Source organism: Rhinoderma darwinii, chromosome 4, assembly GCF_050947455.1.
Source record: "Rhinoderma darwinii isolate aRhiDar2 chromosome 4, aRhiDar2.hap1, whole genome shotgun sequence".
Taxonomy (NCBI): domain Eukaryota; kingdom Metazoa; phylum Chordata; class Amphibia; order Anura; family Rhinodermatidae; genus Rhinoderma; species Rhinoderma darwinii.
Genome location: NC_134690.1, coordinates 99,496,375 through 99,568,463, shown reverse-complemented (window position 1 = coordinate 99,568,463; position 72,089 = coordinate 99,496,375). Strand labels below are relative to the sequence as shown.

Sequence of the window (72,089 nt, the reverse complement as noted above, 5' to 3'; positions counted from 1 at the left end):
AGCCATAACTTTCGAATTGTTCTGTCGATGTAGCCATATGTGGAAATGTTCAAAGTGAGATAAAGATCGGCTCTTGGAGCACTACAAGTCTCAATAATCAGACGACAACATAGGTCTAAATAGGTTCAATTGAATCCACAACAGGTGGCGCTCAGTAAGTGTGATTACACAAGCACAGGTATGAGGCTGGATTCACACGAGCATGTTCGGTCCGTAGAGGACGGAACGTATTTTGGCCGCAAGTCCGGACCGAACATACTGCAGGGAGCTGGGCTCCTAGCATCATAGTTATGTACGACGCTAGGAGTCCCTGCCTCGCTGCAGGACAACTGTCCCGTACTGTAATCATGTTTTCAGTACGGGACAGTAGTTCCACGGAGAGGCAGGGACTCCTAGCATCGTACATAACTATGATGCTAGGAGCCCGGCTTCCTGCAGTGTGTTCGGTCCGGGACTTGCGGTCGAAATACGTTCCGTCCTTTACGGACCGAACTTGCTCGTGTGAATCCAGCCTAATAGTAAAAAGTTTAAAAAATCCACAGGACTCCCCATTCAGTAGAATTTTCATATAATGTTGCGGCAGGCAAACAAAGGCCGTATGGATGTGGAGCACAAGCTTACAATCATTTCTCGTGTACCCACGCTTTTTCAAGGCCTCAGCGTTATTGCAGACCATGCCCCCTTATATACACACATAGGAAAACTTTAATGTTACATACAAAATAATAAACAATGATAAAAACAAGGTAAAACATATTGTCTGAGTCAGCACAGGAAGGTAACAATGTTGCAAGAGCAGCAACATATAAGGTATGTTCACACGGCAACGCCAATTACGTCTGAAATTACGGAGCTGTTTTCAGGCGAATACAGCTCCTGAATTTCAGACGTTTTTGCAAGTGCACGCGTTTTTCGCGGTGTCCATTACGGATGTAATTGGAGCTGTTTTTCAATGGAGTCAATTAAAAACGGCTCCAATTACGCCCCAAGAAGTGACATGCACTTCTTTGAAGCGGGCGTCTTTTTACAGCGGCTCGTAAAAAAAAAAGTTTGGAGCCTTTTTTTCGGGCGTAATTCCAGGCGTAAAACGCCTGAATTACGTCCGTAAATAGGGCGTGTGAACATACCCAAAGTGCATGGATACAATTTATAAAACAGGTCTAGTGGTTACTCAGACTGCTGGGTCTTAGAGTCCTCCATCTATCTCACATTAACTGAAAGGGAATGAATATGACTTGTTCATCCAGAGAATGCTGATGACAAGCAAAAATTAATTCATATACAAAAAAAATTCTGCTAAAGTTTGACAAGACATATTACGTCAAGAAAGAACTCAAATCATTGCGGTCATTTAGACCTAGAGGACCAAGGGGCTCTGTTTGTAAAATCAATTGAGCTTCTCCCTGAAGCAACATATTGTGTTTATTTCCACCAGAGGGATTTTGTTTGACACACCTTAAACCAAATCTCTTGAACATCGGGCAGATCGTCTTCCCGATATAAAAGAGACCACAGGGGCACATAACAACATATACCACAAATTTAGTTCTATATGTGATGACACTATCAACTGACATGGTCAAGCCCCCCAATTTAAGGTACCTTGACCGGACAATCTGACTACAGAACCTGCAATGCCCGCATCTATAATTCCCTCTCGGGATGATTCAACTAAGCCATGTTGTTTTGGGGGGATGGTTAACAAAGCGTCCCTTAACCAAGAAATCTCTAAGGTTAGTGCTTCTTCAAAAAGAAACAATAGGTTGTCTAGCAGCTACCTCGGAGAGTAATGAATCACTCTCAATCATATACCAGTTCTTTCTGATCGCTGCATTTATAATATTTCCCATGGGGTCATGTCGGAATGAAAAAACAAACCTTTTCTCTTTCTTATTCTTTTTTCTGTTACTATTTTTGATATCTCTAGTAATTCCCAATAACTCTTCCATATTCTTATTTCTCGCTTTTTCCCAAGCAGTATAGAGAATAGAGTCCGGATATCCCCTATTTCTTAATTTCTAAAAAAGTTCTTCAGATTAAAATTCAAATATTGTGTCATCAGTATTAATTCTCCTTAGTCTCAAAAATTGGCCATAGGGCAAAGCCCTTTTGACATGAGATGGGTGATGACTATCAAATCTCAATAGAGAGTTAGTGGCAGTAAGTTTATAGTAACAGTTAGGGCACATACAGACGTGGCGGAATTGCTGTTGAATTCCGCTGCGGACAGTCCGCAGTGGAATTCCGCTTCAGCCGTTTTTTACATTTGTTTCTATACATTTTTAGGAAACTTAGTTCAGACGTTGCAGAAAATAACTGTGCGGAAATCAGGCTGCGGTGCAGAATTTTCCCTCCGCAGCATGCTCATTACATTGCGGAGTAGAAGCGGAATTTCATGGCAATGCAATGCAAAAACTGATATCTGTGGCAAGTCCGCTGTAATATCTGCAACGTCTGAATTACCTGTCAAATATGCAAATGTTGGTGCAGATTCGTTGCGTAATTGCCCGGAATCTGCACCAACATTTGCAGCGGAAAAATTCTGCCACGTCTGAACATGGCCTTAGCCATAAGTTCACTACATTTCGCTGTAACTAGAATGTCTAAAAAATTCTAAAGTCTGACAACCATATTTAGTAGTAAATTTCATGTTAACCTGATTGTCATTGATATATGTCACAAAATCCATAAATTCCTGCGGCGTACCAGACCACACAATAAAAATATCTTCTATATATCGTACAGCACACAAGAAAATGGCGACAGCACTCTGCGAACGCTAATGCCACCTAAGCCACTAAATATAAATAAATATGCATTACTGCTACATCTACTTACAATAGGGAGGTTCTTAGCGCATATTTTTATCAAATTGTGTGAGCACAACTGCCATGACAAGGCGACCTCTATGAGGTGGGTACCTATGCTGCACATACACCCAGAACTGGGACTAAGCCAAGTTGGCCTGATGAAGATTCTGGTTCTGCGTTGAAACGCGTAGTATTTTACAATAAATTATTTATTTTTGTATTTCAAAACACTGGAACTGCTTCTACCTTTATTACCAGCAGCGCCGTATATGGTCCACAAATATTTTCTTCCTGCAAATATATAATACTTAAGCATTTGAGTGCCCTAGATTCGCTTTGTGTGAGATTAGAGCTGGACTCTGGAAAAATCAAAGCCTGGACATCTCTCAAAACTTGCATAGAGAAAATTTCCAAATGTGAGCCAAACGAAGGAAGAAAAAAGGAGGATCCTATAGGGCGCTGCTGCGTGGTTGTGGTGGAAAGTCAATGAAAAAATAGAAGATATATAATAATTATATAATAATTATTTATTGAACAATAGATGGCTACGCGTTTCAACACTGAACTAGTGTCTTCCTCAGGCCATTAAAAACATATACAAAGGGGTTCCTTATATACCTATAGATATTAGACAAACAAGAGTCAGAGGTGGGAGAGGTCAGGAAGTTAATTAGAACGTCATGATTACCAGCTGTATCAAAGGGCTAACTTAGAAAAAATCATTAGCACATAAAATAACACTTGCACAGGGGAAAGAAAAAAAGCGGGAAGCATACCCGTATTAATTTCATAGAATAAATGAATGAATTAATACATAAATAAATGTTGAATCCATCATACACAACATTGAAATAGTGTATAGACAAATATACATGTAAAAATATCATTAAAAACAAAGAATGCATTACATTAAATGATGAATTGACAGAAAAATAAATATATATATATGAGCGCGTATAGTTTGATGCAGTAAATGTTTTTTAGTGTCTCTAATATTATTGTTAGATGATGTAAACAATAATAAATAAAATAAAATATATAAAAATATATATTTTAAAAACCATCCGATGTATAAAACCGGTGTACAGAAACGCAAAGTGTCAATAGTAGCCAAATCAGCTTTACATACGATTTTATAATCAGAAAAAAACACAATAATGGTTAACCATTATTATGTGACAAAACGAAAAGGTAGGGACTATAAGTATAAACAGAATTTAACAAATATATATATATTAGAAAAAATAAACACCTAAGGGAATAAATAGATATTTTTTCTAGAACACATACATAAAAGCCGCAATGGTTTGATAATAAGGACAGTTCACATTACTAACCCCATTGGTAGCATGCAAACCGACCCATTCGTGTCAATCATAAGTCATTAATATTTGAAATATTACTGCAGAAATATCTGTCACTTACGCAGCAGAAATTTAGAATGTCAGACACAAGCGCTAAAATGTGCCGTATTAAAACGGCATTTATACATAGCAGTGTTGTCAAAGTGACAAAGATAAAGAAAGATTGACAAAATGCCAATCTTTTATTAGTAACAGAATCACAAAAAGCTATCAGCGAAGTGCAAAATATTAGAAGGAGTAAACAATATAACTATAAGCAACAAAGGAAATAATCAGATTATTAAAAAATGATCCTAGTATAATACATAATATTTGTGTTTAAAATATAAATATAAAAAGAAAAAAAGAATAAATAGATGACACATAGTCAGCCATATTGTTGCTTATAGTTATATTGTTTACTCCTTCTAATATTTTGCACTTCGCTGATAGCTTTTTGTGATTCTGTTACTAATAAAAGATTGGCATTTTGACAACACTGCTATGTATAAATGCCGTTTTAATACGGCACATTTTAGCGCTTGTGTCTGACATTCTAAATTTCTGCTGCGTAAGTGACAGATATTTCTGCAGTAATATTTCAAATATTAATGACTTATGATTGACACGAATGGGTCGGTTTGCATGCTACCAATGGGGTTAGTAATGTGAACTGTCCTTATTATCAAACCATTGCGGCTTTTATGTATGTGTTCTAGAAAAAATATCTATTTATTCCCTTAGGTGTTTATTTTTTCTAATATATATATATTTGTTAAATTCTGTTTATACTTATAGTCCCTACCTTTTCGTTTTGTCACATAATAATGGTTAACCATTATTGTGTTTTTTTCTGATTATAAAATCGTATGTAAAGCTGATTTGGCTACTATTGACACTTTGCGTTTCTGTACACCGGTTTTATACATCGGATGGTTTTTAAAATATATATTTTTATATATTTTATTTTATTTATTATTGTTTACATCATCTAACAATAATATTAGAGACACTAAAAAACATTTACTGCATCAAACTATACGCGCTCATATATATATATTTATTTTTCTGTCAATTCATCATTTAATGTAATGCATTCTTTGTTTTTAATGATATTTTTACATGTATATTTGTCTATACACTATTTCAATGTTGTGTATGATGGATTCAACATTTATTTATGTATTAATTCATTCATTTATTCTATGAAATTAATACGGGTATGCTTCCCGCTTTTTTTCTTTCCCCTGTGCAAGTGTTATTTTATGTGCTAATGATTTTTTCTAAGTTAGCCCTTTGATACAGCTGTTAATCATGACGTTCTAATTAACTTCCTGACCTCTCCCACCTCTGACTCTTGTTTGTCTAATATCTATAGGTATATAAGGAACCCCTTTGTATATGTTTTTAATGGCCTGAGGAAGACACTAGTTCAGTGTTGAAACGCGTAGCCATCTATTGTTCAATAAATAATTATTATATAATTATTATATATCTTCTATTTTTTCATTGACTTTCCACCACAACCACGCAGCAGCGCCCTATAGGATCCTCCTTTTTTCTTCCTTCGTTTGCTTCAATTAGCGGTGACCATTCGTTTTCACCGGTTTTGGATCCTGGCAGCAGCACAGTGGAGTTATATATTGCCTTTACCTACTACCACGTGGTGAGCATATTAACTACGTTCTACATTTATTTTTAGTCTGATTGACCTGCACTATGTGGCGCCGTGCCTTTTGCTTCTTTATTTACCAAATGTGAGCCAACAGACAAGGGAGCAGACCAAGTGGACGGAACACCACCCACAAATTTCTCATCCGTGTATGGCAATTCTAATGTGTCCCCAGTTCCATCCGTAAACTCAAGGAGTGTAGCTAAACAGTTACTATCCTCAACAGACAGATTAGCATTAATCATAAACTTGCCACAGCCTATATTCAGCTGTTTTTCTCCAATACATCTTTGTGTAGTTAAACTACTTTTATCTGAGAATAATTTGTATAGACTGATTTTTCTAACAGCTTTATATAGGTCAATCTCAAACTGACTAAACTTGAAATCATCTTGAAAACAAAAATTAAGACCCTTAGATAATACCGTATAGCATTCTTCTGGCAAAGTGATATTGGTTAAATTAATAACAGATGTATGGTTAGTGGTATTAGGATATTAGGTGTTGTTCAGAGCAGAATCTCCTACTGTCTCCAGGAGACCTGTTTCTGTTTTGCACCTTGCGAATGCGCCTTCCAAAGGGAGTACACCCGTAACAGCAACATGGCTGGTGGGAGTGTCCATTGAAGAACTATATGGAACTGTATCTTCGCCATGACTAGAATCTGACCCGGAGTCAGTAGTCCAGTGTTCCGTATTTTTATTCTGTTGTTTTGGACGTCTTCCTCTTTTAACCCGTTAGTGACCGGCCCATCGTGCTTCTACGTCGGTCACTAACGGGCCTTATTCCGATGCCATAGACTTTTTACGTCGCGGCATCGGAATAAGTTAACAGAGCAGGGAGCTGTCAAATCTCCCTGCTCTCAGCTGCCGTTTAACCCCTCAGATGCGGTGCTCAATAGCGAGCACCGCATCTGAGTGATTTTGGAGAGAGGGAGGGAGCTCCCTCTCTCCCCCACCGAAACCCGGCGATACGATCGCCGAGTGTCTGTGTCTCCAATGGCAGCCGGGGGTCTAATAAAGGCCCCCAGGTCTGCCTGGAGTGAATGCCTGCTAGATCATGCCGCAGGCATGACCTAGCAGATGCCTGTCCGTGTTAAACGGACAGGCAGTAATACACTGCAATACAAAAGTATTGCAGTGTATTATAAATTGCGATCGCAGAATCGCATATTATAGTCCCCTAGTGGGACTAGTAAAAAAGTGGAAAAAAAGTTTAATAAAGTTAATTAAAAATTTTTTTTTAAAAAAATGAAAAACCCAGCTTTTCCCCTTACAAAATTCTTTACTATTGAAAAAACAAAATAAAGTTAAAAAGTTACACATATTTGGTATCGCCGCGTCCGTAACGACCCCGACTATAAATCTATTACATTATTTAACCCGCACGGTGAATGCCGTAAAAAATGTAATAAAAAACTATGGAAAAATTGCTGTTTTCTGTGAATACTGACTTTAAAAAAATGTGATAAAAAGTGATCAAAAAGTCGCATCTACTCCAAAATGGTACCAATAAAAATTACAAGTCTTCCCGCAAAAAAAAAGCCCTCACACAACTGCATCGGCGAAAAAATAAAAACGTCACGGCTCTTCAAATATGGAGACACAAAAACAAATAATTTTGAAAAAAAAGCGTTTTTACTGTGTAAAAGTAGTAAAACATACAAAAACTATACAAATTTGGTATCGTTGCAATCGTAACAACCCGCTGAATAAAGTTATTGTGTTATTTATATCACACGGTAAACGGTGTAGATTTAAGACGTGAAAAAGAGTGGCGAAATTTCAGGTTTTTTTCTATTTCCCCCCCAAATAAAAGTTAATAAAAGTTAATCAATAAATAATATGTCCCCCAAAATGGTGCTATTAAAAAGTACAACTTGTCCCGCAAAAAACAAGACCTTATATAGCTATGTCGACGCAAAAATAAAAAGGTTATAGCTCTTGGAATGCGACGATGGAAAAACTTAAAAAATGGCCTGGTCATTAAGGTTTAAAATAGGCTGGTCATTAAGGGGTTAATTCTCCTTCTGCCCCATTGGAAAACTCGATCATTATCAAAATCATTTTTGTCATGAAGAAATTTATCTCGTTTCCTCTCCTTAATACCTGCTTAGATTGGGATAATCTTTTTATCCAGTCGTTTCAAAAAATTCTGAAATTCAATGTCCGTAAACTGACTCTTTAACCCCTTCCCGTCGTAAACAACTTTCATATTCCATTTTCTTTTTTCCTCCCCACCTTCCAAAAGTCATACGTTTTTCATTTTTCCGTCGATATAGTCCTATGAGGGCTTGATTTTTGTGGTACGAGTTGTAGTTTTTCGTAGTGCTATTTATTGTGCCATATAATGTACTAGGAAATGGGAAAAAAAAAAATTATGGGGTAGAAAATAAAAAAAAACAGCGATTCCTCCATTGTTTTTTGTGATTAGTTTTTACAGAATTCACTGTGCAATTAAAACAACATTTTAACTTTGTTCTGCGGGTCAATATGATTACAGCGATACCAAATATATATCGATTTTTATATATTTTACTACTTTTACAAGGAAAAAGTTTTTAAGGTTGCGCTGTGCAAAAAACACATCCACATCCTCTCTGCCAGCTGAAATTGCCGCTGAATCCAGAAGATCATGATTGTCATCTGGTATAATAGGACTGGTCTCCATTGTGGCCCACAACAACCGTGCTCAGATCAATATAAAGTATCAAATGAGCAAATGTTCAAAGTGAGAAAAAGATCGGCACTGCTTTGGCTCTTGGAGCACTACAAGTCTCAATAATGAGACGACCACTTACGTCTAAACGGGTTCAATTGAATCCACAACAGGTGGTGCTCAGTGGTGTGATTAGACAAGTACAGGTATAATAGTAAAAAGTAGAAAAAATCCACGGGACTCCCCATTCAGAAGGATTTTCATTTAAAATTGTGGCAGGCAATCAAAGGCCGTATGGATGCGGAGCACAAGCCTATGGCCTTTTCGCGTGTACCCACGCTTTGTCAAGGCCTCGGTGTATAAGGGCTTGTTTTTTGCGGGATAAGTTGTATTTTTCAATTGCACCATTTTTGGATGCATGTAATATATTGATTAACTTTTATTAACTTTATTTTGGGAAAGAATTTAGAATAAACAGCTATTCCAGGATTGTTTTTCGCGTTATAAATTTACGCCGTTCATTATTCGGCATATATAACATGTTACCTTTATTGTATGGGTCGGTACAATTACATGGAGACCACATATGTAGAGGTTTTTTTATGTTTTCCTACATTTGCACAATAAAAACCCTTTTAAAACAAAAAAAAAATGACTTGTTTTTGCATTGCATTCCAAGAGCCGTAACTTTTTTTTTTCCGTTGATGTAGCCATATGTGGGCTTGTTTTTTGTGGGACAAGGTGTAGTTTTCATTGGTACTGTTTTAGGGTAAATGGGACTTATTGATTAACTTTTATTTTATCTTTTGTGGGGGAATGGGAAAAAAATACTTTTGCCATTGTTTCCTGCTTTTTTTTTTGGATGCCGTTCACCCGGCGGCTTAATTAATTAATTGTTCCAGTCATTACGATCGCGGCGATACCTTATATGTCTGTTTTATTTTTTTTACGCTTTTACTAAACAAGACCAATATTTATGGAAAAACAGTGGTTTGATTTTATTTTTACTGTAATGTTTTTTTTTGTTTTTTTTCCCCGAAACTTTATTTAACTGTTTTTATATATATATATTTTTTTGTCCCACTAGGGGACTTCATTTTGTATACCAAAGCTTTATTGTCTGTCAGTGTAAAACTTTGTTAGGCCCCCAGCTGCCATGGAAACCCATCGGCGCCCCGCGATCTCATCATGTGTGTGCCAATGGGGTGACAGAGGGAGCTCCCTCTGTCAAACACATTAGATGCCACAGTCGCTATTGACCGCGGCATCTAAGGGGTTAAACTGCCACAATCTCAGTGCTCTCCGATTCCAGCAGTTGCGGCAGGAGCCTGGCTGTGTATAACAGCCAGGCTCCTGACACTGATCTCGTGTGTACAGTGGCAGTACCCACAAGATCAGAGTGACGGATATATCCATCACTTTGTGAGAACTAGCACCCACTTGTGACGAATATATCCATCACTTGTCGTAAAGGGGTTAATGTTATAGTTTTATATACTAATGCCACCTAAGCCACTACATATAAATAAATATGCAGTAACGCTACATCTTCTTACAAATAGGGAGGTTCTTAGTGCACATTTTGATCAAAAAGTGTTTGCCCACCTGCCACGACAAGGCGACCTCTGTAAGGTGGGAACCTACGCTGCACATACACCCAGAACTGGGACTAGGCCTACATATATACCTGGGGATGGTAGGAACCAGCACTAAACTAATTAAAATCTTGGGAGGAATGCAAGAACAACAAGTGGAGGCAGTCACTAACCCCACATATATGAATTAAATAAACACAACAAAAATTTGAACAGCACATTCCAACAAAATGATACAAAACGCGTATGCAGTGTGTATATATATATATATATATATATATATGTATATATACTGTGTTGCCCTGGGAAATAGACAGCTTTTTATCTCCACTCTGCGGTCATCCATGAGACCTAGATGTGTAACTGTGATTTTCTCACACTGCACTTCTTTATGGTAACAGGAAATCAACAGCATTCGGAATATAGCCTTGGACAGATGTGAATAACAAAACAAAATTGAACTCGGAATGAATACAAACTAAGTATTTTAAAGTTAGTCAACTTTTTTTTGCAAAGAGGCTATGTCACCAGATTTTTCAACCCCTATCTCCTATTGCAGCAGATCGGCGCTGCAATGTAGATAAGAGTAACGTTTTTTGTTTTTTTAAAACAAGCATTTTTGCCCAAGTTATGACCATTTTTATATTTATGCAAATGAGGCTTTCTAAAGTACAACTGGGCGTGTTTAAAGTAAAAGTACAACTGGGCGTGTATTGTGTTCGTTACATCGGGGCGTTTTTACTTCTTTTACTAGCTGGGCGTTGTGTATAGAAGTATCAGCCACTTCTCTTCACAACGCCCAGCTTCTGGCAGTGCAGACACAGCGTGTTCTCGAAAGATCACGCTGTGACGTCACTCACTTCCTGCCCCAGGTCCTACATCGTGTCGGACCAGCGAGGACACATCGGCACCAGAGGCTACAGTGGATTCTGCAGCAGCATCAACGTTTGCAGGTAAGTCGATGTAGCTACTTTCCTGCAAACGCCGATGCTGCTGCAGAATCAACTGTAGCCTCTGGTGCCGATGTGTCCTCGCTCGTCCGACACGATGCAGGACCTGGGGCAGGAAGTGAGTGACGTCACAGCGTGATCTCTCGAGAACACGCTGTGTCTGCACTGCCAGAAGCTGGGCGTTGTGTAGAGAAGTGGATGATACTTCTCGTCAGAACGCCCAGCTAGTAAAAGAAGTAAAAACGCCCAGATGTAACTAACACAATACACGCCCAGTTGTACTTTTACTTTAAACACGCCCAGTTGTACTTTAGAAAGCCTCATTTACATAAATATAAAAATGGTCATAACTTGGCCAAAAATGCTCGTGTTAAAAAAACAAACAAAACGTTACTCTTATCTCCATTGCAGCGCCGATCTGCTGCAATAGGAGATAGGGGTTGCAAAATCTGGTGACAGAGCCTCTTTAACTATGAAATAGTGGACATATTCCAAAAGATGAGTTTTTCTCAGAACTCCCCAAAAAACAAATTGTGATATGACAGTACATCAGCTCTGCTACATCTGTAACTAAGTATAATAATCCTACAAAGAAGGACACGATGGGCTCATTACAAATGTCATTCATTGCTTTCTCTTACGTCTAGAACGTGAATCACTTAGGTCATAATGAATCACTTTGCACATGTAGTAACTTTAATTTGTTTAACAGACAATCATTGTGTTTCCTGGAAGCCCAAGGATGAATAAGAAATGAGCACATGGGTGGGTGTAGTCATTATTCCAAGATTCAGGAGGCAGATGTCTGCGGTCCCAGGGATTTTAGGCACATACTTTACTTTATATTTTATTTAGTGCCCATTACCTACTTTTCCTGTTGGTAAGAGACATGCCACTTGAGTGGTACATACACCCACAGTTTTCACATTCCAGGGACAATGTGCATATGTCTGAACATTGCAGAAAGAATAAACACTGAGTACTCGTCTCTCTTCTCTAATATAACTATATTTACATATAAAGTGTGTTCCCAACATATACCTGCTAGCAAAAAATACTGGTATAAAATACTACTTGTGTAACACAGCCCTAAATGAAGGTAAGTGAATCAATCCTTTTGTTTCAATTAGTAGTTATTGAAATAGTTTATATTAACATTTAAGCCCTTAGGTTGAATTCAGACGACCGTAGTTTTTCCTTCCGTTTTCAGAAATCCCTCGATAGACTCAAATTTATGGGGATGCGTGAAAACGGGACTCGCACGGGTGTGTGAATCTGGCCTTCCTTTCATAAAGTCACTGAGCTCTACCCATACAACTACCAATGTTTGTCTTTGGAGATTGCATGGCTGTGTGCTTGATTTTATGCACCTGTTAGGTGTACCTAAACTCAGTAATTAGGAGGGGTGTCCACATACTTTTAGCCATATAGCGGGAATTTATCAGTTTTACGCCACATTTGTGGTGCTACATTTTTTTGTCTTACACCATATCTGCGCTTAAATTTTAGACTTCTCTCGCCACCAGTCTTAGTAAGTCTGGGCCATAGTCCCAGCTACGGATTTGACTATGGATATTATCCTTTACATTGCAGTTTGTGAAATCTGATGCAAATCGGTATGAAATTTGTGACCAATTTCAAAATCCACAGCATGCCCATAAATCAGCACAGATTATTTGTACAGTATGTGAAACAGACTTTGTAAAACCCCATTCATATACATTGTACTGAACTTTGTTTCACATTTTTGGTGCAGAATCTGCACATTGCTGATAGGGGAAAATATGGTGCCACACGATACACATAGCATTGCTTTATGTATGATCTCTAATTCATACAAGTGACACTTAGGCTACATTCACACGAGCGTGTCCGATTTATGTACTTTTTACGCAGCGTTTTTCGTGCATTTCATGTAAGTGTGCCATAAGTGTGCGTTGCGTATGCCATCAGTGTGCTTTGTATGTGGCATGCGTTTTCACGTTCGTGTGCTGTCCTTGGTTTTCACGCACTCATAGACTTCAGTGGGCAACAAGGTGCACAAAATCACACGAATATAGGACATGCAGCGAGTTTCATGCAACGGACACTCGCTGCATGAAAACTCAAGCATTTCTGAATAGCCCCATTGAAATGGATCGGTCCGTGTGCTGTTAGTTAATTAAACGGACAGCACAAGGACAAGTCTTACGCTTGACTGAATTTTCTAAACACTGTCAATTTTAATAGAATTTGGCACTAATTTAGGTGATTATCTATGGTCTATTAACGTCACCCAACTAATGTTGGATTTTGACCCACCCAATCCTATTATTTTTCCTGAGATAAGCGTCGCAGGAGGCATAAATCGCTCACTCATCTCCCTATTGGAATAACATGCATGTTCAGGCGAACCAAACTTGTTCTTTTATGGGTTATAGTGATAACTGTTGGCACAACAATTGTTCAAACAACAACTAATATAAAATTCAATAAAACAGTATGAAGGGGAGTTACAAAAACCTGGAATTTTAGGTAAGAAAAATTCAATTGACTGAGGAAAGCATTTAATCGTGTTGACTGGGATCCTGTAATGGTAAATAGGAATACAGAAGCGAAATGGCGAGTTTTTAAAGGTATATTACATGACTCTTGTAGTAAGTTTATAGCCACTGGTAACAAAATGCCTAGGAATAAAAGGAGACCAATAAGGAAGAATAGGGAATTACTGAATATAGTAAGACAAAAACAGAAAGCATTCAAAACATTGAAGGCTGAGGGCTCAGCAAAAGCGTTCCAGACCTACAGAGATCTCAATAGAAAATGTAAAAGTGAAATCAAGTTAGCATAATTATCTACAGAAAAACAAATCGCATTAAAATGAATCCCAAAAAATATTATAAATATAGTAATGCCAAAAGAAAAAAAAAGCTGATATAATTGGCCCTCTTAACCGGTTCCCAAACGCCGGCTATATATAAACATCTAGCGGCCAGGGTCCTTAAAACCCGCTCCATAGTGTATTTACGGCACGGATCTTAGCCTGCTTCTATCTTCTCTAAACACTTGTACACAGCGCTCAATGAGTATATTGAATTGAGGTATATAGAATAGTATATGGAATAGAGGTAGCGGCAGTGCCGCTGCCTCTGCTGGTCCCATTGATCATATGACTAGTCACATGATCACTGGTTGCCATTAGTGGCAGGCTGCTGCTGGGTCTAACTAGACGCAGCACAGCCCTATTAGTGACAATAGTCACTATGAGAGGGCTGATTTCCCCTGTAACTGGGGCTGCTGTGCATCCCCGGTTACACTGGAAAAATAAGGTATAAAAGAAGAAAAAATAAAGTTCCCCAAAGGTATTTTCTGACCTTTGCGAGACGGATCATAATAATAAAAAAATAAAAGTAAAATAAAGTGAAAAAGAACTAAATAATAAATACACATAAAATACCCACCCAAAAGAAACGTTCCCCCCCGCCAATCATTGTGGTAACGCTAGCCTTGACCCAATTACGCTAAAATAGACATGTAATATATCAAAATTTACGGTAGTCAATGACGATCACAGATAAATGGTCTATTTTTGGGTAAAATTATATTATTACCAGAAAATAATTCTGAAAAGTAAAAAAGCATATTTTTTTACTATTATTTTCAAATTTTAAACCTAGAAATTCTAAAATCGCAAAAAGGATGTGTATAAAAATGATAAAAAAAAAGAGACCTGCATTGTCTACGAAAAAAACATTGAAAAAACACGTCACTAGACCAACATATAAAAATGTTTTAGCTGTTTAACTAACGCGTGCTAAAAATAGCTAAACTGTGTCTGGTCCTGAAAGCTCAAAATAGCCCGATCCTGAACTGGTTAAAGATGACCCTGGAAATATAGTTGTAGAGGATAAAGGGTGGGCTGAGATATTAAACATGTACTTTTCCTCTGTGGTTACTGATGAGCTGCCAGTACCAGAGGAAGTACAGCTACGTCTGAGCAAATTAAATATTGATAAATCCCCCGGCCCAGACGGCATTCATCCATGGGTATTAAGAGAATTGAGCTCAGTATTGGACAGACCATTGTATCTCATCTTCTTAGACTCTCTTGTAACAGGATCAGTGCCACAGGATTGAAGTACGGCTGATGCTGTACAAATCTTTGTAGGATACTTAAAACTCAGCTTGACTATAAAATATTACAGAAAGACCTAGATAAGCTGGCAGCATGGGCAAAAACATGGCAAATAAAATTTAATGTTGATAAATGTAAAGTAATGCACCTAGGAACCAATAATAGTATTAATGCATATACATTAAATGGAATAAAACTGGGGACAATGAAAAAGAGAAGGACCTAGGTATTCTGGTTACAAATAAGCTAAGCAGCACTCAATGTCAAGCAGCAGCTGCAAAAGCAAATAGGATTTTAGGGTGTATAAAAAGAGAGATTAAAAACCTGTGATTCAAATGTAACATTACCCCTCTACAATGTGGAGCCCAAAACTGAATTCCATATTCAAGATGTGGTCTTACAAGGGATTTATAAAAAGGATATAGGAGAGGGTTCAAAGCAGGGCAAATAGATTATTAAATGGGATGGAAAGGCTAGAAAAATTAGGCTTGTTTAACTTGGAAAAAAGACGCCTTTGTATAAGTATATGTATAAGTATATGTATAAGTATATGTGTGGTCAAAACAAAGAACTAGCAGATGATATGTTCTTTACAAGGACTCTACAAAGGACAGAAGAAAGACGTTTCAGACATCAATATAGGAAAGGGTTCTTTACAGTTAGGGTAGTCAAACTATGGAATGCCATGCCCCAAGAGGTAGTAATGGCAGATACTATGTCAGCATTTATTTACTGACAAATGGCATTGAGGGTTATAATTAATTTTTGAATGAATGATGTGTTGAATTTATTGAAAAAGGATGGACTTGACGGACTTTTGTCTTTTTTCAACCTATGTAACTATGTAAATATTGCAAGCATTATTGAAGATTTGCACTGCCACACAACATTTGTGTTTGCTTCCATATTTTCCACAACAAATAGAAAGGGATCCCTGAAGAGAGATGAAGCAAAATACGTTTTCTTGCTTTCCTCTGATGGGATCTGTTCCTATTTTTGACAAGAAATACATGATCCTCACAGACTATTAATGCTTTACTCAGGTTTTTAAAATGAAGCTATGGTTTTAACTATTCTCAGATATGCCACGTATTGACCAGTGGGGGTCCTAGCTCATAGACCATCATTGATGCTATCTTCTGACACTTCTCAATGATGTCATGTCAGGAGATAAAAAACAGAGTTTAATTTTATCTTGGTACACACTGCTAAATCTGCTCCAGTATGTGCTGTATTCTGTAAGTGTTGTACAACATCGCACACCCTTCACCGTTTTAACGTCTGTTTAAAATGGATCAGTGTGTCCGTTGTGACATCTGTGTGGTTTCTGTTGTCACTCTGCTTACGTTGTTCCGTTTTAAACGGATGTTGTGCTTCCATTTGTCTTCCGTTTTAAAAGGTCTGTTAAAATCCATCTTGTTTGTTGAATGCAGGGAACTTTGGCACGCCATGCTGTTCCTTAGCAACTTTTCCGTGAAAAACGGATGGCACACGGATGCCTTCCTTGTGCCGTCCATTGTTTTGACGGGCCCTTAGGCTGCATGCACACTTCCGTCGGCCGTTGTACGTCCGCTAATGAGGTTTCCGTGAAACACATACCGCACACAGATATCTTCCGTGTGTAGTTCGTTGTTTCACGGACCAAATCAATGAAAAGGCTGAGACTGTTTCGTGAAAAACGGACAGGAGTAGGACCTGTCTTATTTTTGACAGAACGGCTGCACGGTTCCGTTAAAACAATGGAAGTGTGCATGGCCCCATTGAAATTAATGTGTCAGGGTGCTATCTGTTAAAACAACGGATAGCACCCTGACGAAAAAAACTGAAGTGGGCATGAGGCCTTAGGCTGGGTTCACACGACCACATTAACGTCCGTAATGGACGGACGTATTTCGGCCGGAAGTCCCGGACCGAACTCAGTGCAGGGAGCCGGGCTCCTAGCATCATAGTTATGTACGATGCTAGGAGTCCCTGCCTCTCCGTGGAACTACTGTCCCGTACTAAAAACATGATTACAGTACAGGACAGTTGTCCTGCAGAGAGGCAGGGACTCCAAGCATCGTACATAACTATGATGCTAAGAGCCACCTGGCTTCCTGCACTGAGTTCGGTCCAGGACTTCCGGCCGAAATACGTCTGTCCATTACGGACGTTAATGTGGTCGTGTGAATCCAGCCTTAGGCTTCAATGGGCGAGATGGACACTGAACAACGGACAGAAGTAGGACATGTTCTACTTTTGACAGAACGGTCGCACGGAACCGTTAAAACAACTGAAGTGTGCATGGCCCCATAGAAATGAATGTGTCAGTTTGCTTGCAGTTAAAAAAACGGATAGCACCCTGAAGAGAATAACTGAAGTGGGCATAAGGCCTAAGGGATGGGGTGTGCAGACTGACATGGGTAGTGACAGATTGAAACAAGTGCCAGTAAGCTCCCCTGCAAGCCCCCTGAATTTTAGCATTTCACAGTACTTAGCTGTTATTGCTTTAGAAAGGAATTAACTCAATAACATGAGTTGTTATGTAATCACATTTGTAACATTGCAAAAATATTTAATCTTTGTACCTGCAAAAAGGTTACAAAATGTTACATTTTTCTCCTGCCTTAAAAAGGTCTCCAAGTTAGAACAGTAAGGGGCTGTGTCGGAGGAGGCAAGCCAAGGTGGGTGGACTTTAAAAATCTAGAGGTGGGGGGAGGAGGAGAAAGAAAGTGAATGGCTGGAGAAAAATCACAAGAGAAGCATCAGAGGAGAGCGAAGCTTCAACCCAAGCACAGGAGACAAACTACAGCACAACAAGGAGGTGAGGACTCTTCTTTTTACATAAACTGTGTCTTGAGATGCAGAAGAATGAAAGCATTCACTGTGCCATCTGTGGGATGTCCGGAAAGGCTCCTTTCATTTAACCATTAAGTGCTATTCATTTCTTTTGTTTGTGAACTATGTTCATGAAAGATATATCAAGAACTCCATCAATTGATGCCGGGTGCTGAATTTTTCATGTTTTTCACTAATCAGTGTATATGTTATTTGTGGTTTTATGTAGGACTGTAGAGAAACCTGCAGAGTTATCACATTGCATGAATGAAGAATCCCCAGAGTTGAATAACAATTTTAGCCCGGCTACATCTGTATAATGTTTCTCACAGTCAAAGGTTCTTTGTTTGGAAGTCTAAAATAATCATTGTTCATTATTTGCCTGCTATTAGTTTGTGTAAACCCAAGTGCTAACTAACTGGTATTATTGCTGGTTGACCTGCAGCTGAGGTCTTGGATCTTGGATTTGGATCTTACAGATTTCTTTGGGTCCGAAAAGTTGACTACTGTGTGTGTTCGATGGTTTTTTACCATGTGGAAGAATTGCAACAGACGATATTTTTAGTGACCCGTATGCTGAGAAAGGTCTTAATATGTAGTCTGGAGCATAGACTAGCACCTACGAGCCGTATTTTGACGGCTGTCCAGGATATACCTGCTCCTGTAGCGGACTGCAACCATAACTGATAAAAAAAAGCCCAGCCCCTTTTTTAATTTGGGCCCTTCAAACACCTTTAGATGTAGCACCACAGTTTTTATTTACATACATATATGTAATATTTGTGTTAGTAATATGTGAAGTACAGTATATTAAATGCACTAGTCTCTATATCTATATTTTCCCAAATTCAAGAAGATAAATAGTACATAGAGTACGTGTATATATAAGCATAAACAAGCAGGGGGAGATATCAATACTTTCCTAAAATGCATATTTTCTAAGACCGTGAAAAGGACTCAAATTATGCCAAATTTATCAAAATGGTGCACATGGAACGATAAATCTGGCATAACTCACCGTGTGGGCAATTCACAGTTTGAGCAAGTAAGGAATTAAGGAGAAGCAGCGCTCGCATAAGCCACGGCCCCTTCAAAACAGCTGATCGGCAGGGGTGATGGGAGACGGACCTCCACTGATCAGATATCCTGAGGATAGGCCATCAATTTTTTATAACTTTAAAGAGGCTCTGTCACCACATTATAAGTGGCCTACATTGTACATGATGTGATTGGCGCTGTAATGTAGATTACAGCAGTGTTTTTTATTTAGAAAAACGATCATTTTTGACGAAGGTATGACCTATATTAGCTTTATGCTAATGAGTTTCTCAATGGACAACTGGGTGTGTTTTACTATATAACCAAGTGGGCGTTGTACAGAGGAGTGTATGACGCTGACCAATCAGTGACCAATCAGAGTCATACACTTCTCTCCATTCATTTACACTGCACATAGCGATATAGCTATATCGCTATGTGCAGTCACATAAACACACTATAACGCTACTCATGTATCATGACAATGAATATACATTACCTCCAGCCAGGACGTCATGTGTATTCATTCTCCTGACCACTTCTGTAGCGTCTATGTGAGTTACGGCACAGCACAGCGAGATCTTGCTGTGAATGACAGTTTACAGTGTAATCTCGCGAGACTACGCCTGCTATGCTGTAACTCACAGAGACGCCATATAAGTGATCAGGAGAATGAATACACATCACGTCCTGGCTGGAGGTAATGTATATTTATTGTCATGACACATGAGTAGCGTTATAGTGTGTTTATGTGGCTGCACATAGCGATATAGTGTATGACGCTGATTGGTCACTGATTGGTCAGCGTCATACACTTCTCTCCACAACGCCCACTTGGTCATATAGTAAAACACGCCCAGTTGTCCATTGAGAAACTCATTAGCATAAAGCTAATATAGGTCATAACTCCGTCACAAATGATCTTTTTTCTAAATAAAAAAACACTGCTGTAATCTACATTACAGCGACGATCACATCATGTACAATATAGGCCACTTATAATGTGGTGACAGAGCCTCTTTAAAACCCCTTTAACCCGAGGGATTAGCTATTCATGAAATGTTACTTATTATGTAGAAGTGATTGTTATTTTCCCCCTCTTATCAAGACGTCAGTAAATATTGGGTGTACTACCATTCTCCCAGAAACGTATGAGCTTGGTATTGCCAATAAATTGTCCAACCTTTTTTTAATCATCTTGCAACTTCTTACCTTGGACATCTGCTGTTAATTTTCTTGTCTTGCTAGGGCTTTATTTCCTCCATTTAAGTAACTAAAGAAACCATCAGGTTCATTAGGCCGGGATCACATGCGCTGTTTTTGGCTCCGTTTTATTTTTTTATTTTTAGCCATACACAGGATTTGACACACACAAAATGAGATGTACACACACAAAAGGAGTTTTGTCAATCTCTTCTTTAAACCTTTTTAGATCCACTGGCATTAGCTCAAAAAGCTGAGCAAAAAACGGAATCAGAGCTGTGTTTGATCCTGGCCTTAGGGCAGTCTTTTTTTATATGTCCTATTAGAATATTTGAATATTATAGAGGCGAGATAAAAGGCACTGTTAGGGTATGTGCACACGATAACTGGCTTTTACGTCTGAAATTACAGACTGTTTTCAGAAGAAAACAGCTCCGTAGTTTCAGACGTAAATGCTCCTCCTCGCATTTTGCGAGGCGTCATTGACGCCCATAATCTTGAGCTGTTCTTCAATGAATTCAATGAAAAATGGCTCAAATTACGTTTCAAAGAAGTGTCCTGCACCTCTTTGACGAGGCAGTCATTTTACACGTCGTCGTTTGACAGCTGTCAAACGACGACGCGTAAATGACAGGTCGTCGGCACAGTATGTCGGCAAACCCATTCAAATGAATGGGCAGATGTTTGCCGACGTATTGTAGCCGTATTTTCAGGCGTAAATCGAGGCATAATACGCCTCGTTTACGCCTGAAAATAGGTCGTGTGAACCCAGCCTAAAGAATATCACCAACTCAATGGTTTACAACAGCCGGTCCCATTGTGTTAAGCTGATCGTCAGCGGATCCTCATTTAAATAACTTTTTTATTATAGAATTCCAAAATAACATTTTTGGGGTCACAATCAATTTGTTAGTGCTCTGCTCCCAACAGCAGTGTCATGCAATGCATTGGTAACTTACGCTGGCTGTTCACGTTAATTAATTGTCATCAGATCCTGTTGATGTCAACACGACCTGTAGAATTTTAACGTGCCAATCCTTATAAGCGTTGTCAGATGGATCTGACAGCTGCTTATCACGCTCTCCCTATGGTAATAAACATGCGTGCCTGACCACAGGATTTCTTGTAGTTTGCAGTGCAGGCAGGAGAATAAAGTTCTGTTCCTTAGTAATAATTATTAGTAACATTAGGACTATAGCCTTTTCTGACATATTTTTAAATTTTATATTGTTGACGGTGCACTATAAGGCTTCATTTGCATAGCGTTTTTTTAAGTATAACATGCGATTTTGGTGGCGTTTTTTATCTATTGTCCTTTTGCACAAGCAGTTTTATGGCATTTTTCAACTACTGGAGAGATTATGGGAAAAAACACCATACCAAGAGCATGCTGCGTTTTACAAAAAACGCCACTGACCCCCAAAAAGTCACACACCAAAGCACTTTGTACGTAGTGTTTTCCATATATCACTACAGACTTTAACATCTGGCCACAGCACTTTTTCAAAAATAAACAAAAAAACCCACTAAACACGGCATTTAAATCCGGCCTAAATCTTTTCCAAGTTTCGTGCCTTTCTTCTGAGAAGGATAGGAAGGACTCAAGAAAAGTAAGTGGCGCAGGACCTTGGACAATTGCCCTTTTAACCACAACAACACCACGATCCCTGGATATATTACACGTAAACCCATTGCTCCATTTTTATTTGTTATAGCCCCTACTCAGTAACCCAACCATAAAGAGTCACATCTATTGTATTTCAATGAATTCCAGCTGCGACAACCCTTTTAAAGTCATATTGTAAAGGATCTGCCAGACACAGCTTCCGTGTCGACGCCCGTGGGTAATTTGTCTGCATCTGCTCCTAAGTCTGAGAGAGTGACTCCATCTTCTACCACTCAGGCTGGCAGGCTTAGGAGTGGGAGAGCCTATCACAGCCTGGCCAGACGGAGCTAGCTCCCGCCCTCTGTCTATTTATACCTGCATTTCCTGCTCCTCCTTTGCCTGTGATTCTCCTGTTTCCTGGCTCTGCTGCTGCTTGAACTATTTGTCCCTGCTTCATATTGACCCTGGCTTACTGACTACTCTCCTGCTCTGCGTTTGGTACCTCGTACACTCCTGGTTTGACTCGGCTCGTTCACTACTCTTGTTGCTCACGGTGTTGCCGGGGGCAACTGCCCCATTTCCCTTAGGTTCTGTGTACCCTTGTCTGTTTGTCTATCGTGCACTTATTGAGCGTAGGGACCATCGCCCAGTTGTACGCCGTCGCCTAGGACGGGCCGTTGCAAGTAGGCAGGGACTGAGTGGCGGGTAGATTAGGGCTCACCTGTCTGTCTCCCTTCCCCGTCATTACACATATCATATTCAAACATAATAGGCCCCCTTTACAATAGATCTCATATGGTCCAAGAGAAGGAAGTTCATCCAAAGATGATTGGAATAGATCACTTTCTTGGGTAAATAACCGATTACTCCTAATGGGTTATGATATCATTGCAAATACAGATCATATATATTTTGTTAATGCACTTGTTCTGTATAAAGCTGGAGGGTGGGCCATCATTTCTTTTTTTTTTTTTCTGGGCTTTTTTCTGTCTGTGCATTTATATTTGTTAGAAATAAAATGATGAATGGATATTAAAGAAGAGGGAAAGTTAAATTCTGTACAGTTTAGTCATTTATCCATCAGAACAACCTCTGTCCATATGTCCTGCTATGCTGAGCACTGGGGGTTTCAGATTACAACCTGGCCAGCTTAATTTTCAGAAGGGTTTGTCATGATGAGACGATTTCTTTTAACATTGGTTTAAAATGAAGTGACTTTTAGGATTCAGTTACATGTGGCGTATGTGCCATGTGTTCCGCAGCATATTTTTTACTTTACAATGTAATATTACGGAAAAAATAATGCACACATCAGAGCCGCTTGTGAGTACTCCTTTTATTACACAGCCGTACAGTCTCCGTAGGACTGTATGAACATATTGTCTCAGACAGAAAAAAAACCTTTTGTATACCTCAGTATGAAAATTGAGACATATGAAGGTACATAGGAGGGCTCATTCACCCCTAGGGCAGTCCTATTATAGCTCCGTACAAAACACAGCTGTAATACAATAGTGTGCATTTGGAAATTTACGATTACATGGCACCCTTCCGAATGCTTGGGCGACCATGTAATACATGGCTATGCTGAGTCCCCCACATTTGAAACAAGTGGAGGAGCCGCCTCTATGAGGTCCATATGTCCCAAAATGACATAAGAACAGGGGTTGTCCAGCTTTTATGAAAAGTTGTGAGACTTTATATTATACTTTTTATTTCAATTCATCACCATCAGCAAGAACTTTGCTAAAAAGTAATTTTGATGTAATCCCACACAATTTATGGGATGTGCAGGGTTACCAACCTCCTGAATCAAAAGGTCTCAAAAACCACTTTTAAAACAGACCCCTTCATTAGACCCCAAAACCAACCTCCCAACTTTCAACAATCACAAAGAGGGACCACTCATTTTACCATTAAGCTACGCCTCTAAACCTACCCAACCCCTGTCCAAACACACCTAGTCCCCTTTGTTTACCCACACAGTATCATGCCCCCATACAGTATCCTGTCTTCATAGTACCCCCAACACAATATCATGCCCCGATAGTGCTGAGGACGCAGATATAGTTGAAACCTGAACGTGCCGCTGGCCTGCTGGGACATCGCTCAGAAGCTGGAACTGTCCAGCTCAATCTGAAACGTTTGGGAGGCATGTCCATAACTCGTAAAGACCTTAAAAATCTCATTCAGACCAGTGCCCGCACTTTCAGGAAATCAGGAGGAATGTCTAGAACATTCTTCATTGTTACTGCTGGTGGGGTGGTTTCTGAGCAGAGGGCTTCCCTCGGCTCAGCGAACAGGAGCAGTGGGCTGGTGGCAGGTAAGACCAAGTGGGGAATACACTGATTGGCAGAGAAAGGGGGCTGAAGAATAAAATATTCCCTGCCCTAACTCTCCCATCCTTGCATCCCCCACCTTCTACATGATGCAAGAAAACCTATATACGTCTCATGTACATGTATACACAAGAAAAAATTCTCATACAGACATATGTAAGTCCAAAATAATTTTATTGTTCCACAGATGGAATACCCTCCCAAAGATATCTATACAAAAAACATGCAATTTAAAACATACTTAAAATCAGACATTCCGAGATGATCAATTCACCACTATAGCCTATATGTTGTAACAATGTATACTAACAACAGGTAAATAGCACCACAGAGTGGGAGTTTAGAGGTCTACAACCTAGTGCAGAGTTATATGGTGTCAGTCTACACACTATCCAAGTATAGGTATATCCCTGTTGTAATACTAGTTAACATACATCATTGTGAGACATATTTGCATAGTTGCATATCATTTACCTGAAGCTGGCATGGTGGCTATTGACGGTCTCAGAGAAATAGCACCTCGATGCGCGTTTCACACCCTTCTACATGATGCAGCGGGCTCGGATGTCCCTTGTCCTGGGCATGTCATGTACTGGCGCGTGTGCAGTACAAACTTAAAAAAAACAAAAACAAAAAATTGTGGACGGGAGAAAAGTAACACTTGTATTTTGCGAACCGTCTGTATATGGACGGTTTCCATCCCTGCAGTGTAGGTAAGACCAAGTAGGCTTGAACCAGGACAGCTGCTGCTGTATTTAGCTCACACATGATTGCATTGACTGATAATTTCTCAGCTATGAACACTACAAGGTCATGTAGATTTTTAACATCTGGATGCAAAAACAGGAGTAATTTAATGATCAGACAGTAAGAAGACATCTTGAAAACTGTGAAAAATACAAATTGTTTTTAAATGTTGCCTACCAATCCAGGATTAAATGTTGGAGAAATAGTTCCTTAATAATTATGATCTCATGCACATTACTGACCTAGAATTTTACATATAATACACACTTATAACCAGAGAGAAGATAGAGCCTTGGGCAGCCTCAAGCACAAGGTCCCTGGTTCGCCTGTAACTTCTGAAAACCCAATAGCTTTGCTACTGTGGCAGTTCCACATCTTGTATATTTTCATCAAAACTTTTAACCCAATTTTATTTCATACAAAGCAGAAAATATAACTGAATAAACAAGATATCATGACATTTGTTCTGTTGGACATGCTGCTTACTGCTGTCGTCTTTACTAGTTTACTGTCTAATACAATTTCTCCTCCATAATCACTGCCTATTTATATATTCAATGAAGACATTTACTTGAATCTGTGAATGATACTAGCTGTGTTCTTAGCATGTCCAATGAAAAATGCCCAGAAAATGACTCTGAAATCATCATTCCGTTGTACACATGGTCATTGGACAACCATCAAAAACCTAAATTGAACTTATATTAAACTTAAATGGTTTTCCGGTGACATAGGTTTATGGTATAGCTACACTGATCAGCCAAACCAATTAAACCACCTGTCTAATATTGTTTAGGTCCCCTTCGTACTGCCAAAACGCTCTAACCTGTTGAGGCATGTACTTCACAAGATCTCTGAAGGTGTCCTGTGGTATCTGACACCAAGACGTTAGCAGCAGATCATTTAAGTCCTGTAAATAGCAAGGTTGGACCTACATGGATTAGACTTGTTGTTCTAGCATATCCCACAGATGCTCAATAAGAGTGAGATCTGGGGAATTTGGAGGCCGTCAACACCTTGAACTCTTTATGTTCCTCAAGCCATTCCTGAACATTTTTTGCAGTGTGGCAAGGTGTATTATCCTGCTAAATGAGGCCACTGCCATTAGTGAATACTGTTGCCATGAATGGGTGCACTATGTCTGAAACAATGTTTAGGTAGATGGTACATGTCAAAGTAACGTTCACATGAATGCCAGGATCCAAGGTTTGCCCAGAGTATCACACTACCTTTGCAAGCTTGCCTTCTTCCCATAGTGCATCCTGGTGCCATCTCTTCCCCAGATAAGTGACGCACATGCACCCTGCCATCCACATGTAAAAGAAAATGTAATTCATCAAACCAGACCACCTTCTTCCATTGTTCTATGGTTCAGTCCTGTTGCACATGTGCCCCTTGTAGGCGCTTTCAGCAGTGGACAGGGTTCAGCATGAGCACCCTAACCGGTCTGTGGCTTTGCAGCCCCAAAAACAGCTAGCTGTAATGTACTGTGTGTTTTGATACCTGTATATTATTGCCGGCATTAACTGTTTCAGCAATTTATGCTACTGTACCCCTTCTGTTTAATCAAACCTGATGGGATAGCCTTCGCTCCTCATGTGCATCAACCAGCCTTGTGCGCTTATGACCCTTTTGCCGGTTTACATCTTGTCATTCCTTGCACTATTGTGGCTAGGTACTAACCACTGCATACCTGGAACCCCCCCCCCCCACGAAAGCTGCCATTTTGGAGATGCTCTGATCCAGTTGTCCAGCCATCACAATTTGGGCCCATGTCAAATTTATGCAGAACCTTACACTTTCCCATTTTTCCTGCTTCCAACACCTCAATATATCCCAGGTCATGACAGGCGCCACTGTAACCAGATAATCCATGTAATTCACTTCACTTGTCAGTGGTTTTAATGTTATGGCTTAATACTGTATATCTCTTTCCCCATATGTCTAATCAATTGAGCACACAAGCCACTTGGAACATGGACCAGACATTCCAGTTCTTGGAATTAATGGGGCCTCCAGATGGACCCTCACTGGTCAGACTTATACGTATGGCAAATCTAGTTGAAATCCACAGCAAAATGTGCAGCAAAATTCCCATGTTATATATGTGGATTCTGTGTCCAGTTGCACAGCAAAAATTTCCGCTGTGTGCGAATATGGCCAAAGGGGTTCAATTGCTCAACAACAGCACATTTGTTCTGGAAATTGTTCATTCTTCCATTTAACCTCTACCTATAACAAGTAAGAATTCTGGATTTTCTCTTTAAAGCTCCTTTTAGGGGGGTTCTAGGCATGTTGTGGATATTCAAAACTTCAGCATGCCCTGTCTTTTGTGGATTTTTAAAGTGTATTTCACCCATTGCAATGGTGATATCTGTATCAAAATCCACAATGAAAACTTTCAAATGACGGTGGTAGTGTAACATGTCAAGCCTATCCTACACAACTTACAGATATTTTTGTGATTCCTGACTCTTAAAACTCCTTGTATCTTTGTATTCTACAGTTACCTGGATAAATACCAATGTTTTCAATTAATCATCATTGTTCTCCTTCGTCATTTCCCTGGCATTCCAAGTTGAAAGCCATGCCCAGATAAGATTCTTTTTTTTAGGATGGTTTATGTGGAAGGCTTTGCAAAACAGAGCTTTGTACGTGTGAATTATTTTACCATCTATACCATATCGTGAACTGAGCATCTTGAGCGATAATTATTTATGGTAGTAGTTCTCTCTCTCCAAGGGTATCCTAAATTTTAATACCAATATAAAAGGGGAGGGAGGATGTAAAGAAAGGGAGTGGATGGAGGGAGAGGAATGAGGAATAAGCCGAGGATAACCACTGTGGTTATCCTCTGCTTATTCCTCATTCCTCTCCCTCCATCCCCTCCCTTTCTTTCCATCCCCTCTCCCCTTTTATATTGGTATTATTGTCATTCACTGGTTGGCACCATACGATTTGTACTGAGCTCTAGCATTAGATATGATCTGTTTCTCATATTTATTCTAGTATCCTAAACTTTGTAGTGAAGCAACATACTTGAGATGAAGCGTTCAGTCTTTTTTAAGTAAACATGACTTGATTTGACGTACTTCTCTGTCTTAAACCCTTTTGACGTAATAGAAAAACATAATGAATGTTTCTGAACTTCACAAAGCTCTTACTTGGCTGATCACCTTGTATTTCAGTTTGGCCTTTTTAAAATTCCAGTACTGCATGTAAACTTAGAAGAGACTGTGTGTACTGTCCGGGAATTCTAAAAGTTCCATTGTGATGTTATTTGCAAATATTTGTTATTTAAGGAATACTCGAAGGATAGAGGAATTGTCTCTTTGTTCATGCTCAGGGTCATGCTAACATCAATCTGCAAACACCAACAAACACTTTAAATGCTAATTTCCTGTTTTAGATTTTGAGCACGTCCCTTCCACATTCTATAAAGCTAGCAAGACTATCATTTCAGTTTACTTACTTCTTGCTTGTTTACTGCAGATACATGGAGTTTTATTTTTTGTTCCCTCATTAATTAAAAGCCCAAACAAACATTTGCAGCTCTCGGTCAAATCTGCCAATTACTGTAGGATTTACTCAGCAGTATTAGAATTTACCTGAAGAAAAGACATACATTATGTAATATTTAGGATTGACTAGGAACCTGAAATAGAAGTACATTTTCTTAGTCTTTAAGGCCCAGTTCACACAAAGTTTTTTGACACGTGCTCTGAAGCGGAAACCGCATCGGAAAACACGACAAAAAACAGCTGAAAATGCCTCCCATTTATTTCAATGGGAGGCGGACGCGTAATTCGGAAGTGACATGCCCTATCTCCGAACGTTTACGCCTCTGACCTCCCATTGACATCAATGGGAGGCAGAGAAAGCGTATTTCGCTGTGTTTTTGCCCGTGGCGCTCAATGGGCACGAGTGAAATACGCAGCGAAAAACGCGGCAAACGGCGTGCAGGCAGGTCAAAATCTGCCTCAAAATTCCAAACTGAATTTTGAGGCAGAATTTTCTGCCTGCAAAAAATTCTGTGTGGTAAGTCCACACGTAGCAACTTTTTCCACCACATATTTTGTGGCAAAACCAAGGCAAAGTCTGCAGTTATTACAGATATACAGATTTGATTCTGGCTTTCACCCTATGCATTTCCACAAAAGAATAAATGTGCTGCAGGTTGGCAAGTTCAATTTGGCATTTCCGCTACATCTGAACGTGGCCTGACATTCCTGAATAGAGATTTTTAAAACTTGCCTTGTCGCTGACGGATGACCATAAAGGCAGAAATCTAATATTTTAGCCTCCATTGACCTATATGTTAATTATCGCTCTGTAATGGAAAATTTATTCTTCGGTGGAGAGGCAGATTTTTAATAATTCGCTCATCTCTAATTTTAGTAGGCATAGATCTGGAGTATACATAAAGAGTTTTCCATGCTATAGTTCATAGTATGGCCCAAATATGAAAGAAATTAGTGTTTGCCAACTAAGCAAAGTCTTCCCATTGGTCTCTTTTTATCTAACATTGTCATGAAATACAGAATACAGTAGGTTCTATGAGTCTTCAGAACTTATGTCATCAGATATGAGGTTTTAAGGAACAAAATGATATAATCTTTCTGATCCATGTGCCATAGGAGTAATACATTCCGCACTGTTCTTTGCCTTCTCAATTCTGAAAGATTTATTAACTAAATACAACATTAACCCACAGTCATAAAATGTTAAATGTGCCAATTCAAATGTCATTATTCTTAAATAGCGCTAAGGTTCACTCTAACGACATGTTGATGGCAATGTACCAGATACAACAAGGTAACATAAAACATTACATACCCTTTACTCTACCTTTCAGCTTAGGTAGACAGTAAGTTTTCTAAATGGAACAGCCAGAAAATGACAATGTCAAGAACTTGCTGCAAGGAATAATTAAGCTATGAAATCAAATGATGATGACCTCTTACTGTTTTTTTTTTTGTCTACAGCTCCTGTGTAGATATTTCTGTCAAAATTTTTGGGTTTGGCTGACTTTTATTGTGTGTATGGCCATCTTTAGACAGACAAATCCTGTGTAGTCGGATAGTGCAGTTATACTCTCTTCCATCTGTCCCCCACATCTTACTAACACACACGTAAGGCCTCATGCACACGGTCGGGCCTGTAATCATTGCCCGCGATTGCATGAACAGCCGACCACCAACGGCCGCGGGCCGCAGCCCTCATTTTCGGGCCGTTCTCCCATACAAAGTATGGGAGCACGGCACGTAAAATACGAAAAGTAGGACATGCTCCATAAGAGTTGTAGACACAAAAATAGTAGGAATTTTTGATCCAGACTTATTTTCACGGTTCCATATTACTCTTATTATTTAAAAAAATAAAATAAAATGGTAGCGTTGGTGTACATACCCTTTAAAGGGGTTATGAGATGAGGTCTACTGAATGTTAATGATAAATTGTTGGACTCATCATCATCACCACCACATGGCACCTAGTCTTAGCATGGCATCAGATGACATCTCCTACTATTATTAAATACGGTTGGAATGATGTTAAAGCATGGCAGCAGCTGACCAGGACAAGCGGACAGGCTTTCTCATTAAGCTGCCATCAGTGTTACCGTCTTAGTGTATCCCTAGCATAATGACCATCCTTTTTCTTATTACTATATTTACCAACATCTTATTACAGAAGAATCATTACCACCGTGTCCATTATTTTTGTTAGAACTGTCATTCTCATTCATGGTGATCCCCGGGTTCCCAAAGTAGACAAACCACCCAACTTTACTCTTGCAATCCACTAATTATACCAATGATTCCTTCTAATAAGTTCCACATTCTATGTGCGGCTCAGGCAGATAACATAGCTAGCACAGGAAATCGTGTCAATGACGTGAGCTTATGTCTCTTGGAATCTGCTTCTTTGTAGACAAGCATTTAGATCTTTTGCATTGCGTTCTTGTGAACACTGCTTCTTATCTGGCATCAGTCAGTACTGGGGTGTTTCCCACTATTCTAGGAAAGTAAAACAATATTGACATTCACAATTAAATCCAGCTTTAAGTACATGTTGCATAATCATCTGATCTCAGACTGAATAAAGTGCAAGGAAAAATGATTTCAATTACTACGCATCTCTCTGTTCCGATTGTGGCGGGTTCCATGCCCTTGCTCCTTTCTTGGGGTTCATATGGACTGTCTTGTATTCATATGAAATGGCACTTTACTGTTATTGAAGGGAGGTGCTGATGGGTAGAGTGCCCGGATGCTGGCATGGGTTTAACCAGTCAGCAGGTTCCTTCAGTGGCCACAAATGCAGATTACAGTGAATTAAAAAGCAACCGTGGTACGCTGAGGTATGCGCTGCCCCCAAGCACCTGACATGTCCTGTAACTTTTATTATTTACACAATTTATCGGATGTGCATGTTAGTGGAGTGCCATAAATAAAACATTATATGTCTGAAAAGTATACCAGGAATAAAAAAAAATTCTGGACATCCTGTCTGTGATCCCATTAAACAATAGTATCCACCGCCTTCTGCAATCGCTTTCTTAGTCAGTGCAGGTAGCAGGTAATGGCATCTTTACACGGCCAGATTTTCATATTCCTCTTTGCAGAGATCTGTTCTTTTATAACATTGTCCATACGTATGGCTGTGCAAATAAGCCGTAAGATTCTCTTTTTGTTTTGCATCCCATCAATCTGAAATCTCTGATGATTCATTTTTTAATATATCTTTATAAGGGCTGGTGCAATTTTTTTCTTCATATCTCCCTGTCTAGCTATAGTTTTACATTTTAAAACTGTTTTGGCTGCCTCTGCTTACTGGATACCTACTCATACAACTCCCATTAAACTCCATATTAACTTCATATGCAGTAGACTTGTAAGCTCCCCCTAGTGGTGGCTGTAGATGTCAAGAATTTTCTCTATATCTATGTGAAGGCCAATTAGGGAATTGTAGCTCTGTAATAGCATAACATTTTAGGCCTAAACATAAAAAGGTGTTAAAAAGTGGACATTCGCTTTAAGGTGCAAGCATCTGAAGCCTAATAAGGGTCTTTACATCAGAGGAACTCCTATTTACAACATGAAACAGGATGTGACTATCATGCTAAGTGATGTCTTCCAAGCTGCTGGAAACAATTGCAGCTAACGCAGTACAGGGAAAATGTTAAAGAAGAATAATTCTGGGCACACTGCTTAAAGCAGTCTTAGGCCGGGTTCCCACGGGTCGGATACACTGCGTAAAAACTGTGCAGAAACGGAATTTACTCTGCGGAAACCAGCACTAGAAAAAAAAATGTTGATACTTATACCCTCCTTCTTCTCTGCGCATGTTCCGGCCTCCTCCAATGATGTTGCATGCCATGTGACGCTGCAGCCTGTGATTGGCTGCAACGGTCACATGGGATGAAACTTTATCTTCTGAGGCCGGACTGCAGGAAGAAGGAGGGTGTTCTGGGTAAGTATGATTTCTTTTTTGTTTTGCGTAGTTCGATTTTTGTGATGTAATCCCTGCGAATATGCCGCAGAAGTCGCAACACTTGGCTTTCTGTTGCGGGTTTTGTATCCCCATTGATTTCAATGGGGAGAACCCGCAGTGGAAAATCAACTAAAACGCAGCATAAATTGACATGCAGGTCAGTTTATTAATGTTTACGCTGCGTTTTTGTTCCTCAGCGTGGGCATGAGATTTTCTAAATCTCATCCACTTTGCTGCTACTGTAGATGCTGCGGAATTTCCGCACAGAATTCCGCAGCGTTTACGCTACGTGTGAACCCGGCCTTATAGTGGAATATAGAGCGGTTTGGGGTACACAGGATACAGGTGCTGTAGGTCCTAATTTGGCCACTTCTTGCATGTCAAATGAAGTGAGGAGAGGAAGGGAGAAGGGTGTGCAGAAGAGGAGGGGGGATAATGTTATGTACAGTGCTTAGCAAGACTAGGTATACCAATAGAAAGTTCTGGGAATAGTGGATTCATAGACATGACGCACAGAGCTCGATAACTCACTATTGGGCTAGGACTCCACAGTGACATGGGGTTCCTCATAATTTACAGTTGCAGCTTTTCAGTGATACGTGAGCGACTTCAATGTATCCTTATGGTGAGAGAAAGTTGCATGCAACCTTATAAAAATCCCCAGAAAAGTCTGAATTTGGCAATCATGATGATGATCTTTCTTCCTTTTTTTTTTTTTTTTTTTCATTGTTTCTTGTAACTCGAAATACTAAATTCTATTCTTATATAATTCTTATGCAATTTATGTAACGTTTTTTGTAAACATTTATGAAATAGTCCATCGTACAGAATTCGAAGATAATTCCTGAAGGGAAAAATGTATTCTGTTTTTTTTATTTCGGTGATGTATAGATTTTGCCATCTTTTCAATGGTTAATAGACTCCGGTAGCCAGGAGTACATTTTATAGGTGTGGAGTGTGCAATGCTCTGAGTTTTTATTTTAAAGCATCCACTATTATTCTTCTTTCTCCTGTGAGTACATTTTGTGAGAGAATAACAAAATACTGTATTGCTATTCTATTCACGTTCTTTATCTCAGACTGACTGATCACTAATATTGATTAGAAAATAAAGTGTATTGTAAAGTCAAAGCACAGGTACCTATTATTATAGTCATAAAAGGTATTAAAGTGTCAGACACACACAAAATCCTCATTACTTTTTACTATGTCATATTAGAGACCAAACTCATTACTCAAGAGACTAATTTAGATGAGTAAATAAGTTGTCACTTGTCAATAATGAATGCATTGCAATACACATACTCCTCAAGCGTTCTGCACAAAGCCTGTACAGAGAAGTCTCTGCGGACTCCGTGCGCTGTCTTATGTGCCTCTGTATTACAGAGCTACTCACTTTTAGAAACAATGCTATAATACAGCATACGTTAAAACATGCAGAATTGGACAGAAAAAAACCCCCAATCTGTATTAAATCAGAGGCATACGATGGTACATTCGAGCCCCATGGACTGCTGTGGGTTCCATATTACAGTTCCGCACAACTCGAAGGTTGTATGTAGCAATAATACACCACGTGCATGAGGCCTTTTACTTAATTCTGCTATTTAAATCTCATTAAAATCCAAGGAGTTTCTGACCATGCAACATTGTAAGACTGATCATGAATTTGTTTCAAAGTTGTGGCATTCGAATACACCACTACTGTAAAAGTAAGTGAAGTCAATTTACTTATAGTCTTCCAGATTGCTGTCAACCAGCCCTATAGGAAGCAAGAAAAATCCAAGTATTGGCTGGATGCTGCTGCTCTCTTGGAATTGTAACTTAAAATACTACATGCGTGGAAAATTATTGTAAAAATATTTAGTCTTTCGGCATCTTACTGATCCTTTCATTGGTCAATCACAAAGGAAAAGTTTACAAATATACAGTATGATTTAATCAGAAGACTATAAAATACATATATCAATGAGAGCGGGTCACCTGTATGTCAAAAGTCCCACCTTTATGTATGTTTTTAGCTGTTTTTTACAGTTTTCTAAAATGCCAATTTGAAAATTCAATTGTGACGTGTCATGTTTTATAACCCAAAGGTTCAGTCCTGCTTGTGTCTTCTTGGACTTCAGCTCACATTTCCTAGAAGACCCTGCTGCTTCAGTGTCTATACAGAGTACATTCTACTGATTTGTAAATTTGAAAGAGTAATCTTTGTATACTGTATAGTCTGATGCAGAAAACCAAAATCTGTCCCTGGAGTAGTGAATTATCTTATCTAGGGTTAGGGCTACACGAAGGGCCGTCCTTTGGGGTGTGCGACCTGTGCCAGTAGGTGGAAGGGGGTGCTGAGCTGGCTCCCTTGCCCTGCTTGTGTTTCTGAAGTGTTCAGGCCCGGCGACTCTGCAGCTGCCTTTCAGCCCGGGCATGGGTGATGCTGAGAGCAGAGAAGGACCCTGCTCTCGGCATCACCCATGCCTGGTGGTGCCGCTAGCAGCCGCTATGGCTGCTACGGTGGTAGCGATAGGACATTCCTTAGGATGCAGATACTATTGAATACTATGAACACTATGAGATGCAGGGACATCACTGGATCACGCCGGCCTACGCCAGGATCCCGTCGGCGTTGGGGAACAACTCTGTTCATCGCAGGGGCCTAGATGAGTATAATTATTATTTTTTATTTGTTTGGGGGCACTGTCTACAATGGGGTGGCTGGGCACTGTATGGCACTGCCTACAAGGGGGAGGTGGGGGGCTGTATGGCACGGTTTACAAAGAGGCAGTGGGGGCTGTATGGCACTGTCTACAAGGGGAAGGTGGGAGCTGTATGGCACTATCTACGAGGGGGATGTGGGGGCAATATATTTTGTGGGGGCAATTAGGGGACATACTGTGTGAGTGCACTAAAGGGGGCATTAGACTGTGGGGCACTATAAAGAGCATTATACTTTGTGGGGGCACTAAAAAGGGCATTATACTGTGTAGGGGAATTATACTTTTTTTATGGGGCATTTTTTTGTCATGGGGGTGGGGGGGCTGAATGAAAATCTTGCATGGGGCACCATCTATCCTAAGGCCATCCCTGGCTACACAGCAATGTCAAATTGCTGAGTGTTGCGCAACATAAAGTTATGCGATTTGTTGACGCCCTAAAGTCCTCCAACTTTTTTTGGCCACAATTTGTGTGTATGTCACTGCCACCCCTTTTATTTTCATAGCCTTTATAAAGACCTGTCGCACACAAGTCTCAGTCAAATGCGATTTACATTTCTGTCTATGGCCATGTCTTGTGCAACTTGCGACCCAAAATCCAGCAAATCTGAATTTTTTTGCGACGGTCGCAATGCAACCACAAATCAATCATTAGCTGCAATGTCGCAAACAACATGGCACTTTTCTTGTTGCGTGATTCATGTAGCTCTAGCTTTAGGTATATCTGTCAACAGAGTTTTTACTAATCCACAAGCAACCAGTAGAATAGTGAATCCAGTTGTTGAGTAATCTATTTCAATCAATCAAAGATAAGTAAAGAATAGTATTTACAAAGTTTCTCAACTTTTTATGTATATTTTGTCGAAATATAAATAGTAAAATTGTGAAAATTGCATTCAAGTCAAGAAATATGTTTTTATCGAGGCCACAAATAATATGAGAGAGTCTTTGACATGAAGGTTTTCTGGATATTGATGTGTAATTTCATCCAGGCAAAATGTGTGTTTGCAGTGCTTCGGAAGCAAAATAAATTGTACTTCAGCTCTTTTTCATTCTTGTTAGAAATCATCTGGGAATTCTGGAGTAGATGGGGAGCCGTTATTTTATTCTTCAGACCCATAAACATCCTGTTCCACTGACAATAAAACAAATTTATTGAACAAAAATCCTAGCCCAAACGTGTATCTGCTGTGCAGTTGGTTCACAGCTGTAAGTTTTTCTATGGCCACACAAATAAGTTAACTTTCTGGATATGCTGCTTATGGAATATCTTAAGAAGATTCATATTCTGTATTCAATAGCTCATATGCCCATCTGTAGTGGCACCTAAACAGATATGTATACTTTGCAACAAGTTTTTGCAAGGCGTCTTTCACACTGATTTTACTATCAGTTTACCTCTCTTCCGTCAGAGGAAGAGAGGATCGATACATTAGACGGAAAGCAACGGTTCTGTTAGAATTACCATTGATTTCAATGGTAATTCTATTGTATCAGTTGCTTTCCGTTTGTCTCCATTCGCTAGGTTTTCCGAATTTTCTAATGTAAACAAAAGGTCTGCAGACTGCATTTTTGTTACCGTTCAAAAAACGGAAACCTAGCGAACAAAGACAAACGGAAAGCAACTGATACAAAGAATTACCGTTGCTTTCCATTTAATGTATCGATCCTCATTTCTTCTGATGGAAGAGAGGTAGACTGATAGTAACGTTAGTGTGAACTTAGCCTAAGATAAAAAAAAAATTAAGCAACTTTGCAAATGTCTTGATTATAAATATCCTACTTTTTTGTGTCTACAGAACATATGCAGATCCAAGTGTTTCCATGGTTATAGACTATTTCCTTGTATACAAAAAGACTACACATGGTGAATTTGTAGTCTCACTATGGAGATGCACAGGTCCAAATTACAGACACGTAGGCACACCATGTGCCACCATAAGGCACTTTAGAAGCATTCGTTTAGGGAAAAATATCTCCGTAAAACAGGATGTGACAGAGATGCAAAAGAGTTTCCATTTTTCTAGAAAAAAAACCCTGAAATCCCTCCTCCTTCCACCCACATTTGCAGTACAATTGGGAATAGATGTCACAGATATATGTAAGGGCAGAACTTTAGCCAATAAAAATTCCTGTTTGACAGTTTCTTGGCATTGTTTTGTAACATTTGCTATCTTATTGAAGGTTATTGCAGTTAATTTTTGTCCCCTCAGAAATTGGTGAGTCCAAGGTAATAAAAAATATTTTCTCAGTCAGGGTTGTGCCCAAAATGTTGTTCAATGCAAAAAGAATGCTAAAAAAGCAATAATTAAATATTGTCCACTTCTGCATGTCATGGCTCAAACTAAAGATCACCATATATATGGTGTGTGTGTTTGTGCGTTTTTGTTCTGGACTTTGGTTGAACAGATCTATTACCTAAAATATAAACTGTAAATGTAGACAAGCCATTTTTACTGGAAGCCAGTGCAATGATGATCTGATCGTCATGTGTTCGACTTCTCTAACCACTGATGATCCGCTGTTATCGATGGGAGACTGCGAGTCTAACCAGATATTTCCTCTGCCACAACCGCTGCCGGGGAAATGTAGCATTACATGCCATACATACAAATAAGTGGACATTCATCTAGTGCCTGAATAGGCTGGGTCTGCCACAGTGGCTCATAGAGGGCACAACCTCCTTTAAACATGTTGTCTGGTTTAGAAAACCCATTTTTAAATACCCTATCAGGGAATTAAGTCCTCTGTTCAGGGACCCTACTCAATTTGAGACTATAAATAAATAAAAAAAATAACGTGTGGCGAAAACAGCAGGTCGATGCATTACACATTGATTTCACTGGCCACTGTGTAATCCTTTTATTCCCCCCAGTGGTGATGCTGTAAGTTAAACACTTGGTGCTGGGATCCCTAATTTTTACAGAAAATAGCGGTGGATCCTAGCAGCGGGAAACCCTATGATCAACTAATTGTAGAGTCACCCTTTTAACTGAAAGTGATTTAGGTCTTTTCTGATTTGCACGTTGAAGTCTGAATTTTAGGATCTTGTCTTGATTCAGTATTCACTGTTGATTCTTCCTCCCCCTTTTTCAAGTGTGAGTTACTGAATTTCTGTATTTTGAGACTAGCCTAAACAAAGTTATGAAGAAATTATTGGGTGGGTTGTAAGGTGTCTGGGATTCTTAATTTAGCCCATTGCTCATGTCCGGCAGAGGTTGCATAACAGTTTATGATAAAATGGAATTTCTCAGACTGCTGTGCATGACTTTTCAGGTGCCTGTTAGTTTGGTGTGGCAATTTTTGTTCCATTTATAAATCATGTGTTAATGTCATTTCCAGTAGAGCATCAAATTAAGCTTTTTTCTTCTAGGTGGCCCTGTTTACTTCTCTAAGAATTTTCCATTGTAAATCTTCTGCTCTTTTTGTTCTTGTTTCTGGAACACAGACAATGAAATATTGTAATTATAAACATCACTGTATTATGTGCTATATTGAATATTATACGAAGGTCTTAATATCATAAAGGGACTTTTGTTTCCCTTAAACCTCCCTGATAGCAACACCAGGAGGGTTTTCTCATCTCCCAAGGGACAGGAAACTACAGGAAAGCACTTTTTGTGCCTTCTGGTGCCCTGATCTGTTACCTGGCAGGGGAAGTGACATAGGGCTTCTGGACCGGCAGTGATGCAGTCGCAGAGATCAGCTCTGGAAAATTCCGGCTTAGATACTTAGGAATTTCCCTTTCGCATGGGAATTTTTCCTTGCCCCTGCGGTGGCGTTTTTTCTGGCTGGATTTTTGTGTGTGTGGCAAGGTCCAGACCCTTAAAGGTACAGGCACATGTTGGACTTGGACACCTAATGTGGTTTAAATGCACGATGTCCTGTGATAGTGGTTTTATTGAGTTTTTATTCTGTGTTCCTGTTGAGTGATTTTCCTTCCGGATAATGAGTTTGTCTAAAATGTTCCATGCAGAGTCTGCTGGCCCATTTAAAGCCTCCAGCCCAGTGAGAATGTGGTTATTATAACCATCTTCCTCCTGTGTTCCCTATTGTTTTTATTTGTGCTTGGTTGACTTATGTACTGTATAGGCATTTACTTTAAAAATTAGGTAAAGAGGGAGCTAAAACAAGGACCGGGCTTATTAAAAAGGGGTGTCGAATATGTAAGAAGTTTTCTTTCCTCAACCTACAAGAAGGCACTTTATCGTAACTGTATGGAAAAAGTGTTGAGTGAGTAATCCCCATTCCTCCTGCAGAACATCAAAAGAACGATCAGTGGATTTAGCTCTCTCAGAGAGTTCTCCCAGTTTCACTTATTCCTTTTACTTCCAGATCAATTCCTCAGGAAGAGGGAGAAGTTGATTTCAGATGACTCTTCAGATAATAGGGGAAGACTAATATTCCTGGTTGAGGACCCTGAACCTCTACTTAATTCAGTACGGGCCACTATGACGATAGATGTCAAGTCTGTACAAAGGCTTTACTTAAGAAGAGTCATTTTTAGGAAAGAGTGGACAGACCCAGAAAAAATGTTCACCTCCAGGAGCGTCAAACAAAAAATATCCATTAGCTGAGGCGGACTCTTAGAATACATGGGTCTATTAAAGGAACCAATGGAAAGGAAGTGGAAACGGATGTTGGCGTCTAGTACGGCAGCCTTCAATCCAAGTTTTGCAGCTATGTATATTGCAAGATGTTAAAAAAATTGGTTAGATCAGCGGAATGATCACTTTTTAAACCCAAAGCTCAAAGAAAGCAAATATTCGCACCTATGCCAATCCTGTAAAAGCCTTGGACTTTATGTCTGTGGTTTTTACTGATGCTGTCAGACTTGGTGCCAGATCAGCAGCTCTCTAAAATTCTGCTAGGAGAGCTATCTGGCTTCGTTTCCTGGTAGAGACACTCTTTCTAAGTCTAAGCAATGCTTTTATAGCCTCTGAAGGAGATCGTCTCTTTGGTATCGGCCGAGATTATATACTAGGAGGCTTTCTTTCTGACACCTGTGTCTTTCAACAAAGACTGTCCTTTCAGAACCAGAAAGTGAACACTCAAATTCTTTAAGAAAAAACAAAACAAAAACCTTGGGATTTCAAAATCAAAGACTGAAGGACAAAGTATTTCTATGCTAACTCTGGAGAAGGCTCATCTATAAATATCCAATGGCGCTAGGGGATGTGTGGGGGGCAGGCTAAGATCCTTCTTCCAAACATGGTATGCAATTTTATTGATAATGGACATTGTATTGACATTGGCTTACGAATTAGAATTCAACTCTCTACCTTCCAGAGACTTTTTTGTGACCACTCCTATTCTAACTCCTTTTCTCAGCAGGAAAACATAGAAAAACAAATTGTGGATCCAGTTCATAAAGCTCAGCTCAAACAGGGGTACTAGTCTCAACCAGGGGAACTAGTCATTGGCTTACGAATTAGAATTTAGCTCTCTACCTTCCAGAGACTTTTTTGTGATCACTCCTATTCTAACTCCTTTTCTCAGCAGGAAAACATAGAAAAGCAAATTGTGGATCCAGTTCATAAAGCTCAGCTCAACCAGGGGTACTAGTCTCCCCTGGGCTGGTTGACCATGAAAAATCAGACCATATACCCAGGCAGAGTTGAACGTTCAGCTTTAATCCTCCTTTCTTCCACAAGAGAAAAGCGCCGTGTTGATTCATATAATCTCCTCCATTTTGCTCTCAAAATTCCGCTACAGTTAGAGAAATGTCCAGTTTTGGGATTGCTAACATCTTGCATTCCTGCTGTCAGGTTGTCTTAAGCACATTCAAGAACCCTTAAATCCTTTCTTCTCTCAAGTTGGGACAAAAGACAAGAATCCTTGAACCACAAGAGGACAATCCCTTTCAAGGTGAAACAGTCTATCAGTTGGTGGACACAAGAAGAAAATCTGCTAAAAGGAGTTCCCTGGTCCCCAAAGCATCCAGCTGTCATAACTGCAAATGCCAGAAAGCTTGAATGGAGAGCTCACTCAGGTCAGAACATTGTTTAAGGCCCATGACCGCTCTCCCTGAATCTGGCTTCTTCAAACCAGAGAAAATTAATGGCTATATGGGAGGCCCTAAAGGTCCTAACACCAGACATAACAGGAAGGTAAAGATTTTTTTCTTCGCTGTCCTACCAAGTGAATCTAACAGGAGTTGTGTATGCCCGCCCTCCCTTCCCTCTAATTTCTAAGGTTCTGAAGAAGGTGCTAGAGGGAGGAGCAAGAATCCTTTTGCTAGCCCCATATTGGCCCAAAAGTTTTTGGTTCTCATTATTACTGCGGACGTCCCAGAAAGCTCACTGGCATCTACCTACAGAAAAAAATCTACTGTTGCAGAATTCAGTGCTGCACCCATAGGTGAGACGTTGTTATCTTACAGCTTGGATGATGAACGGAAGTTACTAAAGGAAAAGGGTCTTTTGGACAAAGTTATTAACACCTTGTTGAAAAGCAGAAAAAAAGGTAACTTCTAAAGTGTACCATGAAGTGGGGAAGACCTGCCTTTCAGGTTTTTTTTTTGAGCCAAACTCTTCATCAGTGACTTTGTTCCAGCCAGAAATATCTGCCATTCTTGATTTCTTAAAGTCAGGTTTGCATTTAGGACTAAAAACCATCACTTTCCTGTTGCACTTTCACGTTGCACCTTAGTGCCTTTTTTGATCAAAATGTGTCAAGAGATTCTTTAGATCAACCTCTCACATGGAAGCTTCCAAGAGTTCCGCCATGGGATCTACAGTAAATCTTGTTCTTACAGCACTTACAAGACATCTGTTTAAACCAAATTGAAGAATCCAATAAAATTCCTGACTTTTAAAAACTGCATTCCTACTGGAAATAACATCTGCTCGTAGAGTATGTGAAATACAAGCCTTCTCATCCAGTCCTCCCTATCTGAATATTCTTGAGAACAGAATTGTTCTAAAACATCTGCCCTTCTTCCTTACCCAGTGTAGTATCTGTGTCTGCCCAAAAATGAAAAAGCAGAGGAGTTCCATTCATTGGATAAGAGGAGAAGCGTCATTACCTATCTCGAAAAGACCAAGAGATTCAGGGAACAAGACCAATTATTCATCCAGTTTCAGGGCAAGATTTCCATTTCCAGATGGATTCCATTTCCTTTTCCTCCAATCTCACGGAGCACTCTCTCTCATGCCCTAAAGCTCATTCAAACAAATCTGTTTCCACCTGATGGGCTGAGAGTGCTACTGCCTCTATTGAGCAGATCTGAAAGGCTGCGACGTGGTTAACCCCTTAACGACATTCCACGTACATGGTAGCCATTAAGGGTGGGCTCCATACTCCGTGAGTGACGGCTATGTTATACAGTCGAGACATCACTGCAACGGGTGGAAACAAAGATCACTTTGATTCCGCCCGTTTATCCCCTTAAATGCTGCAGTCAATCGTGACTGCGGCATTTAAATTGTTAGAATCAGGGGGGTGCCCCCTCAAACACGCCAGCGCAACTGGCAGGGATTCAAAGAAGACTGTCAGTATCACAATATACTGCAATACATTAGTATGATCACTGGTTCAAGTCCCCTAGGGAGACTAATAAAAAAAAGTACAAAAAAGTGAAAAACAGGTAAATAAAGTTTTTTTATAATGTTCCAAAACAAAGTTACAAAAAAAACCCTTTTCCCATTTTGTCCCTAAAGCAATGTTAAAAAAAGAACAGTTAACATAATTGGTATCGTCGCGTCTGTTACGATCTGAACTATCACAATATAGCGTTGTTTAACCCGCTCGGTGAACGCCGTAAAAAAAAATATATATAGAACATGCCAATTGCTGTTTTTTGGTAACCTTAGCTCTCCAAAAAAAAAGAATAAAAAGTGATAAATAAGTTGCATGTACCCTAAAATTGTATAGGTGAAAACTACAGCTCGCCCCGCAAAATTAAAGCCCTCACATCGTTAAATTGGTGGAAAAATAAAAAAGTTATGGCTCTCAGAATATGGTGACACAAAACATTTTTTTTTAGCAAATAGTTTTATTTTTTTAAAGTGGTAAAACATAAAACAAAACATATAAATTTAGTATTGCCATAATCGTATCAACCTGTAGAATAAAGTGAATATGTAGTTTTTACCGCCTGATGGACGACCGTAAAAACAAATCCCCCAAAAAATTGCATAACCTCAGTTTTTTGCCCATTTCACCCCACAAATCATTTTTTCCAGCTTTCCAGTACATTATGCAGTACAATAAATGATGCCATGAAAAACGACAACTTATCCCGCAAAAAACAAGCCCTCATATGTCTATGTTGACAAAGAAATAAAAAAGTTATGGCTTTTGGAAGGCGGAGAGGAAAAAACGAAAATGAAAAAACTCAAATTGGCCTGGTCTTTAAGGGGTTAAAGGCAATGCACACCTTTTGAAAAAAAAATGTTTAAGTAAAAATATGTGATTGGTGCAACTTTCAAAATACTTTTTAGCAAAAATTATTTTTGAGATCCATCTGCTTTGTATCCTGTATACAGAGCAGCTGTATCGTGCACTAAGACCTGAATCCATTAGGATCGCGGCACTGACGGGTTCAGTGAAAGCAGGTCCTTTGTATCTCTGACACGCAGTATCCACCTGTAATCGATCACATCTAAGTTATGAACTTAGATGTAATCAATATCAGCTCAATCCGCTGTATCGTGCACTAAGAGCTGAATCCGTCAGGTCAGCGGAATTGACATATGCAGGATTCAGCGTAAGATACAGCTGCTCTGTATACAGGATACAAAGCAGCTGTATTTCAAACACTGAAAATAATTTTTAATAAAAAGTAGTTTGAAAGTTTCCCCAAACACACATAAACATTTTTATTTAAAAAATAAAAAACTATTTCAAAGGTGTACATAGCCTTTAAGTCTACACCTTTTACATGGTTGGACCAGATGCAATGTCCAACCATGATCTGAGTTTTGGCTCAAAAGTTTTACAGGCTATTGTTATCTTCCTCAAGGAAAAAATAATAATTGTTAGTCCTCCTGGTGGATATGTAGGGGGAAATATGATGATCATTAAAAGGTTAAGATTAAGATTTTCTGTACTCTGCCTTGTAGATATTGTTTCAAAAATTCAAAAAAGTTATTTTTAAAAGCTTCTCGTTAAGAGCTGTATTGTGAAAGTAATAATAAAATATTTTTTCTTGATACAGTCAGGTCTGCAACTAGAAATGATTGGGTCCTTGGAGCATAGCTATTAGAGTAGCTCAGTAATGAGCACGGCCGACCTACTACAATTGACTCATGAACCAACAAAACGCAACTAGCACAGAATTTTCATGTAGACTGCATGTTACATGGTCAATTACGCTAAAAAACAGAGAAAAAAAAGGCACGTCGTGAGATTATGTCAGATGGGAGTGGGAAGAGAATGAACCGTCCGAGTGCACTTACCTGAGAAAGAGATAGATAGATTTAGATTTGTCAAGATTAGGTGTGCTAGGTGCTGCTCAACTCCTCACAATTGGAGATTTCCACAGGAGTAGTATCAGATAAACCATATAACCAAAAAACAAGAACAAAAGGAGGGTGCGTTACCCCACCCACTGGTATAGTTCTAAGGCACCTATTACAGGATTCACCATCAGAAGAGGCACTGTGCCACTCTGGCATCAATTGTTGCTTGCTTACCGTTAAACCTTTATTTTGGGAATCCTTTCCAGGGTCGTGTGTGTATAAGGGTCTATTATAGTAATTTTGTATAGTCTGAAGAAGGGAAGATTAATTCCTGAAGCGCGTTACCATTAAAGAGCTTCTGTCATATCTATTGGTCCACTGCATCCTTTTAGGACAAATAATATACATCTTCAGCCTGTTCTTTAAGGTGAGCTTTGTGTACCCACTTTATTTGTATATTACTGTTGGGTATTGCATGCTGAGCGCCACTCTATTGTTTTCTGTCCTTTTTTTTCAATCTTGATAACTATGTCCACAGGGAGACCTACAACATCAATATATATTTGAGTTTGGAATAATGCCTACACACCTTTTCATACCAATGTAGCAGACCCGTGTCTCTTGATAGTGGAATGGTGTAGTCCATGGATGTATCCTGTGTAACGCATTCATGGGTTAACTGACTAGGACAAAATGTGACACTGTTCACATTATCGATGCTTGACTCATAACCCTGTTGTTAAATAAATGTTAGGAGTCATGTGATCTGAGGCAGTCATTTAGCATCGGTGTTATAGAACACGCTCTGCGTCATATTAGAACGTTTTATGATTATCATAGTTATACCTAAATTAGTTAAAATAATAAAACCTTTTATGTACATAATACTGTACAAATTCAAAGTCTAATATGATTTGTTTCACTTACTCACCATTATCAAGGTATTTACTCACTGCAAACAAATGAGAACATTCTCGGTTACATACATAGCTAGTCAGTTGATACAATTATTTCCAGTCTAAGCAATGCCGTGAGCTATGAACTGGTGTTTTGACCTGCCCTTGTATCACTAAGTACGGCCTTTTCAGTGATACTGTATGTTATAAATTTTATCTCATTTTAAGTAATTTACTTTGGATTTTAGTGTAGGGACCGACAAGACAATGGTGACCTTTGACGTGTGTTGTGAACTTGCATATTTTGGCCAAAATATAAACTAATACCTCATGTTTTATAATTTTTTTGCAGGTTGTAGTCTGGCCTTGTTATGTTGGGGGGAAATAGGGTGTTAGTACTTTGTGTCGTGTACGTAGGCCCTGTTCACATTCCGGTTCGGCATTCCATTGTTCTGACCCGTCAGAAGTGCAGAACAACAAAAATGCCGGAAGCGCAGGCTCCATTGAACAATGAAGGTAATCAGCGCCTGACAATTGACTTTGATGGGTTCCGTCGGGGGGCATAGTTTTACCGGACACAATAGCGCAGCATGCTGTGCTATTTTTTTGGGGTATATTCGGCGGAATCTGCGGCGATGGGAGCCCATAACAGATCCTCCAGACGTAGATGTGAACAGGTGCTGGGCAGCTCACCTGATCTAATAGTATGGGTGTAACTAATAGGCCGTAAGCCAGCATTGTGCACTACATGTAACCGCGTGACTGGCACCTTATAGAAGCCTTATCTGTGTGCAATTATAATACTAATCAACCACCCCCTCATAAATGGTGTGTGAGTGGATGTTCATTGGTATTTTGAACCTGTCGAACGCCCTCCGTATGACATCGTGGCTAGTCTGAATCCTTCTGGGAACTGGTGTTTGAACCTGCCCTTGTATCAGTAAATATGGCCTTTTCTGTGATATAATACTCTGCACTATACAGCCCAGACTTCAGACTGATGCATTTTTACAAACTAGCAGAGACATTTGTGCAGCTAATAGAGCATTACCTAGACTGGATACATTGGGGGAATTTATCAAGCACTCCACGCCAGAATTTTGGCGTAGAAAACTCATAATTTGCGCAAACATTTAGCATTTTTACATTGCTTTTGCCACTTTCCAAAAATCCGGGGTAAAGCTTAATAAAGAGAGGCGAGGCGTGCTGTGGCTCAACATATTTACGTCAAAAACTGACGTAAATTATATTGTAAATCTAGGCCAGCTTATACCTGCTGTAGATTTCTCTTTCAGGTGCACGGACGGCCAGTGATGCACCTAATTTCATAAATTTGGCGCATCTTATTCCAGTGATTTTTATATTAAAGTGTAGCTAAACGTTTGAAAAACTTCTGACATGTCATAGTGACATGTCAGAAGTTTAGATCGGTGGGGGTCCGATCATTGAGACCCCCACTAATCGCTAGAACGAAGCAGCTGAAGCGCTCAGCCGCTTCGTGTCTGTTCGGGTTTTTCCGGAAATAAATGTATCGTGTATGGACTCAATAGAAAGTCTGTGAGCCTGTACTCCGGTACATCGGCTTTCCGGAAAAAGCCGAAGAGACACAAAGCGGCTGAGTGCTCACACGAGCGCTACAGCTGCTTTGTTGTAGCGATTGGTGGAGGTCTCAGTGCTCGGACTCCCACCAATCCAAACTTCTGACATGTCACTATGACATGTCAGAAGTTTGTCAAACATTTAGCTACACTATAAGATTGGCATATGAAAAGCCAGTCTTAATAAATCTCCATTGTAGGCACCACTTCTCATCTGAGAAAATTCAAGTACAAAATTGCTAATAAGAAATTCCATCTAAAACCAAGTAACTACAGGTTGGGTAGAGAATGATGACTGTTCAGTTACTTCTCATTTGCTCCTGTAAACTGTCACTTTATCAGCATCCATTGTGACCCTTATAGTGCGTGTGCTGCTCAGGAGCAACTGAGAGAATGTCAAATACCATGAAACAAAACTCAGAGAGGCTGAACCTACTCCTTATGGCTTAGTTTGAAGCTAGGCTACAGCTCTGACTTATCACCCAGTGTTATGTACTTCTTTAGGCTTTGGCTCTATACGATTATAATCAAAGCATTTGACATGGTTCCCGGAGTTTGCCTCCCCAGACATTTTTAGATGATTAGAAGTTGTCCTAGTACAATTTTCATTCTAGACTTCTCTCCCCCGTATTTCCTGAACTGGCATAGTACCAGATTCAGTACTGGCTTGTTCTACTTGGAGATTGAGAAACAGAATTTCAAAATGTAAATTCTAAGTTTCTTTTTCTTTGAAATAATGTCATCCAAGATCTATTGCAAAATTTCTAATTGTGAAAGCTAAGCTGTACTGATCTGGATAGATTTCTATGTCTGTGCTCCTTCACAACATGCTCCTCATCCTAGAGGAGTCCATATATTTGATTTAATTTACAGTGCCAGAACCTGATATTATGTGATCATTGAGGCGTTTAATTCTAATGTTATTTCTTATGTGTATTTTCAGGTGGCCTTGATAGTGTTTAAGGATCATGAAGAAGCTCTTCTTGGCTTTATTTACGGTGGTGTGCTTGACCTCTGTGCAATCTCAAATCAGCCCATTATCTCTTGAGGAGCTTGGTTCAGACATTGGAATCCAGGTGTTTAACCAAGTGGTAAAGAATAAGCCTCATGAAAATGTGGTTATTTCCCCTCATGGCGTTGCTTCAGTGCTTGGCATGCTTCAGCTGGGTGCAGATGGCAAGACTAAAAAGCAGATGACAACGGCAATGCGATATAAAGTGAATGGTCAGTTTTCTTTTTGTCAGTTTCTTATAATTTGTGGGTGTATATAATCTACAATGTTAGAACTGTAATGCATACTTATGAATTCTCAATTGGAGACCGTGATCTAATTTTGTAAAATACCTATATTTCATAGCCCGCTACTAAATCATTGTTCACTAGTTAGGTGGAGTACCCATTTAAGGTATACCTACAAGTTTTTAAGTACTTTGCGTAACATATCAGGGAAAAGCAATTTTTTAACAAATCTTTATTAAAGAGCACCTATTATTTAACCAATTACATAAATAGAGTCACAGCTTCATATAAAAGCGTAGCTATAAAAGTAAAACTATTTTCAACATAATCTTTTCTCGAACGCATTGCTGTTATACTGCAGCACACGAGACATGTGACAGAGCGTACTTCTTCTGTGTCCTAGGCAATAGTCTTTAGTATCGGAGTCAGTGCCATAGATTCGCCCAGCGCTGGCTCTTGCACTGAAGAAGGGAGCCTTCATGCTGCGGTTTAACAACACTATACCCTAATACAATAATTTAGAAAACTATTCTATTGCAAATTCCTGTGCTATAATAGTTTTTCCTTTATAACCCAAGGTATGCTTTAAATAATCTTGTGATACGTTTTTATGTGGGTGGGAGCTCTGTTGCGGTAATATTTATTCATTATATAGCCCATTGCTAGAGGGTGCAAAAAAATGGAATTAGTAAAGAATCCATCTTCTATCTCACTGGACGCTGTGTACCTTCTGTGTTAAGATTATACTCTCTAGTCAAGGCTTTGGGCCGTTCTCTGAGTGCAGGATTACAGAGCACATCTCTAAACACTATAACTAATATTGAGAAAATCCCTTTTACTTAAAGAGGCTCTGTCACCAGATTATAAGCGCCCTATCTCCTACATAATCTGATCGGCGCTGTAATGTAGATAACAGCAGTGGTTTTTATTTTGAAAAACGATCATTTTTGAGCAAGTTATGAGCAATTTTAGATTTCTGCTAATTAGTTTCTTAATAGACAACTAGGCGTGTTTTTACCAACTGAGCGTTGTACAGAGGAGTGTATGACGCTGACCAATCAGCAACCAATCAGCGTCATACACGTCTCATTGTTCCAGACCATTGTTACAGTGTGATTGTGCAGTGAAAGAAGCCGGGCTGGAACAATGAGAAGCGTATGATGCTGATTGGTCCCTGATTGGTCAGCGTCATAAACTCCTCTGTACAACGCCCAGTTGGTAAAAAGTAAAAACACGCCCAGTTGTCTATTAAGAAACTAATTAGCATAAATCTAAAATTGCTCATAACTTGCTCAAAAATGATAGTTTTTCAAAATAAAAACCACTGCTGTTATCTACATTACAGCGCCGATCAGATTATGTAGGAGATAGGGCACTTATAATATGGTGACAGAGCCTCTTTAACTTGACATTCATGGTATAGCATAGCTACTTGCCAACAATGTCCGATCAGTGGGGGTCCAGCCACTTTTACTACCACTGTAGGGCCGTAGGGTCTGCCAAATTTGCTCGATGGCTGACCATTGCCCCCACCTCAAAAGAAGCCCCTTTTTAATGTGTATGAACTTAAATGACAGTAATCTAAACTGCCTAGCATAAAGTAGGTCAACTGTGGGGGAATACAAAGCTGTGCATAGCCAATTTTATGACGGTCTATAGTCTGTGTCCCAGTGTAGACTGCCCTAAAGGGTCTCAGGATAATTGCAAGGAATTAGAAAGTAAGCAAATACTTGAAGTTAAAGATTTTTTATGTAACATTTATATTATTTGTGCCTTTCTTAAACTCCTGGAAGTTTTATTTGACTAGATAAAGTAAAAAAAATAAAATATATATATATATTTTTCAGTGGTCGGCAAAATACTAAAAAGGATCAACAAGGCAATAGTAGCAAAGAAGAATAAAGATATTGTCAATACAGCCAATGCAGTGTTTGCCAACAGTGGATTCAAGATGGAGGAACCCTTTGTCAGCAAAAATAAAGAAGTCTTTCACAGCCAAGTGAGAAGTGCTGACTTCCAGGATAAGAACACTGCTGCCTCTATGATCAACCAGTGGGTAAAGAATGAGACAAAGGGTAAGCAGCTCACAGATGTGCTACACTTAGCATGTGAGCCTTGTACACAGAGAATATTTAAGAAGCCCATGTGGAAAGGAGTCTATCAATGGATAATGTGGATTCACTGAAATGTACTGAAATGTAACTATCTTATGATACACAAGTCTTTATAAGATGTCTATAGCCCAGTAATTGTTATCCTAGATCATTTTCATAGAAGTAACACAACTTACTGCAGCACTCACCCCCTTCAATTATATAATACATAATTTTTGAGAAATAAGGTAACGAATACTATAGACACAATTATTTCTAATTCTGATGGACTAACAGGACAAATTCTCGTTCTTTGAGTTTATAGTGATCTTGTCCATACGTCAGTAAAATATTAGGAACTTGTTGCATATACTGTAATAATCAGGTCAATAGCTTCCTATGTGTAGACCTTGATTTGCACTGACCATTAAAGGGCCTGTCCTACTATTAAGTGTTATAGCAATATAATTCAGCATCTAAAATTAGTTTTGTAATTTACCTTATGCTACAATAATGCTCCACGCAAGATATTCCCTTTACTTCATTATATTGGCCACCCTTGTTGTTCAATCTGTATAGTAATGTGCATGACCTCCTACTGAGCTGAATTAGGGAGGACTCACATGCTCAGTTCCACTCACCATATGCCACCAGTCAATAAAAAATGTCTTCTCTTCTTGTCAGTAAGGAAGTAGAGAAGAAGATTTATTCAGAAACACAGTTTGTCATTGTAAAGTTTCTCCTAGATAGGAGGCAGAGGCAGCGAAACAGAACAATCTGCCTGTACAAGGCAGTGAGGGGGCGTAGCTGCAGCAGAAAGGTCACGCCCCTGAGCTGCCAGCCTGAAAGAAATCTAGCAGAGCAATTGGAGCAATGAATGGGGAGATCTCTGGATCCATGTAAGATACAGGGCTGGTTCTAGCTATGTTAGAAAGAGATTGTCATGCACTATATTATGTCTAATTTTCTTTTTTTTTTTCATTAATTCTGGGACAACCCGTTTTAAGGTTCATCTCCTTTCCATGTCTTCTAGGTATGATTGACAACTTAATATCACCGGAGTTATTAGACAGCTCAATGACCAGATTGGTTGTAATAAATGCCCTGTATTTCAAGGGTCTTTGGAAATCTCGTTTCCAACCAGAGAACACTAAAAAGCGGACTTTCCATGGCCCTGATGGAAAGTCTTATCAAGTCCCAATGCTGGCCCAACTTTCTTTGTTTCGGAGTGGTAAGTATCATTGAAATTTTTTTTACTATTAGCCTCTACATAATTTTTTAATGGTATCTATAGAATAGAATAAACATAGGTTAGACCACTATACTCTGTTATATACCTATAACTCATAATTTATAATTGCAGATAACGGACTCTGCTCAGTTTGTGTGCACACATTCACATAGTGATCTAGAGTTCGATGTAAACAGTGGATCTATATATGATGCTATTTGGACGGACTTTGGTAAAGAAACACGGCTGAGTTTTTTTTTTCCAGAGGTGGTCACATTGAATCTGTGGCCCACATGAAGGGACAATAATTTGCCATATATGTACCGCCGGTCTGTTAGCCTGTTTTATCCATTCAGCAGAGGCTAGATGGTCACATGCCAAGCCAAATTTCCTTAAAGCCTAACTAAACCTAGAAATTAATGTAAACGGGAGATAAACTTGCCATCACTGTTAGTCAGTCTGCAGGATTTTTTTGTATGATTCTGAAACATAGTGTCTTGTAGAAATCCTGCTGAGAACAGACTAATTTCCTGCTGATCTCCATTTTCTGATTTCCATTTTTGGGTTGTGGCTTATCATTCTTTGCCTTCTGTTGCTGATAGAGCAGTGAGTGGCTGGAGGGTTCTTGCTGCAGCCAGTAGTCAGTAGTCTCACAGCCAGACACAGACTTGTAAGGAGGAGGGAGAGATGGCTGATCGCCTGGGACACATAGAAGAATTATTTATACGGTTATCAGCTTTTTTTTTTAGATTTTAACATGTGACAAAATAGAATAAAATGAAAGGAGGATATTAAGGTAGGAATTCCAATCGAAATTATTGTTTTAATCCGGTTGTATACTTTAGACAACATCTTTCTTATATGCCATACAAGGGCATATTGGGTACAAATAGGGGGGTTTCCAACTCTTAACCAGTATTTACCTTCAAGGGACTAAATAGTAAGTTGCCCTGCTATTGCGAGGGGCCCTAGCAACAGGACCGTCAAAATCAGCCCAACATCATGAGAAGAGACTGCTAGACACTTTAGACCGTTTTTTTTTTGTTTTTTTTTAATGGGTGCAATAACTTGAATAAAGAAGAAAATTTAACAGAGCTAACAATGTCACCATTGGCTTTATAATGTTACTATAATCATTTATAGTGGGGTTGTCTGAACGTAGGGTTGTCTGAATTATTATAAGTGTAACTATTTCAACTGGTATTAAATGCCTTTTATTTCCTATTCAACCTATTCAACCTGCATTTGTTTTTAATTCAACCTTTTGGGCGAGATCAGTAAAGCTTGAAGGAACCTTGAATTTATTTTAGCTTCATTTTGTCTTTTAAGACATATGTTTTGTCTTTTAAAATACAGGATCGGCAAGTACCCCAAGTGGCCTGTGGTACAATGTAATTGAGCTGCCCTACCACGGAGGGAGTGTGAGCATGTTGGTAGCACTACCTACAGATGAAAGCACACCACTGTCTGCAATCATACCACACATAAGTACAAAAACCCTTCAAAGCTGGATGACCATGAACCCTAAAAGAGTACAACTTATTTTACCCAAGTAAGCTATTTCTTCTGAATTTTCACATTCTAATTAGTACCGTGTTCATGTATGTAACCCTAAAATAGCCTTCCTTTAAACGACATGTGTCTTGCTAGATTTGTCATTCTGGGTGGTGTAACAATACACAACCCATCTTCAAAGCTATCATGGCTAATAGTAAATAAATTCGGGCTGTTGCACAGGTGCTGTTCTATAGGTCTTTGGTGGTCCAGAATCATGGTGTGAAAAACTATTGAGGCAGAGTCGTCACCAAGAGCACCATGTTGTATTGTGGCTTCTGTAAAAGTCAAATGACTCAGCAGACCCTTGTCACAGAAGCAACAACGAAACAGGACTTTTGGTTTGTGGAATTTGGCATAGAAATTTCAGTCAAGTTTGGGTGACAATGCTCTTAAATTGTGCACATTTTTGGGTTTTTATACTACTAGTATAGGTATTGTTTTTTTATTTGATAGTCTTCACAGTCATTACCATGTACTGAAATATTATCACTGTACTGACTAATTATATGATATAATTCTCTTTTTAATCCATGGTTTGTTTTAGGTTCACAGTGGAGGCTGATGCTGATTTAAAGGAACCTCTTAAAAACCTTGGAATCACTGATATGTTTGACTCCTATAAGGCTAATTTCACCAGGATTACCAGTAAGTTGGAGAACCTGAACCACAGCTATTAAAAGGGTTGTCCACTACCAGACAACTGATGACCTATCCACCAGATAGGTCATCAGTATATCATCGGTGCAGGTCCGACACCCGGACATCGCAGCTGCTACGGCTGCCTGCGGGCCCCGGATGTCATTACACAGTAGGTAGTCCATGCTGGAAGCAGTTGGCTCCGTACATAGCATAGCGGCCGTCCTGCAGTAATGCAGCTCGGCCTCTATTCCGTGGCCGGAGCCATCTGCTTCTGGCATGGACGTCCGGTGCCTGGAGGCAGCTGGAGCAGCTGATCGGTGCGGGGGTCTGAGTGTCGGACTGATGATATAATGATGACCTATCCAACTTTAAGTATCCCTACATTCTAGCTTCATGCCACACTGCAAAGCTCACTGCATACTGTAATACATTACACTCAATAATAAGTCATATGCAGTAAGCCCCCATAATGGTGACAGCAGGCGGTGAGAACTATCTTATATTAAAATTTACTTTTGTCTATGCAGGGGTTTTGGATCTCTGTATTGGAAATTTTTGAAGATGTATTATGAGATATATCAGCACAGAATATAGGAGCAAAAAAAAAAAAGACATGTTATTAAAGCGAATAACTTGTTTTTGCTCATTTAAATGTAAAGACAGAGTTACTTTCATATAGATGACTTCTCCGGCAGGCAGATGCGCCGTTAGATCCCTGTTCCCCATTATCAGCACCAGTCACATGATTACATCAGCTCTGCCTCTTCATTGGTAGTCAGCGGTTCCGACCACCCATCTCTATGCGAAACACACTCCCGGTGGTCGGCGAGTCAGACCATACCAAATACATCTTCCTGCTTGCGAGTGGCGAGATGTAGAGGAGAGGGAGGGGTTCGGACTGCGCGTGATGTAATTAACCCTCCCATTGGAATGTCCTCTGTGAGAAGTACAGAGTGCGATGATCACGTGACTGGCGCTGATAAAGGTGGCACAGGGCAGAATGGTTCATCTGAGGCTTCGTTCAGATCTGCGTCGGGGTTCCGTGCGTGGGTTCCGTCAGACCTTTCCATCAGTGTAACATACAAACGGAAACCAGTCGACTACGCTATTGATTCTGCCAAAAAAACGGAAACCTTGCAGAACGGAGACAAACAGAAACCATTAGCAGCAGAAGCGTTACCATTGAAATAAATGGTAATGCAAATGTTGGAAAGGTCTGATGGAACCCATGAACGGAATCCCGACGCAGATGTGAATGAAGCCTGACTGCCAGATCAGCCATCTATATGTAAGTAACTCTCTCTACACATTTAAATGAGCAAACACCTGGAAAACCCCTTTAAAAGGTGCACATTCAGTTTATGTATTGTGGGAAAACCCCTTTAAGCACTAACCAGTAATAATTCATTTATTATCCTAAAATGTATTCATTTACCCCAAGCTTTTATTTCTCCTTCTTAATAACTTCACTTTAGGTTTGTTCTTGGTTGAAGGGAATGTGTCATGTATTATGTATTAAATTTTGGTTTCAATAATCAGATGTAAGGCCCCATGCACACAACCGTAAAAAATCTCCATAATTGCGGACGGCAATACGGACCGCAATTACGGACCGGCCCGGTTCTATTGGCCGCGAACACCTTTCCATATCGCTATGGATAGTTGTCCGTGCCGTAGAACCATGCTGGGAATTATGCAGTATGTCCTACTTTTAGTTTTTTACGGGCCGTGCTCCCATATTTTGTGATTAGGGGCACGGCCGTGTGCATGAGGCCCAACTCTGTAAAAGAAAAACATGTGTTCTTTTTTTTAAATTGTCGTAGCGATTTATTTATTTTAAAAAACCTTCAAATATTGGAGAGACATACTTCCTTCCTGTATTGTCTGTATGCAAAAATGATTAACCTAGCAGAAGAAGAGCCTATGATCCACCAACACCAATATAAAACGTATACATTTTATTGAATACAAAACATAAAACACACATATAAAACAGAGATTATTGCCACAGTATGAAAGATGGATGCCAGGCAGCAGGTAGGCTAAACAGACTTGAGTACTGAATAAATAATGTTAGCACATATGACTCTTTGCAGGGATATCATACAACATGAGAGGAAATAGGGAGGTAAAAGGATGATGCAGTCCGAATATATGTTATAATGCCCACATCAATGATGGTGGCAGTAGGGAACCCCCGCGATTATAACACAGTGTAAATGTCCATAAAGCAAACAACAAAGTAAGCGTATAAAAATATATAAATAACATATTATGCCTGGGAACGTCTTACCCATCAATATAGGAAAAAACAGCCTGGCGTCACACACCGATGCGCATTTCGGCCCAAAGCCTTCGTCTGGGGGTCAAAGTACAGCAGGGATGGAGTGCAGCCCGCCCGCTCCTGAGACCGGAGAGGGAGAGGAGATGAATACAGAGCCTTATATGTGTGTATAGTGTTACTATCATGCCTTATCTAGACCTCCAGCATATAAAGAACAAATAAAATCACCAAAAATAAAAAGCTAATTAAACCTGATTTAAATGTCATTTTCTGATGATCTCCTTTTAAGTATATAGTAGTCCCTGCTATTGGCTAAATCTTATGTATAAATACTAGCAGAATTTACTGAAGCAGTTGTTAAGTTATTCTTTTTTTTTTTTCTGTCCTCAAGAAGTTAGTGTCTGCTCACCTTATGAACACTATTACAAAGTGTTTTTTTTTTTTTTTTTGTATTTCCTTTTGGGTTTCTATAATTTTGCCAGACAAATTAGTTCTGCTGCGCTATTCTGTGCGGCAAATATTACGGAATATGCAGCGGAGACGCACATGTGAACAAAGCCTAACCAGTGTAATACTAAAAATATACTTGTATCAGTGGCAGATCTTCTGCTGCCATCTAGTGGACATATAAACAAATTGCTTTAACCACTGATTTTCTTCAAACTGTTTCAAATGTTTAAATCGTCATAGATGTCTTTTTGTATTTTTTTAATGCTGTTGACAAATCACAGAAAAGGGACATATATTTCCTTTAAAAAAAAATCACAGAAATAGGCCATACTTACTGTCACAAAGGCAGGTTGAAGCACCAGTTCCCAGCAGGATGCAGACAAGCCACAAAGATACATAGATGAAGGTTGCACATTTTCAAAATACTGATGATATCCACTCTTACACCTACTATTCATGAGGGGGGGGGGGGGACTGCTTAGTATTATCATTGCACACAGATAAGGCTTCTATGAGTGTGCCAGTCAGACAGTTACGTGTAGTGCACCATGCTGGCTTGCAGCCTATTGATCACACCCATACTATTAGATTAGGCGGGCTGCCCAGCTGCTGTTGAGAAGCATAGATTATTTTTTTTTCTCTCCCATTTTACTGGTCACTTAAATTATTATATAAAGACCATAGTTACTGTGCTGCAATTGTATTTGCATTAACTCACTGTATCTTTACATTAACAGGATCAGAGCAAGTTTATGTTTCCCATATGCTGCAGAAAGCTAAAATTGAAGTTAAAGAGGATGGTACCAAGGCCTCAGCAGCCACAGGTAAGAAAACCTAAAGGATATAAAAAAAATAATTCTAATTCTATTACTCTTTAATAATAAATAAGGTTTTAGCCGTTTATAATTGTGAGTCCTGTAGCCTATCATCAGTCAAGTATAAGGCCCCATGCACACAAACGTGCTTTTGCAGCCACAATTCCCTCGAAAATCCATGGTAGAATTATGGCCCCATTCATTCCTATGGGCCCATGCAACAGCCCGATGGGGATGAGGGAAAGTGCGGAGACCAATGTTGGGAGTTGTAGTACTCACAGTGGCTGTAGTCCTCTCACACTCCTGCGGAGCTGGCACAGTGAAGGAGGGGGATCTGCATATGTATGGGTGGTAGTTGTTGATTCCCCCTGGGGCACACCCTGTGGTGCTGTCTCCTGGTGGATGGGATATGGGGTGCCCTTGTTGTTAGTGGGTGCAGTGCAGATTAACACGCAGGAGACGGTGATGTAACTTGGTATAATAATAACTCACAGTTTCTTTACTGGAAGATTGCAGGCTGCAGCTTGGTTCCACATAGAAGTTATTATCCAGCTAGGGCAGGCGGGATGAGTCAGGCTGAGACAGTTTCCTATCTGCAAGCAGCAAAATGAACTTTCTTCTCTCTTGCTTTCCTTCTCTTTACGCAGGTTTGTTTCCCTGTATTAATTTCTAGTTCAGGCCAGAAGCTTTCTGAACTAAATATGCTGTGAGGCCCAGTATTATCTCAGCTCTCCTCACAGGCTGTCTTCCCTTGTTCCTCTCCTGGAACCGACTCCTCTACAACTTTCTGCTGCAAAGCCTCATGCGAACTGCCTCCGACCCTCCTCTCCAGCCACACCCTTTACAGGCTGGAAAAATAGATTGTAATGCCAATTCTGCATCACTAGGTGGCAGCATAACACAACATATAACATTATGTTCAATGCATTAAAATGTAAACAATACTCCTCTATGGTATTGTCAGGACACTACATACACCCCTGCTTTAACAAAAGCCGTCCTCGGCGTCTGCAACGATGGAGGAACTGCAACCCTAGGAATGGAAAAGTCAGGCACATATCAAGCATATATTAAAACAGTTCAATATATTACTTTCACGAAGAGTCTCATCAGTCCTTTAAGGCACTAGAATAAGGAATATGGGCGATGACTCTTGTTCAATGTAAAGTTCCTGTATCAACTGTTGGGGAACAGGGATGTGGATTCCTCATATAAACTTGTGGGGTACAAGAGTACTTAACCCAACCGGGACAGTGTCCAAAAGTTCGGCACGGAATAACTTGGGTAAATATAGCAAAGTCATTCAATGTTCAAGTAAAAAGTATGAGGTAGAGAAAATGTTCAATTCTATGATGAAACAGTTAGTCGAGATACCTGGCGGGTAATTTACCCCTGGTGCTCCTCTCTGGTCTTCTAATAGGTTCTTCCTCGAAGAAAGCTGGTTCTGGGTTCATCTGTTGCTCTGGGCTGGCTGAAGACCCTGGCTGTGATGTTATTGGAGTCTCAACTTGATCCGGAACACTTTTGTCAGGGACAATGAAGGAAATTAAAGGCCCAAAGAACCAATCCAAAGGAGAAAAATCAGGCATCTGTGTCTCTGGTGACGGTAAAAGTTTCTCAACAACAGGAGGTTTCTCAACGATTTCAGCCTCTGCAGGAACAAACTCTTTTTGACACAATTTAAGTCTGTTACGATGGACTACTTGAGGTGCTCGGCCTTCTTTCACTAGTTCGTACACGGCTGTGTCAGGATATGGGATGGCTTTGATGGTGTACGGTTCTGTTTCCCACTTGGTGTCCAGTTTGCTCGTTCTGTGATTATTCTTGAGCCAAACATGATCACCAATCTTAAAAGGCTCGGCTCTAGCATGCAAGTCAAAGTCCATTTGTTGCTTCTTGCGGGCTTCCTCCATTCGACTTTCAACAATTTTGTTGGCATCAGCCAGACGTCTCTGGTGGTCACTCACCCAATCGGTTCGTGGCAACGGGTTGATGGCATCAGGCACTGACACATCCAGGTCTAAGTCAGCTGGTAATTTGCCCTGACGACCAAACATGAGGTAGTAGGGAGTGTACCCAGTGGAACAGTGTACAGTGTTGTTGTACATGTAAACTAACTCTGGTAGCAGGGTTGGCCAATTAGTCATCCTGTTCGTGACGCCAATTTATGTGCAACAGCCCGATGGGGATGAGGGAAAGTGCGGAGACCAATGTTGGGAGTTGTAGTACTCACGGTGGCTGTAGTCCTCTCACACTCCTGCGGAGCTGGCACAGTGAAGGAGGGGGATCTGCATATGTATGGGTGGTAGTTGTTGATTCCCCCTGGGGCACACCCTGTGGTGCTGTCTCCTGGTGGATGGGATATGGGGTGCCCTTGTTGTTAGTGGGTGCAGTGCAGATTAACACGCAGGAGACGGTGATGTAACTTGGTATAATAATAACTCACAGTTTCTTTACTGGAAGATTGCAGGCTGCAGCTTGGTTCCACATAGAAGTTATTATCCAGCTAGGGCAGGCGGGATGAGTCAGGCTGAGACAGTTTCCTATCTGCAAGCAGCAAAATGAACTTTCTTCTCTCTTGCTTTCCTTCTCTTTACGCAGGTTTGCTTCCCTGTATTAATTTCTAGTTCAGGCCAGAAGCTTTCTGAACTAAATATGCTGTGAGGCCCAGTATTATCTCAGCTCTCCTCACAGGCTGTCTTCCCTTGTTCCTCTCCTGGAACCGACTCCTCTACAACTTTCTGCTGCAAAGCCTCATGGGAACTGCCTCCGACCCTCCTCTCCAGCCACACCCTTTACAGGCTGGAAAAATAGATTGTAATGCCAATTCTGCATCACTAGGTGGCAGCATAACACAACATATAACATTATGTTCAATGCATTAAAATGTAAACAATACTCCTCTATGGTATTGTCAGGACACTACACCCATGCACACGACCGTGGTTTTCACGGTCCGTGCATGGTCCAGGCTCACAGGAAATAATGGACGCAGCCATGTGCATGGCCCGCGATTTGCGGGCGGCTCGCGAGTGACACTCGCCAGCCGACCCAAAAATCACGGCCGTGCACATGGCTACGGTCGTGCGCATGAGGCCTTAATCCGAATTATTAGATTAGTCATGTCAATCAATGTTTATTAGTATTGGGGCTCGTGCACAGCGTGTATGGCAGCATAATACATGGCTCTGTACGCAGGGCCAGCTGCAGGTTTTTGTGTGCCCTTAAGCAATAGAGTATTGTGGGCCCTATTTAACCCACCCTTTTTTATCCAATGGTCCGCGCATTTCTGTTATAGACATGCAGTACCTAAAAGTGTAGCTAAATGTTTGACAAACTTCTCACATGTCATAGTGACCTGTCAGAAGTTTGGATTGGTGGGGGTCCGAGCACTGAGACCCCACCAATCGCTAGAATGAAGCAGCTGAAGCGCTCGTGTGAGCGCTCAGCCGCTTCGTGTCTGTTCGGCTTTTTCAGGAAATAAATGTATCAGTGTACGAACTCAATAGAAAGTCTATGAGCCCATACTCAGATACATCAATTAAGTAGCTAAAATGTCTGGAGTTGATTCCAGGTGTGGCATTTTCATTTGGAAGCTGTTGCTGTGAACCCACAAAATGAGGTCTCCATTCAAGTGAAACAGGCTGGAAAAAATGAAGAAATCCATCAGAGAGATAGCACAAATGTTAGGAGTGGCCAAATCAACAGTTTGGTACATTCTTGAAAAAAAGAGCGCACTGGTGATTCGTGAACTCCAAAAGGCCTGGACGTCCACGGAAGATAACGGTGGTGGATGATCACAGAATCCTTTCCATGGTGAAGAAAAACCCCTTCACAACATCTACCCAAGTGAAGAACACTCTATTGGATGTAGGTCTATCAGTATCTAAGTCTACCATAAAGAGAAGACTTTATGATAGCAAATACAGAGGGTTCACCACAAGGTGCAAACCATTAATTAGCCTCAAAAATAGAAAGGCCAGATTAGACTTTGCCAAACAACATGTAAAGAAGCCAGCCCAGTTCTGGAACAGCATGAAACTAAGATCAACCTGTACCAGAATGATGGGAGGAGGAAAGTATGGAGAATGCTTGGAACGGCTCATGATCCAAAGCACACCACATCCTCTGTAAAACATGGTGGAGGCAGTGTGATGGCATGGGAATGCATGGCTGCCAAAGGCACTGGCTCACTAGTGTTTGTTGATGACAGAAGCAGCCGGATGAATTCTGAAGTGTTCAGGGATATATTTCTGCTCAGATTCAAGTGCAGCAAGGTTAATTGGATGTAGTTTCACAGTACAGATGGACAATGACCCAAAACATACTGTGAAAGCTACCAAGGAGTTTAGGTAAAGAAGGGGAATATTCTACAATGGCCAAGTCAATCACCAGATCTCAACCCGATCGAGCATGCATTTCACTTGCTTAAGACAAAACTTATGGCAGAAAGACCCACAAACAAGCAACAACTGAAGGCAGCTGTAGTAAAGGCCTGGCAAAGCATCACAAAGGAGGAAACCCAGCGTTTGGTGATGTCCATGGGTTCCAGACTTCAGGCAGTCATTGCCTGCAAAGGATTCTCTACAAAGTATTAAAAAAAAACATTTTATTTATGGTAATGTTAATTTGTCCAATTACTTTTGAGCCCATGAAATGAGGAGGCTGTGTAGAAAAATGGTTGCAATTCCTAAACGTTTTACAGGATATTTTTGTTCAACCCCTTGAATTAAACCTGAAAGTCTACACTTCAATTGCATCTCAGTTTTTTTTATTTCAAATCCAATGTGGTGGCATGCAGAGCCCAAATCATGAAGATTGTGTCACTGTCCAAATAATTCTAGACCTAACTGTAAATACAACAACAGAACCATGTTCAGTACATATATACAGCATCAGAACTAAACTCAGTACATATATACAGCACCAGAACCAAGCTCAGTACATAAATACAATACCAGAACCAAGCTTAGTACATAAATATAGCTCCAGAACCAAGCTTAATACATAAATACAGTACTAGAACCAAGCTCTCTACAAATATACAATACTAGAACCAAGCTCAGCACATGTATACAGCACCAGAACAATCCCTGCCGTATAGGTTTGCACAGTGTAAAACTATAGCTCCCAGCATGACCTGAACAATGGTAAGGATATGCTGGGAGTTGCTGTTCCACAAAAAAAAAAATATTTACTAATTAAATATTAAATATAAACATTTACATTAAGTGACTCACATGTGATGTCTTATCAGATTCTAGTTGTTATTTTTCTCTTTTCTTCTCCATCCAGTCCAGAGCTCTATGATAACTTGCCACGGCCCATTTCTGAAGTTTGCCGTTCAGATGTCTTCAGCTACTCACTTATCAAAAATGTCTGCACCTATAAATGAAGATAAATTCCTCATGGTGCCACACACTATGCCCCTAAATATAATAGCGCCATACACTGCACCTCTAATTATAATAGCATCATACGCTGTGTCCCTGATTATAATAGCACCATACACTGTGTCCCACACACATTGTGCCCCCCACAGAGCCCCCTGTAGATAGTGTCCCATAGAGCCTCTTGTAGATAGTGCCCCCCATAGATCCCCCTGTAGATAGTGACCTACATAGAACCCCCTGTAGATAGTGCCTTACTTAGATCCCCCTGTAGATAGTGGCTCCCATAGATCCCCCTGTAGATAGTAGCCCCTGTAGATAGTGTCCCACATACAGACCCATGTAGATAGTACCGTACATATAGCCCCCTGTAGATAGTGCCCCACATATAGCCCCCCTGTAGATAGTGCCCCACATATAGCATCCCCTGTAGATAGTGCCCCACATATAGCCCGCTGTAGATAGTGCCCCACATATAGCCCACCCTGTAGATAGTGCCCCACATATAGCCCCCTGTAGAGAGTGGCCCACATATAGCGCCCCCTATAGATAGTGCCCCACATATTGCCCCACTGTAGATAGTGCCCCACATATAGCTCCCCCTATAGTGCCCCCTGTAGATAGAGCCCCCCATAGATATGCCACTCACACTTTAAAGAGAAAAAAATTAACTTTACATACTCAACTGATCCCATTCCCGCGCCGTCCTGTGGCAATGCAGGCCTGCTCTCTTCTGAGCAGGTCTGCTAGAGCTGAACATCGCAAGCGGCGTGATGACATCATCACACCGCTTGCATCATTGAAAGGCGCTCACGTGCCCGGCCATTCAGCACTTATGCATGTAATTGTATCTGCGTTCTATAGACAGGTACAATTATAGTGTAGGTGTGGGTGGTGGTGGCCCCTTAGAGAGGCAGCTGACCGCCGCCTGAGGCGAGAAGCTCATCTTGCCTGATGGACAGCGTGCCCCTGTACTGGACATCTGTCAATCAGGCAGTGGGACCATTACATCCCACCTCTCCCTATCCAGGACAACAATGGTGGAAAGCCATAAATTTTAGTAATAGGGCAGCTAGTGGAAGGAAGGAGGGCACAGGACAGGACTGATAGGTTGTATATTCTTCCTTTCTTGCACTCTTCTCTGTCTGCAGACTACCTCCCCCTTCTCCCCATCTCTTCCGACTACTAGCTCTGAGCAGCCTGCCTGTTTCATGTTACAGCACTTGTCAAAAAGCTCCAGCTGTAATTTACTATAGCAAAGGCAGAAGAGGGAGGGGGATGATGCAGGATCTGTATATGTCTGACCTGGCATGCTTTTTTCTGTAAGCTGACTAGGTGCCATTCTATGACGTGCTGCTTCTAGGCTTAAAATCTAGGGGGGATGGAAAAAATGCAAACAATGGTAACACCGACACACCTTCACATAAGGTCACGCTATTTGTTTTAGAGGGATATTACACAGAGCTGCATGTTGTATTACAAATTATACAGATTGACTTATCGATTGCCCATTGTTGGTGGGCGGCACCTCTATTGAGAGAATATGAAGCAGCTGCTCCCTGTTATAAAAGCGGTTACAGCGCGATCAGTGTGGATAAGGGCAGGGCCAGTTAGAAGTAAATGCTTTAGGAGGGCCAGGTCCACCAGAGGATACCCCTCACCTGGTAGGCCATCCGACACGATATTAAGGTGAAAGAGGCCTACAACATTCAGTGCGTGCTACACTAGAGGAGAGGCAGCTGTATAGCTATGTTATGGGGCAGGCAGCAGTGTTCCCTGGCTTTGCTTGGTGCTGACGCCAGCCCGGTCTGTATGCCACCTATGGTGTCTAGGGTATTCTCCCCTAGAAGCAATGCTATTCCACTTTTAGCTGTCACTATGTTTACCAGCTCTATACTTTCTATGTACTTTTTGTAGACCGTACCCCTTAGGCCTCATGCACACTTCAGTGTTTTTCTTCAGGGAGCTAGCTCTTTTTCTGACGGCTAGAACCCTGACCCATTCATGTTAATGGGGCCATGCACACTTCAGTTTTTTTGAAGGTCCCGTTGCTCCGTTCGGATCCAAAGTAGAGCATGTCCTACTTTGGTCCGAGATCCCGTGACCGTGAGGCCCATGCAAGTCAATGGGGCCGTCAAAAAACCTGAAGGCACACGGAAGGCATCCGTGTGCCGTCCGTGTGTGACGAAGCCATTGCCTAGCAACGGCCGGGCGGGCGGGCAGAAGTACATTACTGATATATTACATTCATCGGCAGCCACTTGTCTCTATCAATCACTGATAGAGAAAAGAGGCTGCTGATTAAAAATAAAATAAAAAGCAGTTCATACGTACCCGGTCGTTGTCTTGGTGACGAGTCCCTCTTCTTCCTCCAGTCCGACCTTCCTGTATGACGCGGCAGCCTGTGATTGGCTGCAGAGGCCGCTGCAGCCTGTGATTGGCTGCAGAGGCGGTCACGTGGGATGAAGCGTCATCCCTGGAGGCCGGCCTTCTGACGTCATCCTGATGTGCGTGACCGCCACTACAGCCTGTGATTGGCTGCAGCGGTGACATGGGATGAAACGTCATCCCTTGAGGCCGGACAGGAGGAAAGTAAGTATTAACTTATTTTTTTATTTTTTATTTCATTAAATTGTATTTTCCGAGCGCCGAGCATGGTACTGTCCAGGGTGCTGAAAGAGTTACCGCCGATCAGTGCAACCCATTAACTCTTTCAGCACCCTGTACAGTGACTAGCGCTGAACAACCTTGCTCTTTCAGCACCCTGGACAGTACCATGCTCGGTGCTCGGAAACGGAAACACAGAGTGCACACGGGAGTGCACACGGCCGCTAAAACGGGCACACGGATCCGTCAAAAATGGCCATGAAAACGGTGTTTGAAGTGTGCACGAGGCCTTAGTTCTAGCAGTCGGAAAAGTGACCCTTTATCTTAATGAAACCTTATATGTCCAAGTACAATGCATACATACTCAAAAAAACTTGAAAAACATGTCTCTGTACAGAGTTCTTTATTTTTAAATGACTCTAAGACTGAAGAAGAAGAAATCCTCACAAATGCACTCTCCATCGAAAAGTAGAGCTGATCGCGGTTATATGCCACTATTTGCAAATGGAAATTATTTTAGCCCCTCGTTCAGTAAATTTGTGGGGGAGTAGTGGGTGCTGATGCCTTAAAATAATTTCTGTTGATAGATGCACTTTAACAGGACTAGTTCTTGGTGTGTGTCTCCCCTTGGCTGACGGAATCAGTGGCGCCCTATCTAACACTTCCTCAGGTAGACACGTGTAGAGCATATTTTACCTAGACCACCATGGGCCCCCAAGTCCAGTGAGCCCTGGCATCTGCCTAGGTATGCCTTGTTGTGATGCCTATTCTTTAATTAAATAAATCATGATGGTTTGTGCACAAATTGCAGAAGTAATTAATAGTGTTTTATGTTTTCAGCTGCAATTTTGATAGCAAGGTCATCTCCTCCCTGGTTTATAGTGGACAGACCATTCTTGTTTTTCATCAGACATAACCCAACTGGTAAGTGTTGCTTTATTCTTGTGTATATTAAGTTTTTCATAGTGTAAGGCAGGAGGTACTCGCGAGATCACGCTGTGCTGCGTGAGTAAGTCCCACAGAAACTTTACCGAAGTGTAGCGAGTGTGAATAGACATCGTATCCTGGCTGGAGGCAATGTCTATTCACTCTCAAGACACTCTTGTAAAATTACTGTCGGTGTATGTGACAGCACAGCGTGATCTCGCGAGATCATGCTGTGCTGTGAGTACAGATGGACATGAATGGAGAGAAGTTTATGACGCTGATTGGTCTCTCTTGGTTTCTCTTTACAACGCCCATATATAGGGATAGGGCACTTATAATCTGGTGACAGAGCCTCTATTTTCGACTTAAAATTAAATAGAGTTATAGGTACACTAGTTACAGGTTAATCAGGGTTACCAATCATCTGTAAATTCTTCGATAGCCCATATAATGGGAGTTATTACATTTTATACGAATATAGCATTTAACTGATCAAAATCATATTCTGATATTGCCAAAATTGTATTGTAATGCCTTTAAATTTTACAATCTGAGGGGCCATTAGATCAATAAAATGAATTCTTCCTTGCACCCATTTTCAGTGGAGAGTTGGTCGCACATCTATTATCTCATATCTATGTATCTATCACATATCTATAATATATGTATCGATGTGTCTAAAAGTGAATAAATATCCTGATGGTTGTTATAGATGAATGTTCCGTTTCTTTTTCTAGGTGCGGTTCTCTTCACAGGACAAATCAACAAGCCTTGAGGATGAGCAATGACCCTTACTCATGTCATAAAATCCGAACCCAGTGTTTTGTACATTACTCTAGTCTTATTTTGTGAATGATCATTTTAAATGGGAAGGCGTCACTGTGCTTTTAACATTATTTTTATTGACCTTTGTATGTATTTTGATACAGTAACTCACATTGCTGATCTGTGTGTTTTTGCTTTTTGTTAACTACTGAAAGTTTTTTCTTTATGGTATTCAGAATGTTTAGTTTTTACATCTCTTTTGGTATCTCAAAGGCCAGTTGCGTTGGGTAACGTACACTGCTGTCTATTGTATTCTACGGTACAGTATTTGTGGCTGGGGTGCTGTTGGATGTGGCCTCCCCCAGCCTTCATTGGTGGTACTTCGGCACACATTCTATATGTAAAGATTAATTTTTTTATTTGGTTTAAGAGGCAGTTCTTTGGATTTCATTGCATTTTGTGAAAACTGGAGGTTGGACTGTGTAATTTTTTTTTAAAATATATCCTGTAACAGACGATGCATGTGTTCTTTGAAATAAAACACTCTAGACTGCACATTGTGTTTGAGGTGTTTTAAAGGTTTGTCGAAAGTATGCTTTTTAATTTACATTATTATAAATTTTACATAAAAACTATGTGCAATTTATTATACTTTATAAAGGGTGGATTCAATTCATCATTCCGGCACAGAGGGCCTATGGCTTTGAACATCTGCTTTGTATCCACAGAGGTATTGGGAATTTGCTATGCCTAAGGAAAATCAGAAAGAGAGGCATAAATCACCAATATGTAGCATTTTATTGTTATTAAAGATAATGTACTATTATTTTATGTTCTTCATTCATGTAATAGGTCTCAATGCCTATTTAAAAATTCCGGTTTTGAGCAATTCAGTAAAATGTACCTTGTATTATGTAAATTTCAGAGACAATGTGTACTAAGCGGCGAAAATATCCCAAAATACCGGCCAGGTTTAGGGTGTATTTACACATGCCATTTTTGTTTCTTTTGTTTGCTTAAATTTTGAACAAAAACACCACAAAACTGACTGGTGTAAATACATCTTAGCAGATGTAAAAAGTGGTTGTGGCTTTGAGGTGGTCTGGGGGTTAAAATGATGCCCACTGTATGGGTAAGTTCACACGTAGTGTAAATACTGCGGATTTTCCGCAATGGATTTAGTTGCGGAAAATCCACAACATAATACAGTAGCAGCAGAGTGGATGAGATTTGAACAAATCTCATCCACACGCTGCATGAATGATGTGTGGAAAAACCGCTCAGAAATTGACCTGCTGTGCTTTTTTGTTACGAATTTTCCCCATTGAATGCAATGTGGAGGTAAAACCTGCAACACATAGCAGATGATGCGATTTTTTTGTCGGAAAAGCTGCGATTCCGGAGCAAAAATCCCAACTCAGAAAAAAAAATCTTATACTTACCCAGAAGTCTGTGTTACTTCCTCCAGGCCTGCCTCCTGGGATGACGTTTCACCCCATCTGACTGCTGCAGCCAATCAAAGGCTTCAGCGGTCACATGGGATGAAACGTCATCCCTGAAGGCCGGACTGCAGGATGGGCTATAGCCTATATATGCAGGATGACAGAGGGACGCGTCGCCATGGCTATGTAAGTATGAAAATTTTTGTTTTTGTATGTGGAGTTTTCTGCATTCCGTTCGAAAAACTGCCCCATAATTTGGTGCAGTTTTCATCCGGAATTCCTTGTGGCGCCTAGGGCGTATATGCTGTGTGCTTTTACGCAGCTTATCCACACTTTGTGAAAATAGCCTAACTGGCCTCATCCTCCTCCTCCAACCTCTGCTATTGACTCTCGGGGCTGTGCAGGCCTGCAATTTGCTGCTCAATGTAAGTGACTTGCGCTTTCGGCTGCCTTGCCCGCTGCAAAGTCCCGCTGGTGCCAATCCCACATTTGACCTAGTCCTGACACTACTTTGCTAGACCATCCAGCACTAAACGTCAGCAGTCTCTGATCCAAATAGATAGTAATCTGACCCCGCACACACTGTCTTTATTATGCAGAATTAACACCACAGGCCTTCACGTGTAAATACCAACCGGTTCTTGAGGGGAACAAAAAGTAGCAGTTCACTTTTTGTGATCGTGTCCACTTCTTCTACTTATAGAAACAACAAATTCCATTAGGCTGAAATGGTAATAGTGGTGCTCATAATGGGGTTCCCACTCTTACAGGCTCTAATAATATTCATTTAATGAGAAAGTAGGACAGCACACGAGGTAGAAAATGCTAATTAGTGCAAAATTTCTTGCAACTCCAGTGAACCAAAGCGCTGTTTCACACCTAAAAGGTCCTATGTTAAGCAATGTATTAGGACCTTAAAGAGAACCTGTCACCTGCCCAAAAAACTGCAGCTGACATTTTAGATAGATTGCAGGCGCCTCATAGATTCTGACGCTTTTTATTTTCTTCTTCTAGCCCCCAACGTTGCTGAGCTATCGGTGACGTTAGTTTTTGTGCCCGATATGAAGAAAAGGCGTTTGAGTGTCAAGTGGGCGGGTAACTCCTGTCACTTGATAAGGGGTAACCACCCACTTGACAGTCAAATGCCTCATTTGCATATCAGACACCAGAACTAACGGCCCCGATATTTCAGGAACGGTGGGGGCTAGAAGAAAAAAATAAAAAGCATCGGAATCTGCGAGGCACCTGCAATCTAACTGGGATGTCAACTGCAGTTTTTTGGGCAGGTGACAAGTCCTCTTTGGCGATTATGGTCCTAAAAACAATAAACCCATAATAAATATTTCAAGTAGAATTTATGCCTTTATTTGATATTCATGGCACTGTGTAAAATTGTATTAGAATAAATACATTATTAACTCCCTTTCCAAAATTTGACATAAACGTACTTCATAGTCAGGGGGAAGCAGTGGCGTAACTACCGCTGAATCAGCCATAGCGGCTGCTATGGGGCCCGCCGCATGATGGGCCCCTTGCCGCGTTGTGGCATGAGCCCCACTTGCCCAGTGGCGCCGCTGGCAGCCGCTATGGCTGCTACAGCAGTAGCGACGCCACATTCAATAGTATCTGCGTCCTTAGGATGCAGATGCTATTGAACACTATGGCAGAGCAGGGAGGTATCACCCTTCTCTGCCATTTACTAGGCTACAGGCCACAGTCAGCCTGCAACCCATCAGGTGCAGGGACAGGATCCCTGTGCAGACCGGTGTGATAACGTCACTGGATCACGCCGGCCTACGCAAGGATCCCGTCGGCGTTGTGGAGCAGCTCTGTTCGTCATGTGAGTGCAATTTTTGGGTTTTATTTGTTTGTGTGGCACTGTCTACAAGGGGGAGGTAGAGGGCTTAATGGCACTATCTACAAGGGTATGTGGGGGTACCATCTACAAGGGGGAGGTGGAGGACTTTATGACACTATCTAAAAGAGGGTGGGGGTGGCACTATGTACAAGGGGGGCTGTATGGCACTGTCTACAAGGGGGGAGGGTGGCACTATCTACAGGGGGTTCTGTGTGGCACTATCTACAATGGGGGTGTGACACTATCTATGGGGGGAAGGGCGGCTGTATAGCACTGTCTACAAGGAGGGCTGTATGGCAGAATCTATGGGGGGGCTGTATGTCATAATCTACGGGGGAGCTGTATGGCATGGCACTATCTACAGGGGGGGGGTGTATGCACTATACAAGGTAGAAGTGGGTGGCACTATCTACAAGGGGGTTGTATGGCACTGTCTACAAGGGGGAGGGTGGCACTATCTACAGGGCGTGCTATGTGGCACTACCCACAAGGGGGAGTTTGATACAATCTTCCAAGGGGAGCTGTATGGCAGAATTTACAGGGAGCTGTATGGCATGGCACTATCTACAGGGGGGGCTGTATAGCACTGTCTACAAGGGGGGCTGTTCGGCAGAATCTACGGGGGGGTGGGCTGTATGTCACAATCTACAGGGGGCTGTATGGCATAATCTACGGGGGAGCTGTATGGCATGGCACTATCTACAGGGGGCTGTATAGCAGAATCTCCAGGGGGGTCTGTGTATAGCATAATCTACAGGGGGGTACTATCTACAAGGGGAGGCTGTGTGCGGCACCCAGGGGAGGGGAGGGGGGCCTAGTCAAAAGTTTTCTATGGAGCCCAGTCTTTCCTAGTTATGGAGCGAGCTCAAAGGCTGAGCCTGCTCCATACACCGCGGGTATTACAGCGGACACCCTACACTAATGGCCAGGATCGGAGAGAACTCGGATCCCAGTTGTTTAACAGTTTAGAGTCTACAGCCAATAGCATCCACGGCATTTAAGCCATTAAACAGAAGGGAGCAGTCCCCTCTGTCAACCCATCGCCCCCCCCCCCCGGGTGGGGTGCCGATGTCTGTCATGGCAGCCTCGGACATAATGGAGGTTATGCCATCATTTTACTAAGCCCCCAGGTCTGCAATCATTTTCCTCCTATTAAGATATTCTAAAGGCAGGGCTTAATAGGAGGACACTAAAAGTCCCTTAGTGGGACTAAAAAAACATATTAAAAGTTCAAAACCTCCCCCTTTCCCATTTTACCCCTAAAGTAACAAGAAAATTAAATGCTGCGTCCATAAAAGTCAAAACTATTACAATAGATAAATGGCGTTAAAAAAAAATGTAAACGCTGTTTTTGTTCCCCTTACCCCCAAAAAATGCAATAGAAAGTGCTAAAAAAGTTGCATGTACCCTAAAATAGTACAAATATAAAGTACAGCTTGCTACGCAAAAAATTCAAGCCCTCACACAGCTCGATTGATAAACCATTTTTTTTATTTTGTAAAAGTGGTAAAACATAGAATAAAGTTATAATGTCCTCTTTACCACAGGAGGAATGCCGTAAAAACAAAACCCAAAAAACTGGAGGAATTGCTGTTTTTTTCTATTCCAGACCACAAAATAATTTTGAAGTTACATTGTTTAGTATTAGTGATTCAATGGTTGATAATTATTTACTTAGAGTGCTTGTGCAGTATCCAGGCAACTGATTGGTTGAACTGCTTGAAATGGCGGAAATTCACCATAAATGTATTGTGTACATAAAAAGCCTCAGTGGTGTCTAATGAATCAAGCAAAGAGCTTAAG

At 40.5% G+C, this 72,089-nt stretch overlaps 1 protein-coding gene across 1 annotated transcript; it reads left to right on the top strand.

The window, feature by feature from the left end:
- Positions 1-17,839: 17,839 nt before the first annotated feature.
- SERPINE2 (serpin family E member 2) lies at positions 17,840-67,541 on the top strand. Its single transcript, XM_075861427.1, has 9 exons — positions 17,840-17,945; positions 47,933-48,213; positions 50,076-50,303; positions 51,355-51,552; positions 52,909-53,104; positions 53,654-53,754; positions 57,220-57,306; positions 66,135-66,218; positions 66,959-67,541. The coding sequence occupies exons 2-9, from the start codon at positions 47,958-47,960 to the stop codon at positions 66,994-66,996; spliced, it is 1,188 nt and encodes a 395-aa protein (XP_075717542.1). The 5' UTR covers positions 17,840-17,945; positions 47,933-47,957; the 3' UTR covers positions 66,997-67,541.
- Positions 67,542-72,089: the final 4,548 nt, after the last annotated feature.

Coding starts and splice junctions, on each gene's coding strand:
- SERPINE2 (XM_075861427.1), top strand. CDS start 47,958: ATGAAGAAGCTCTTCTTGGCTTTATTTACGGTGGTGTGCTTGACCTCT. Junction 53,105..53,653: donor GTACAACTTATTTTACCCAA/GTAAGCTATTTC, acceptor GGTTTGTTTTAG/GTTCACAGTGGAGGCTGATG. Junction 66,219..66,958: donor CATCAGACATAACCCAACTG/GTAAGTGTTGCT, acceptor TTCTTTTTCTAG/GTGCGGTTCTCTTCACAGGA.